At 41.2% G+C, this 60948-nt stretch overlaps 2 protein-coding genes and 2 pseudogenes across 3 annotated transcripts in view; 1 reads left to right on the top strand and 3 right to left on the bottom strand.

The window, feature by feature from the left end:
* Positions 1-238: 238 nt before the first annotated feature.
* On the bottom strand, positions 239-19286 carry GTSF1 (gametocyte specific factor 1). Of its 2 annotated transcripts, none has more exons than XM_025883445.2 (9): positions 19177-19286; positions 17217-17261; positions 9807-9907; positions 7105-7231; positions 6396-6479; positions 5872-5935; positions 4567-4661; positions 3610-3642; positions 239-454 (listed from the first exon to the last, which is right to left on the bottom strand). In XM_025883445.2, exons 2-8 carry the CDS (start codon positions 17230-17232, stop codon positions 3626-3628), a joined length of 504 nt encoding a protein of 167 aa, XP_025739230.1. In that variant the 5' UTR covers positions 17233-17261; positions 19177-19286; the 3' UTR covers positions 239-454; positions 3610-3625. The 2 variants fall into 2 exon arrangements, with proteins under 2 accessions (XP_025739230.1, XP_025739228.2); XM_025883443.2 differs by lacking the exon at positions 19177-19286 and adding an exon at positions 18251-18295.
* Positions 13645-14282, bottom strand: LOC112832678 (non-histone chromosomal protein HMG-14 pseudogene; annotated as a pseudogene).
* LOC112832589 (gametocyte-specific factor 1-like) lies at positions 19023-32408 on the bottom strand (annotated as a pseudogene).
* A 3926-nt stretch (positions 32409-36334) lies between these two features.
* Positions 36335-60948, top strand: part of NCKAP1L (NCK associated protein 1 like) — a 41332-nt gene continuing 16718 nt past the window's right edge. The window contains exons 1-21 of the mRNA XM_025883472.2: positions 36335-36493; positions 37542-37652; positions 38582-38674; positions 45062-45118; positions 45612-45754; positions 46697-46787; positions 46878-47015; positions 47838-47886; positions 47985-48141; positions 50860-50916; positions 51182-51278; positions 51828-51937; positions 52099-52231; positions 52639-52720; positions 52902-52960; positions 53371-53516; positions 54649-54781; positions 55067-55186; positions 57265-57410; positions 57709-57840; positions 59280-59498. Of these exons, the coding sequence (XP_025739257.1) occupies positions 36392-36493; positions 37542-37652; positions 38582-38674; positions 45062-45118; positions 45612-45754; positions 46697-46787; positions 46878-47015; positions 47838-47886; positions 47985-48141; positions 50860-50916; positions 51182-51278; positions 51828-51937; positions 52099-52231; positions 52639-52720; positions 52902-52960; positions 53371-53516; positions 54649-54781; positions 55067-55186; positions 57265-57410; positions 57709-57840; positions 59280-59498 (2375 nt within the window). The 5' untranslated portion in view covers positions 36335-36391. The remainder of the gene's footprint in view (positions 36494-37541; positions 37653-38581; positions 38675-45061; positions 45119-45611; positions 45755-46696; positions 46788-46877; positions 47016-47837; positions 47887-47984; positions 48142-50859; positions 50917-51181; positions 51279-51827; positions 51938-52098; positions 52232-52638; positions 52721-52901; positions 52961-53370; positions 53517-54648; positions 54782-55066; positions 55187-57264; positions 57411-57708; positions 57841-59279; positions 59499-60948) is intronic.

The following is a 60948-nucleotide window of genomic DNA, read 5'->3' as shown; positions in this document are numbered from 1 at the left end:
GTCTTCAAGACTCTGGATAAGGAGATGCACTGATCAAAAAAGGACATTCCTATAAATTTTAAAAGGAATCTGATCTATGTGTATCAGAGAACACAAATACACAGTTACTTTTTCCAACCCAAGTTTCTTGCCTGCTTTAGCTGGATCCTTTAAGATAACTTTAAATAATTATGTTTCATTATGTGAAATGGGATGTGATTTCTGATCTTGGGGCTGCAGGTACTTAACCAAACTATCAAGCTATCTACGTTGATGCTTTATTTGAAACAGTTCTGAGTTTGAGGGTTCTTTCTTGCATCAAATGAGTGAAAACTCAGAGCAGGGAGAAAAAAAAAAAAAGGTACTTGTCAGTTTGAAAGTCACAGTTTATCTTTCTATAATTAGATTAGGAGGAAAAAACCACGAAGAACCCATCGGTAGCAGGAAGAAGCAAGAGTCTTCTAGGGTCTGGCATCTGCAAGGAAATGAGAGAAAAAGAAGAGTTCTTAGTTCCTTTCACTGATAAAAACACCAACTACATCTGATAATAGGCCACACAACTACAACCCGATTAATATCTCTTGGTCAGCTGGAAGAATCTGATATTGTCAATAGTAGAACACCAAGTACCTTCTTTTTTTTTTTTTTTTTAAGATTTTATTTATTTATTTGAGAGAGAGAGAATGAGAGATAGCACGAGAGGGAAGAGGGTCAGAGGGAGAAGCAGACTCCCTGCCGAGCAGGGAGCCCGATGCGGGACTCGATCCCAGGACTCCAGGATCATGACCTGAGCCGAAGGCAGTCGCTTAACCAACTGAGCCACCCAGGCACCCCACCAAGTACCTTCCGACCCTTAGCTCTTTAGTACCACTAAGCACACAGAAACTTGTTAATTGAATCAAAAACATTCTACACAGAGATCACTGTACACTGCTTGTGTCAATAGTTTCATGAATGAGAAGAAAATCAGAATTGACTATCCATACAATTGACATCTCCAGACAATTCTGGATTAATTTCAATTAACTTATATTGATCTTTTTCTCTTCTCATATGTTCTATCCATTAATTCAGTAATATTTTTTGAGCTGTTACAACATACATTAGGGGAATAAAAATTAATATGATATCACCTGCTTTGAGACACTTATCTAGTAAAAAGTAGATTTGTTGATAAAAACACAACGAGATAAAGCATATCAATTGCAAGGTGAACAAACCCTCTTCATGTATGTGCATTCAAGAAAATCTCCACCCACTCAGTTGGTTAAGCGACTGCCTTCGGCTCAGGTCATGATCTTGGAGTCCCAGGATCGAGTCCCGCATCGGGCTCCCTGCTCAGCAGGGAGTCTGCTTCTCCCTCTCCCTGTGACCCTCTTCCCTCTCGTGCTCTCTATCTCTCATTCTCTCTCAAATAAATAAATAAAATCTTAAAAAGAAAAAAAGAAAATCTTCACCCATACTTAAGTTCCTTAAGGGGATAAGTCCTATCTTCTATTTCTTTTGTTTCTTTCCAAAGAAGCTAGAGAATTCTGTAACAACCAGCATTCATAAAATGATACCTTATTAAGAAGATAAAAAGGTTTGTGGCTGTTTAAGGATTGTTACCTAACCTAGGATAATTTTTCTCTCCTGATTCCTCAGGGGTTATAAAGAAAAATACATTTTTAGCATGTAAGGGGTTTAATAGCAAAGAGTTAAGTTCCCGAGGAGAGAAGGTATCTAGTCTTAGGTGTTAGAGATAGAAGCTTCTCCTAGGTTTTCACCTTAATTTTTTAAAAAATATTTATTTATTTGAGAGAGAGAGAGAGAAAGAGAGACCATGCACACACATGCGAGCGGCAGAGGGAGAGGGAAGCTGACTCCCCGCTGAGCAGGGAGCCTGAAGTGGGGTGATCCCAGGACTTTGAGACCATGACCTGAGCCAAAATCAAGAGCTGGCTGTTTAATTGACTGAGCCACCTAGAGTAACTTTTTTTTTTTCTTGTAATCTCTACACCCAATGTGGGGCTCAAACTCATGATCCCAAGTTCAAGAGTCGCATGCTCTCCCAACTGAGCCAGCCAGATGCCCCTGGACCATTTTTATTATGTAGCAGTCTGTACTATATGAGAACCAAGCATCTTGCGCAGTGTGTCAGAGAAGGATTCAAGTTCACCATTCATCCAGGTGGTGCGTGTTTTCCTGACACACCCCAGTGCTGTTGTGCCTCATTCTCTTCTGAGGCCAAATCCAATTTTCTCGTTTCCACATGTATTTAACAATTTGACATCAAAACCTACCAAGAGGGGCGCCTGGGTGGCTCAGTCGTTAAGCGTCTGCCTTCGGCTCAGGTCATGATCCCAGGACCCTGAGTTCAAGCCCCATATCGGGCTCCCTGCTCGGTGGGAAGCCTGCTTCTCCCTCTCCCACTCCCCCTGCTTGTGTTCCCTCTCTCACTGTGTCTCTCTCTGTCAAATAAATAAATAAAATCTTAAAAAAAAAAACCAAAGCAAAAACTTACCAAGAAAAATGGCTAGCACCTAGAAGCAACACATAAATATTATCGTCCATAGCTAAGGGGTATTTGCTTTTGGAATTTCTTTTCTGTTGCTGACCAGAAAAAACATCAGTTTTGGCACAAAATGAACCCTAACTCACAGGAGATCCATCTGCTTCACTGTCCAGAGGAAGTGAATGAACTGGAAGGCAAAAGGCCAATTACTCACTCTTAAATAAATATTCACAGAGGGCCTACTATCTGCAAGGCAGTGGGGATATAGTCTCATTCCTAGCCTAATAATATTCCTTTTGGCAGGAACAGTACGGCTGGGCAACCTCAGCCAAAACAGCATTTGAAGAATCAAATTTGGCGGGGCACCTGGGTGGCTCAGTCATTAAGCGTCTGCCTTCAGCTCAGGTCATGATTCCAGGGTCCTGGGTTCAAGCCCCATATCGGGCTCCCTGCTAGGTGGGAAGCCTGCTTCTCCCTCTCCTACTCCCCCTGCTTGTGTTCCCTCTCTCGCTGTGTCTCTCTCTGTCAAATAAATAAAATCTTAAAAAAAAAAAAATCAAATTTGGCTCTGCCACAGGCATATAGGGTTACCTCAGGAAAGGCTTCATCTGTAAAAAGTAAAATATTTTAGTCTCTTCATAGAGATTTTCTGAGATTCTGGTAAATCAAATATTCAGATAAGATCAACGGTGCAAGCTTCTTAGAGACCCCAAACTTTTAACTGCTCATTAAAAAGAGTATGAATTTTTTGCTGAGTGTTAAACTGTACTGCATAGGGAAAGAATTGCAGAGCAGTGAAGCACAGCTGTCTGATTAATCTCAGTCCATTAAAAAGACATGATAGATCTAGAATGAAACTTTGATAAAAAAAAAAAAAAAGGAAAAGGAAAAAGGCAATGTGTAGTAACGTTAGGGAAAGCAACATGGCATGTTAACAGAATTCTAATTTAACTAGTAAATGCCTATTCATTAGCGTGTAGAGCCATAACAGAAGCTATATACTTAAAAAACACAGGCACACACAAAGCTTTAATTTGGTACCATAATCTGAAAGAAAATTGGACCCAAATTGCTTTATGTCCAGTTAAATCTTGCTACCATCTGAAGAGATAGTGAAATAAAACTGAAACACTTACTTGATGAGATATTCAGTTACTGTGCATTTCCATCTATAGAGTAGAAATATTTCAAAATAAATACACCATGACAACTGAAATTCACTCCTTCCCCTATTCTTACTAAACACAAATGACTTATTCTTGGGGTATACTGAATTACAATATAAAAGTGGAAGAATTTAAAATTAGTGATCGGATTCTATTCAAGAGCATGGGAAAAGAATAGTATATTACCTATCTAGCCTTTAGGCATATGATGTGGTGAACTCATTTTTTGGGGGAAATGCAAGTATCCAAAGGGAAATGTTTTAAAGGGAATCCTCTAGCCACCTAAAAAATTAGCTCAAATAGTAGCAAAGACTGACATCAAGGGAATCTGAATTTGGGGGCAACATTAGGAAAGTTTGTATTAAATAAAAATGATAGTATCTTGGGTGTTCCATATGTGGGAATTTATCAGGGTGATATGATATGAATTCAGTACCTATTTACTTGGCACAGCTTCTGATGTCTAGGGAAGACATCAGAATACTATTCTTCTGCTAGTTCCTATAACTTATTACTTTCATTTTCTTTCTACTCATTTCCTTTTAGGTCTCTGCAATCCAATTTCTAATCCCAATTTCTACTGATATTATGCCTTGAGTGTCAGGGATGACTTCCTCCTACCCAGTTATCAGTAGCCTTTTATTGGTCTCCAAATTTACCCAAGGTATTTGATGTCAGTGGTCATCCCAACTTGAAAATATTCTTTTGGTTTCTGCGATCTTCTACTTTCTTATTCATAATTTCCTGTTACACCTGTTACTAACCAGGGCCGCCCGAGGTGCTCAGAATGCAAAATTTAAGGAGGCACTCACTCTCAGGGTCATGTGAGTGCAATGTGTTCACACTGACTATGTCTTTGAATAATCAAGACCAACTGTATTTAGCACAATGAAAAGAGTAAAAGCATTTTGCCTTTATTTCACTTACTGTTTTTCCATGGCAGAACATACGGCAGAGACTTGGGAACACGCATGCCTGAAGCCAGGTTACTCTTATGTTCCATAACTATATTGCTTGCAGGGCTGCAAAAACAAAGACAAATTTGCCTATGCCAGCATATCTGTATTCTTCAGGCAGGCACACACAAGACAATCAAAATGTGTTTTTTGTAATTTGGGGAAAAACAGCAAACTACATTCTGAAATGTAAACACATTTCCATCAAAACATTCTTGCAATTAGAATGATTACTACTTCTCTGAAAAGCTCACTGTTCTGTATAAGCATTAAGATGGGACTAACCATTTTCATTTTCCAGAAATTGAGATAAACAGCAATGCCATCTACTATTCAGTTATATGACAGGCTCATCAACTCACACAATAAATGTTAAGAGATAAAATAAAATGCCAAGACAACCAAACCAAAGGCAACATATCTCATAGAACTAAGGTAAAATTAAAATTGTACTATTAAAATTCATCTTTTAAGTTTTTCTATTTTAGTGCACACACAAAATAAGGTACATGTACAATTACTAACTTATCTTAGGAGCTAAGAAAAATTGATAAGCGTTCTATTTGGGGAAAAATGAAGTCTGGCATCTCATTCCTTCATTTTCTAATCCATAAATATTCTTATTGCTGAATATCTGAAACTTGATCTTCTAAGGTTTGAAGATGAAGCAGTAATGAGAAATCTCATAGATTTAAATTAGATAAAGGGGTGCCTGGGTGGCTTGGTCGGTTAAGTGATTAAGCATCTGACTCTTGATCTCAGCTCAGGTTTTGATCTCAGGGTTATGAGTTCAAGCCCCACACTTGGATACAAATTAGATACAAAATCAGTGGAAAGAAGAGGTGCATTTTCTTCCCTACCCAATAGGTACTCTGGCTTGCCCATTTTCAAATCAAGAACTTTCAGGATTATTTTTCCTTAGACACTAATTACCCAGAGTGGTGTCGCTGGTGAATTTTTTCAAAGTATTAAAATAATGCCAGCTCAGCAAAAAACCTCAACTTAGACATAAGAATGTCTGGTATCACTGTATCTCTTGCTAGACTATAAATAAGCTAGTATTTTTGTGTTTCCATAGTGATTAACACAAAGCATGTGACCTTTTTATGAATCGAGGAATAAATAAGTTAAATAACCCATCAAAACTATCTAGACTAAGTTACCACCAAGTAACATCATTAAGGAAAGAGATCAAATCATGCTTTGGTGGCTTCTTTTGGTAACAGGTCACCTGGATTTTGGGAGGCAGTGCTGGGAATGAGCCCATTTCATTTACCTGTTGTTGCCACAGTAGTTGGCTGTGCCCCAGACAAATGGGGTGCTGGTCTGTTCCCATAGATCTGCCAAAGAAAGAACACGGTTTGTGACACTCCTAGGTAAAACACCAGTTTAGGCTAGCTGAATCTGTAAGGTGGGAAATAATACACCTAAGTTTAGAGAAATTTAAAAATTGATCAAGTACCCTGCTGAAGTGACACAGTAGCGGGAATTTAATTGAAGGATATAAACACAAGCAATATAAATAATAATAAACGTGCCCAGTAACAACCAAACACAGATGGTACAACATAATTTATGGAAAAAAACAGATGTAAAGAAGTGCTTTTTCCAATCAAGAGGGATAGGCTGTTCCATGTGTCTGCACAGTGATACAAATGTATTCATTTTGGGGCCCAATAAAAATAATAAGGCGTTCCGAACAACATGGTATGTTCCTAAAAAAGGAAAACCTTCCTTCTGTCTAAAGCAAATAACTTGTGATTTAGACATTGTGAAGAAAAAGAGGTACAGACACTTCACCTTTATCCCAGTCCTCATCGCAAGGAGGGCACTGCCATGTGCTCTCAGCCAGAGTCTCTTGTCCAAGGTTCCTGCCTTGGTTGACTGCAAGATAACAAAGATTCTGATGTAAAAAGGGGACATCATCAGGTTATTATGTTTAAAGGGTTAAGTGGCTTAAAAATGTTTCAGGGTAGGGCGCCTGGGTGGCTCAGTCGTTGAGCGTCTGCCTTTGGCTCAGGTCATGATCCCACGGGCCTGGGATCGAGTCCTGCATCAGGCTCCCTGCTCAGCGGGGAGCCTGCTTCTCCCTCTGCCTGTCTCTCTTTGTCTCTTCTGAATAAATAAATAAAATCTTTAAAAAAAAAATGTTTCAGGGTAGCTTAATACATCTTTGTTTTTGAAAAACAGATGCTACGAAAGCTAAGCAGAGGTCTTATCCCCTTGCAGAAGAAAAAGAAGCTGAAACAAAGATGTTTACCATATTTATGACAATAAAAGGCTTTTTATTTTTAGATGAATTATTGGTAAGATGGATCAGGTTGTTCAGAAGAGAAAGCAGTCTGATAAACACAGCCTGACAACCTTTTATTGATGAGATAAAATACTCAAGGGCAGAAAGGTACTATTCTTCTGAAATGATGAAAGCCAAATATCAAGGTGACAATGGGGCATAATACAAATCTGAAGGGACTAACCTCTAGGACTGAAACCTTTTAGCTAGTCTTACCAACATCCTGCTCAATACAACTTTTATCATCACAGCTTGAGATATGATGACTGATTTCAGCCCGAGGAACCTGGTGGCGAGCATTGAAGGGACAAGTAGCCAATTTGTTTGCGACATCAGGATGATTCTGTGGAACAAAAATTAAGAGGTCTATCAATTCTTTGATTCTCTTCAGGTTCAAAGGGAGTGGCTTAGCCTTATTCTATAAATGACTCCTCTAAAATCTCTCAATAAACTTGTGGCTTAACTATGGTAGGTAAACTCATGGTAGAAAATTAAGAGGGAATGAATTATTTCTCACTCACACAGACTGTACAGATGACCTCAAACTCATCAAAATGTAAGCTGCTTTCTTATGCTCGTAGAGGCTGACAACACAGATACTGGGTTTACAGTGGCTTATAGGGGAGTAAACAGTGAATTTAGGATTGGGTATTTGAACCATATTTCTCAGGGTCCCAAGACTGGCAGCACAGCCTGTAATGGTGGAGCTCTCTGGATGTCTCTGAAGGGTAATATTCAGGAAACAGTAACACGAAAACATACTCTTAGTCTGCACTGCAGTAGTGCTGGAAAACAGCGGCGGGGAGGGAGCCGCGGAAGAAGCTGACCAGTGAGTTTTCAGATTAACACAGGAACGCTTATTTCAAGTAACGATGCCTGAAATGAGGCTGTGAACAATTGGGCCTTTATTTCAGCTATTTCACTATGGAAAAGTCCAAATGAGAGAGTCTACTCTACTGATCAAGTTTTTTATTTTAAAACAAAACAAAAAAACCAAAGTGTTTATCATATATCAAATCCTATAGTTAGCATACCAGGAATTAAGAAGCTGATTTATTTATTTTTTTTAATTTTTTATTGTTATGTTAATCACCATATATTACATCCTTAGTTTTTGGTGCAGTGTTCCATGATTCATTGTTTGTTCATAACACCCAGTGCTCCATGCAGAACGTGCCCTCCTCAATACCCATCACCAGGATAACCCATCCCCCTCCCCCCCTCCCCTCTAGAACCCTCAGTTTCTTTTTCAGAGTCCATCATCTCTCATGGTTCGTCTCCCCCTCTGACATACTCCCCTTTTCTTCCTCTCCTGTTATCTTCTTCTTTTTCTTTTTTCTTAAAATATGTTGAAGCTGATTTATTAGAAGCAAAAAATTTATCACAAATAATATTCAAAAAAGTAAAAATAATGTGAAGTGGAAGGATGCTAAGAAAAAATAGAGGATGAAGAAAATTATGAGGGCAATTATCTCCATGATTTTCATAAGGGATACTGAGCATTCCAATGCAAAGATTTCTGTGGTCAAAGATTAAGAGCATTAGAAGAGGGGAGTTAAAGGGGTGCTTGGGTGGCTCAGTTGGTTAAACGTCTGACTCCTGATTTCAGCTCAGGTCAGGATCTCAGGGTCGTGAGATGGAGCCCTGGGTTGGGCTCTGACCTGGGCATGGAAGCGGCTTAAGATTATCTCTAACTTTCCCCCTCCCCCCCCCCCCCCCCCCCCGCCCCCCCGCCCCCCCCACCCTCTTCCCCTAGTGCAGGTGCTTTCTCACTCTCTTAAAAAAAAAAAAGGGAGTTAAAGAATGTCTTTTTATTGCTTAGTTTCCTTTCCCAACCTTTATCCTTAGGGACATGTTTGCAATCCTAGGGAAGGAAGTCGTGGTAGTATCTGCTGGTCCACATTATCCAGGTCAACTTTAAATCTAGAGATTTAAAGATTTTTTTTTTTAATTTATTCATTCGAGACACAGAGATAGAGAGAGAGAGAGCATGAGCAGGGGGAGAAGCAGACTCCCCGCCGAGCAGGGAGCCCGATGCAGGGCTTGATCCCAGGACCCCAGGATCATGACCTGAGCCGAAGGCAGTCGCTTAACCATCTGAGCCACCCAGGCGCCCCTTTGCTCTAGAGATTTAAAAGAGCTGCAGAAATGATCAACAAAGGCATGATAATCATGCCATGAGGACTGCAACAGAAACACCCTTTAAAGGATGTTAATGCATACATGAATTGTGTGCAGTTTGGATTAAATACCAAAAATGCTGTCCAAGCATGAATCCCAAAGACCTTTGGCCTTTGTATCCGACAACTGTATTCTAACAATCCTTTCAAAGTGCCTCAATTAGTATGCCAGCATTAAAGTAGTTTATATCTAAGACTACAAAAAAGTGACCAGAGAAAAAAACTCAAACTCTGATAAGTTGTCCCCCACCAAAAGATGCTTCAACCAAAGACTGAAACTTGGAGAAACCGTTATTTTTAGGAATAATCTTTTCTTAGGCTAACCTCTAGCTGTTTAACTTCTCTAAAATTTCCAAACAAAAAGAAATCAGAATTAAGTGTTATTATGGCACTCAATCCTTATCAGGACAATGAACACATCAAATTCACAAGGCAAGAGGAATTTCGCATTGCTAGCAAAAATTAGTTTTTCCTCTGTTTTATGAAGTGTGAGAAGAGTAGATAGAGGGCGCTTTGTCACTAGTTAGGGAGAAAAAAAAAACACAAGAAAAAGCTATGTACTCAAGAAGTAAACTCCTTTCTATAAATGTTGGTATTTAACACAAAAGCAGATTACTAAAACAAGTCCAGCATTAAATTAAAACATTTTTGCTAAAATTATATGATATTTACAAAATTTGGCTTTTTAAAAGAACTCAAGAGGTCATTACAAGGCAAATTATGAAAATAATGCCTTACCTTTCTGCACTTGATAAGATGATAAGGAAACCTGCAGGCCCTGATCTGGTGGTTTTTATCATAGGGGCATTGTAATAGCTTTTCAGGGTCCAGGGAATCGACTGAAAGAGAGAAGAGTAGGATAAATATAAAGCTTAAGCTTTAAGCCTTTGTAAAACTACAGTATTCCAGGCACACTGGATTTTTAAACAGAATCTATAAGAATAGAATGTGACAGTCTAACAAGAACTTGGAATTAAAAAAAAAGGGTGACTAAACATTTAAAATTTGTTTTATACTAAGGGTAACCAACAATGAAAACAACAATAAAGTTAAATGAAACGATACCCTCTTTTCCCTTCTAGACGTGCTAATTCAGGGTCATTCTTATCTCTAGCTAGCCTTAGCAAAGCCTCTCAACCAGTATGCTAAAGTTAGAATGGATGGTGTGCCAATATTCTGGTGCGGGGTACTTCTGCACATGCCCCCCCATCCCCTACCAGTCACTTCTAGGGCAAGTTGAGGGCAGTTACTCCCCTTTGCCAGCATTCTTGCCTATTTACTAGTATGTTATGGCATGAAAAAAGTTCATAAGGACTGCTCTAGATCAGTTATAAGCTCTATGGAAGCTTGATAGATGATTTCTTTTTCATCTGTCTCCTTGGACTTACTACTATAAGTAGTTCCTGATCTTGGTTACTCTAGATACCTCTCAAAAGAAACCAGTATCTTGGGCACCTGGGTGGCTCAGTTGGTTAAGCAACTGCCTTCAGCTCAGGTCATGATCCTGGAGTCCCGGGATCGAGTCCCACATCAGGCTCCCTGCTCTGCGGGGAGTCTGCTTCTCCCTCTGACCCTCTTCCCTCTCGTGCTATCTCTCATTCTCTCTCTCTCAAATAAATAATAAAATAAAATCTTTAAAAAAAAAAAAAAAAGAAACCAGTATCTTTATCAGATAGGTGGTTTTACTTTTCATAGTTTGGCACACAGATGAAAAAAAAATCAGAGAATTCTTTAATCTAGTGATTATCAAATTGGGCAGATAAAAAAAATAATCTGCAAAAACAGAATGTCCTAAATTTAAGACAACTGCAGACATATGGAGCTACTCTGTGAAAGAAAGCCCCTACCCTAGATCATGCTATTTAAAGATTATTTATTTATTTATTTGAGAGAGAGAGAATGAGAGATAGAGAGCACGAGAGGGAAGAGGGTCAGAGGGAGAAGCAGACTCCCTGCTGAGCAGGGAGCCTGATGTGGGACTCAATCCCGGGACTCCAGGATCATGACCTGAGCCGAAGGCAGTCGCTTAACCAACTGAGCCACCCAGGCGCCCTAGATCATGCCATTTAAAATTTCTCTTAGAAGACTGTATTTTCAGGCGCCTGGGTGGCTCAGTCGGTTAAGCGACTACTTTCGGCTCAGGTCATGATCCCGGAGTCCTGAGATCGAGTCCCACATCGGGCTCCCCCTGCTCCGTGAGGAGTCTGCTTCTCCCCTTCTCTCTGCCACTTCCCCTGCTTGTGCTCGCTCTCTGTCAAATTAAAAAAAAAAAAAAAGACTATACTTTAAGGAATCATCTCTACATAGTTACTAAAGAAGTTTCTCTAAATGTGTAAAGCTACCTGTAGGCTTTACAAATTTTAGCAAGCTTGATTAATGAAGGGAAACTAAAAGGGTTAAGCACATTCTGAGTGTATTATGAGGAGGACAAGGGGCAACCTAATAAAATGCTGTTACCATCACTGAAGGCGATGATAAAAGTGAAATAAGATAAACAATTCACATTTGATAAGGAGCTTATAAACCAGGAGACTGCTATGAAAATCAGAAGCCAGTGGGGAATTGAAACAGACAGTTTCACTGGAAGAGTGGTAAACATGGAAAAAATTGCTAACCATGATCGTGATGCAAATGAGCCAGAAAGGTGACTTGAAGGACAGAATGAATAGGAAGGAAAAGTCTTAGAGGACAGGCAAGTTTATTATGCCAACCAGGCTCATCCTGACCAGCATCTTTTCATATTTCTGAAGCTTCAGGACACCCAGGGTTTACAGATAAAATTCTTATTAGCTTCCTTTCATTATTAAATGAAGCAAATGTTAGGCCATGTCAGCAGCTGACAGACTAGACATACCTTATGATTCATACACATTACACTGCCTATACAGTGCCATATATCAGAGTTGATAATGATGACTTCCTATCACAATGTTTTACTTCCTGGCCTCTGGTAACTTAGGTTAGCTCTAAGCTGGTTTTCTAGATTAAAAAATTTTTATTTTACTTTTAATTAAAAAAGTTCTAATGGTGATAAAAATGTATAACATAAAATTTACCACCTTAACCAATTTTAAGTGTATAGTTAGGTAAAGTATATTCACATTGTTATGCAACCAGTTTCCAGAATTTTTCATCTTGCAAAACTGAAACTCGATACCCATTAAGCAATAATTCCCCATTCTCTCCTCTTCCCAATCCCTGGCAATCACTAATTCTACTTCTTGTTTCTATGAGTCTGACTATTCCAGATACTTCATATAAGTAAAATCATAGTGTATGTCTTTTTTTGACTGACATTTCATTTAGCATAATGTTCTCAAGGTTCATCCATATTGTAGCATGTGACAGGATTTCCTGTACCTATTTTGCTATTTAAGTTTTTAATTTATATTTTTTAGTAATCTTTACCCCCAATGTGAGGCTTGAACTCATGACCCTAAGATCAAGAGTTGTATGCTCTTCCACCTGAGCCAGGCAGGTGCCCCACTTGTTTTTTCTTTAACTTAATATATCCTGGAGCTCCTTCTATGTCAGGATATAAAAAGAATATAAAAACAAACAAACAAAATAAAAGCAAATCAAACCCAAATAGGAACATTTCAGTGCTGCATACGGATTTGCCATAGATTATTTTATTTATTTATTTAATTTAATTTTTTTTTAAAGATTTATTTGAGAGAGTGAGAAAGAGAGAGAGTACATGAGAGGGGAGAGGGTCAGAGGGAGAAGCAGGCTCCTCGTGGAGCAGGGACCCCGATGCGGGACTCGATCCCGGGACTCCAGGATCATGACCTGAGCTGAAGGCAGTTGCTTAACCAACTGAGCCACCCAGCGCCCTTTAAGTTTTTTTTAAATTTATTCATTTGAGACACAGAGGTACACAGAGAGAGAGAGAGAGAGAGAGAGAGAGAGAGAGAGAGCATGAGCAGGGGGAGAAGCAGAGGGAGGGGGAGAAGCAGGGAGCCCGACGTGGGGCTCGATCCCAGGGGGGATCATGACCTGAGCTGAAGGCAGACACTTAACCATCTGAGCCACCCAGGCACACCTGCCATAGGTTCTTTTTTTTTTTTTTATGTGCTTCACAAAATTCTTAATTTTTTATTGGTTGTTTTGAGGATCAGTACAGACGTTTCAATTTGTACACAATTCTTAACATATGTACCGAAAATCTAAAAAAACCATGTAGTTGTGATTCTTTTCTAAAAGTTATTCCAGTGACCTTCCAGCTTAAAATTTGGAGGCAAATTTTCCTTAACAGTATTATCAAGTACTAAGATCTTCAAATGCTGATACACTGTTACATTGTTAAGTCCCATTAATTCACAATTTAATATCATATATACTACATACTCAAATTCTCAATCTTGCACAGCACATTAACAGAGTTACTAGGAAAACCGGACTACCACGACCAAGATGTTACAGAGTGCACCAGAACTCTGACCAGGAGAGCCAAGATCTAGGAGTGGTTTTCTTTAAGAAACAATTCTACCAAAACCAACATGGGAATAGAAGTAATTTAAAATATTCAAGACATAGTAAATGCACGACCGACTCCAAATTGCCATTTAGTATGCTTGGTATTATTATAAAATATAAAAACTACCCCAGCTATGGAATGTTGAGCTGACACCCAAGACAATCAAAGCCTCCCACATTCAATATCCCACTATTTCCTGGTTGTACCAAAAAATAAACAACCAGCAAATGATTTCACCTCTTAAAAAAAAGCATTTACACTTAAAAAATGGGATGAGGTGGGATTCCCTCCTTCTTAAAAATGTTTCTAGAGCTACTAAAAAACTTGCATTTACAAAATAGTTGATAAAAATATTCCTCTGGATTGTACAAGAAGGGCAACAGAGGCCACTGATAAGACATGGTTTATGGTATTAATCAGACTTGGCTTCTTTCTCTCCTGCTTCATCGGAGGCTGGACTCTCCTCATTTTTAGTTTCTCCGTTTTCTGCAGGTAAGTCTTCTTTCGTTTCTTGGTTAGCCACTTCAGCCTGTTTTCCCCTTGCTCCCCTTTTCCCCTTTGTTTGCACTTTTTTGTCTGAAGATTTATCCTTTCCTGCCGCCTTTTTTGGCTTGGTTTCCACTTTTGCAGGAGCAGGTTTGGCTGACAACCTCGCCGACCTCCTCTTGGGCTCCTCCTTCGACGCCCCCTCGGCGGAGCTGACCTTCCTCTTGGGCATCGTGGTGGCGGGCCGGGCGCGGGCCGGGTGCCTGCGGGCCGCGGCGCGCCGAGACCCTTCGCGAAGCTGGGCTGCCTGGCCGCCACCGCTCCTCCTGCCGCCCGAGCTGCTGCCCTGCCACAGATTCTTAATCATTTCTCTTACTGATGGACGTTTAGGTCATCTCCAGTTTTTTATTATTATATAAAATGCTGTGACTAACAATCTGGTATATACTTCTTTGTGTACGAGGAGTATTTCACTTGGGCAGATACCTAAGTGCTGCATTGAAGTATATGCGCATTTAAAGTAACAAATACTTTACACGTAATAAATACTATCAAACTGCTCATCAAAAATTCTATCTGGCTTTTTGGGAATATAACTTAGTTTGGAAAACAGAGTAGGCCCTGTGGACAAGCTCTCTCCAAAACCATAGACTCGGATGTTTCTTTTTTTTTTTTTCCAAACTATTCTTTTTTATTGTTATGTTATGTTAATCACCGTACATTACATCATTAGTTTTTGATGTAGTGTTCCATGATTCATTGTTTGCGTATAACACCCCGTGCTCCACGCAGTACGTGCCCTCTTTAATACCCATCACCAGGTTAACCCATCCCCCCACCCCCCTCCCCTCTAGAACCCTCAGTTTGTTTCTCAGAGTCCATCGTCTCTCATGGTTCATCTCCCCCTCCGATTTCCCTCCCTTCATCCTTCCCTTACTATCTTCTTTTTTTTTTTTTTTTTAACATATAATGTATTATTTGTTTCAGAGGTACAGGTCTGTGATTCAACAGTCTTATACAACTCACAGAGCTCACCATAGCACATACCCTCCCCAATGTCTATCACCCAGCCACCCCATCTCTCCCAACTCCCACCATTCCAGCAACCCTCAGTTTGTTTCCTGAGATTAAGAATTCCTCATATCAGTGAGATCATATGATACGTGTCTTTCTCTGATTGACTTATTTCGTTTAGCATAACACCCAGATGTTTCTCACGCCTGGGTAGGGCCTGAAACCCATGGTGAGAAATGGAGGAAACTTCATAGAAATAGGGAACTAGACCTGACAAAAGTATCATCAGTTAAGAGGTACAGCCCCAAACAGAAGCTGGAGATCTTTAGATCAGATTAAGGTTATAGTTTAAGGTCAATTTGGGAAGAAGGTCAAGTATATCCTAAGGCAGTGTTAAATTACTTGGGGACCGTGTTAAAATGCAGATTCTGATTCAATAGGTCTGGGATGGGGCCCAGAGATTGTGCATTTATAACAACTCCCAGGTGATTTTTTTTCTAAGCAAAAAATTATGGCTGAAAAAAGTAAAGAATGAGAGACATATACAGGAGCTGTTGCTTTCTAATTTAATAGAGAGTAGTAAGCTTCCAAGAATATAAATCTACCTATCTCACATGGAATTCCAGATTTACATTAAAATATCTTTTAAAAAAATATTTTATTGGGCGACTGGGTGGCTCAGGTCATGATCCTGGAGTCCTGGGATCGAGTCCCACATCGGGCTCCCTGCTCGGCAGGGAGTCTGCTTCTCCCTCTGACCTTCCTCCCTCTCATGCTGTCTCTCATTCTCTCTCTCTCAAATAAATAATCTTAAAAAAATATTTTATTTATTTATTTGAGAGAGAGAGCACACAAGAGGGGCAGACGGAGAGGGAGAAGCAGGCTCTCCACCAAGCAGAGAACCCAACGTGGGGCTCAATCCCAGGGGATCCTCGGGGATCATGACCTGAGCTGAAGGCAGATACCTAAACAACTGAGCCACCCAGGCACTCCTACATTAAAATATCTTAAAAAAAAAAATTAAGGAAGTAGGGGAGAGAGCCCTAAGGAAGACCAAGGAGAATCAGTCTTCTAGATCAATGATTCTCAAAGTGTGGTCCTCAGATCAGCAGCCTCAACTGAGAACATATTAGAATTGCAAATTCTTGGGTCCCAGACCTTCTGAATCAGAAATTCTGGGGGTAAACAACAACAACAAAACACAAAAAAGCCCCCCCAAAACCAAACAAACAAAAAGAAATTCTGGGGTAAGTCCAGCAACCTGAGTTTTAATGAGCTCCCTGGGTGATCCTGCTGCATGCTCAAGTTTGAGAACCTCTGATAATAGATACTTAATGAAACTATTTCCATGTAGTTTCTATATATCGGTGATTAAGATTCTATTGGACCCTCCCTTGAAGGTAGAATGGGACAAAAAATATCCTTTAGTTGGAATTATTAACTCCAAAGAGACTCTGAACAATATAGCAAAGTAAGAAACAAAGTAGGCCCTGTTGATAAGTTTCATCCACTCATTGATGCAGATGTTCCTTAAACTTGGTCAGGGCCTAAAAACCATAGTGCCTTATGGTATCAAGTGTGGCATTACATACGAACAACATATGACTCTGTAACTATGTAACCTTGGGCAAATCAGTTAATCTAGGTTCTATTTTCTACCATGTAAAATCCAAACGTTAAATGAAATGATTTTGGGGGTTTCTTTTGTTTCTACATTTCTATGATTCTAGATGCTAGCTCCGTTCTGACTTCTTGGGCCATTAAATATTCCCGGATCACTTGAGAAATAAGAATTCTTCCTAGGATTTCTTTAACCCCAAGAACTCAATGTATATCAGCATTATTATGAATATCATATTGTCTCTCAAAATAGAAAACAGAGGTTACTATCCCCTTGTCCTTAATAGGAGAAACTGAAGTCCTGCGAAATTATGTTTCATTTAATAAAAATATAGTTTAACACAGATGTCCCAACTGTAGCCTTTTCAGAGCTTGATAAATTTCAAGTGTCTTATTTCAAATTTGGGAACTTCTCTACTACCACACAGACATCCTCAGCAGTTGAGGGAGAAATGTGAATCTTTCCCAAAACACTAAAGGTCTTGTCAGACATAAAACTATATGTAAAGAATTTAACTTATTCTCTAAAAGCAGTAAGAAATACGTACTGTAAGTTTCTTCCATGTTGGAAATGAAGCAGCTGAATCCAAGCGCTGAGGGGGGGAAAAAAAGCAGTGGTTCAGTAAACAGGACTACTAATTTAAAGTGTATTCAGGTGATAAGATAGTCTACTTTAAGTGCCATTTCAACAACCTGTCACTGTTTACCATCCATTAGGGTTCGATGCTATTTAACATTAAAGGGGGCAAGTCAAGACCACAAGAGTACTACTATTTAAACTTTAGGATAAACATAAGAATAGGGTACTATTTTAAAGCTCTCAAGTTCTTAAAAATACAGGATGGGCAGGCTGCCAGTCTGGCTCTCCCCTGGGACCTGGGAATACTGAAAGTCTAGGTCCACCAGTATGCACTTAATCCATCCCATAAGCCTAGAGACATTCTAGCTTACTATTTTTTTATTTTTTTTTTAATTTTTTTTATTTAGCTTACTATTTTTTTAAAAAAAGATTTTATTTATTTATTTGAGAGCGAGCGAGAGCATGAGCAGGGGGGAGGAGGCAGAGGGAGAGGGAGAAGCAGACTCCCAGCTGAGCAGGGAGCCTGATGCAGGGCCCCATCCCAGGACTCTTAGATCATAACCTGGGCCGAAGGCAGTCGCCTGACTGAGCCACCCAGGGGCCCCTAGCTTACTATTTCTATGACTTTTCTAAACATGATCAGGAAGTGTCACACTTAGTCCAGTGATGCTTCACCTCCCCTCTCCTCCACCAATCCCCTATACTAAAATGGATAGACTCGGTTAAGTCTCTCTAGTTAGTACTCACTCCCTCTAAGCACTGAGGGAAAACTTCTGATTGTTAGGATTTAAGAAATATCCATTTTATGGATAACACAGTAAAAAAAGAACAACAGAAATGTGGAAGATTAAAACAAGAAATGATTCTGTGGTTTGAATCCTCTTCTACCAAAGATCTCCCCCTATTTAACACTGTGATTAAATAAACTAATCATTATGGGAAAAAACTAAATTTATATGAAACCATTCTCATAGGAAACTTCTGACAATTAGCTAGATTTACAGCTGTTGCCTCTAGAGCAAGCTTTCCTTTGGCCCTTCATACAGTTCCACACCCCTTCCCCCCATTCTATGACATAAGCAGCCTTGGAATCTATGGTAAGAAATACAAGTGATCAGCTGGAACTCTAGTTTGGTAATTTGCTCCACAGCCCATTTGTTAATGACATCTACTAACGAAACTGTTGTAAAAAAATATTTTTCATATCTGGATTAAGAAATTCTGACCTTCCTTTTGACAAGTTTTACTTATACATAGTTACTTCACACTTTTTTTTAATAAAAAATAAGACTTTTGGAAGGAAGAACCAAGTATTATGTTCCTTGATTTTAGGGTGCTTAGAGAAACAATCAGCGCCAGATTCAGCAACTTATGGAAAGCCACCCTACACTCTGGGGGCAAAAAGATTAATTACAGTAGATTTAGAACACTGGAATCCATAGCTTCATCATTCAGCCATGTCCACTGAAGTCTCCTTCGTACCAAACTGTTAACAGGCGATTCTTTACCTTTTCCCTAGTACTAGACCGCGGTGAAACGGACAAATTACACGAAGCAGTCAAGTTTGGGGGCTGGATGTAGCCTGAAGCAACTGGTTAAACTCTTAAAAGAGCTGGGGTCTCAGTAAAACAATAGTCTTTCTTCCTTTAAACAAAACAATCAGAGTAGATTTAAGCAATGGGACTAAACAGGAGAAGGTGGGGAAGGTGGTTAACTTAAAACAATGTAGACAAAGGAGGTAGGGAGGCCCTCGAGAGGACACAGGGTGGCCGGACTACGCGTAGCCAAAACAGCAGCCCTGAGAACCCACAAGGCCCAAGGCTACGGGCAGGCGGAAAACGGAAGATATTAGATGGTGAAGGTATCCCAGGACACTAAAGGTGAGTTGTTTGTGGAGGCCCCAAGCCAGACAAGGACGCCTTTCCTACCTTGGTCGAGGCACGTTCTCCGCACAGTCGCTTTCTCCCCACATCCACGCCCCAGCAACGCTCACTTCCGCCCTTGACGTTAGGGGGTGGGGTGGGTGGGGCCCCCACTTCCTGTGATGGGCCGCAGGAGCGTCTTCCCTGCGCACTCCTTCCCTAGACCTCCCAGGCCTTCCAGGCCTCCCAGGCCGCGCCTTGGCCACTTCTCACTCTTCACACTCCCCCTCCTCGGGCCATTCTCGTCTCTCAGCCCAATCTCGTCGGGTCTCCAGAACGATAGTGGCCTTGCGTGGGTGAAACTGTGGGTGGAACTCGCACTGCCTTCCCTGCGGTTTGTGGCGGCCATCTTAGGAAAGAGAATGAGTGTTTAGATTTGGGCACTGGACGGGGGAATGGGACTGGCTCGGGTGGGCTGCAGGCCAGAAGGAATCCTTCTTTGTGGAAGTTGTCTAGCTAGAAGTGTAGTTTGGATTTTGAGGGAACGGAAGAGGAAAATAGTAAAGGAGATAAGTCTGTAGAAGAGCCAAAACAGGGGCACCTGGGTGGCTCAGTTGGTTAAGCGACTGCCTTCGGCTTAGGTCATGATCTTGGAGTCCCGGGATCGAGTCCCACATCGGGCTCCCTGCTCGGCAGGGAGTCTGCTTCTCCCTCTGACCCTCTTCCCTCTCGTGCTCTCTATCTCTCATTCTCCCTCTCTCAAATAAATAAATAAAATCTTAAAAAAAAAAAAAGAAGAGCCAAAACAAAACACCGAGGGAAATCTAGTTTTCGTTTAGCAAGCATTGTAGAATCTTAAAATTCAAACGTCAATTATAGTATCTAAGGATGCTTGGTAAGAAGGATGCGCTAGTTGGATTAAATGGAGTCTTAAGAGTTGAGGTGAGAGCTCAATGCTCAAAAAGAGTTGGAGAGGTAAATAGGGCCAGAGAGTTGTAATTTGATAAATGGAAACCCAAATATAGATTGTGATTCTTGTTCTGGAAACTCTCACACACACACACACACACGTGTAAGCAGTAGTTCTTGTCCCTGAGGTGCTTAGAAAATAGGCCTGAAGTGGATAAAGGTAAAATGGCAGTATAACACGCCAAAAATATGGTCATGACTGGAAATTTACGCTAGGAAGAAATCAGTGGAGCCCAATGTGACCTGGGAAGGAATTACGGAAAAAAGGGACTGTGGCCTTTGAAGGTTAGACAGAAAAAAAGGAAGGTGTTGGTACTACAGGTGGATCTGGTGATACTACTTTCAAAACCAAGGAGTAAAAATACGCTATGACAAAAATTTTTGTACTGTCCAGGTGTAGGGGGCAGTATGGGAGATTAGTCTGAGTGCTCAATTATTGGGACTTTTGGAGCATTTCAGTGGTTTATAGATCCTAAATGTGACTTAGGAGAACTTATCCTGATAGCAAGAATTGAATGTGACTTTAGTGAAAAGGATCATGGAGATGGGACATTTTATTTTTATGAGACTACTTAGTAAACACAGATTGTTACCTGATTTTTTTTTTTTAAGATTTTATTTATTTGAGAGAGTGCACATGCAAGAGCGGGGGCAGGGGAAGGGGCAGAGGAAGAGGGAGAAGCAGACTCCCCGCTGAGCAGGGAGCCCGCCTTGCTGTGGGGCTCTGCGGGTTCCCGGATCGTGGGATCATGACCTGAGCCAAAGACAGACCCGTAACATACTGAGGCACCCTTACCCAGTTTTTGTTTTGGCTTGTTTTTTTAAAGATTATCAGCCCTTGGGGTGAGGAGAGTGTGATTCATAGTCTTTGGTTCATATTAAGACCCTAAAAAGAAATGTGTTGTTAGATGCCCCAGCCAAGCCATTCTTGTAGGCTGGCGGTTTTTAATCTTGTCTGTACATTAGAATCATCTGGGGAGCTTTTAAGACATACTATGCCAAGTTCCCTTTCCAGACCAATTAATCAGAAAGGGCTGGGCATAGTTATTTTTAAAAAGCTACCCAGATGATTCTAATATGCAGTCAGGGCTGAGAACCACTGACCTAGGCACTGTTTTGAATTTAGGAAATCTATTCTTTCACCTGAGTGGCCTGGATAATTCCTGTGAAGGAGGAGCAAGCTGTTAAAGTGCTTCTTGAAAGATAACAGCTAAGAATGAAAGCTTCATTGCAAGCTTAGCACAAAGCATTTTAGAGAAAGCTGCTGTTTTGGTAAATCAGTTTCAGATTGTTAGGAATATCTTAAAGTAACCTTTCTGAAATTCTAAACCTCTGAATTTATCACATCATTCATGCAGATCGGTGCGGCCAATGTGATTTGAAGTGAAATGTGATTTTTCAGGCTTTAAATTGCAGTAAGCTGGTGAAATTGTTGACACTGTTACTGTGACCCATAAGTACTTTTCAGATACCTGCAGACTGAGATTTCTGAGGAAGAGCTAGGGCTTGAGAGGATGGAGGGGGTGGGTACAAAACCAGAACCCAAGTCAGGCTTCACTGCATTCAGTAATGCCTTGTCAGGGTGACAGGATCCTCAGCTGAGAAAGCTGTTCCATTTAGCACGAGTGAATAAGCCCACTAACTTTTATTTTATTTTTTAAAGATTTTACTTATTTGAGAGAGAGAGCATGAGCAGAGGGATGAGCTGAGGGATGGGCAGAGGGAGAAGGACCAGCAGACTCCCCGCTGGGCAGGGAGTCTGACACAGGGCCCCATCCCAGGGTCCTGGGATCATGACATGAGCCAAAGGCAGATGCTTAACTGACTGAGCCACCCAGGCGCCCCACACCCACCACCTCTTAAATAAATAAACAAAAACCCCAAACTGTCTTTCAGTGGAGATTTTAAAATAAAAGTGCGCCACACATCTTTTCTTTCTATTCTTAGATGCTTTGTTCATTCATCTCCAACCCAGAAAGTTCCTGGTTTATCTAAGATCCCTGCTGAGCTTTCTTTCAGTCTGGCTTTTCAGCCAGGTTGAATATATTTGAAAAGGGAAAAAAACAATGAGAGACCAAGGCATTTATAAAGAGTCAATCTAGGAGCTAGCCAGGATTAATACCCTAAACTGAATCTGATCCTTGCTGGTTCTATCTGAAGATATGCTAGCATTTATTCCTAAATTATATATTATATTTTTGAATTAATAATTGTAAGTTAAAAACAGACTCTGGACTAATGAGTAAAAAGACCAGTGCCCAAGGGATTAAAAAAAGTCTTAAAAAAATGATTTCTTTGAGAGCGTGGGGAGGGGCAGAGGGAGAGAATCTTCAAGCAGAGTCCCTGCTGACCCATGAAATCATGACCTGAGCCAAAACCAAGAGTCTGGTACTTAATCAACTGAGCCCCCCGGTGTCCCCTGGCGCCCCGCCCCAGATCTTTGTTAGAAAATGAGTTTTCCCAGCTTTTAGGATCGAAGGAATTCCAGTAGTCCTTGAGATTCCTTAGGGATTTTCAGTGTTTTAGATAGCCAATAAAACTTAAGCTTAGCTCACCAGAAGACTAAAATATTAAATTTCTTTATTTCTGGCTTGAATGTTATCAACAAAGTTCTGATTCTCTCATCTAATTATAAATTCTGATCAGTAGTTAAGTGCGTAATTAAAAATAGGAACATTGGGGGCACCTGGGTGTCTCAGTTGTTAAGCGTCTGCCTTTGGCTCAGGTCATGATCCCAGGTTCCTGGGTTTGAGCCCCACATCGGGCTCCCTGCTCAGTGGGAAGCCTGCTTCTCCCTCTCCCACTCCCCCTGCTTGTGTTCCCTCTCTCGCTGTGTCTCTCTCTGTCAAATAAATAAAATCTAAAAAAAAATTATTCAATAAACACAGTTGTAAAATATTTCAAAATGAAAGATCTAGGGGATCATAATGGATAGCGTTACTGATGAGGATAGATTGGGAAGTATTGCTTTAGAGCTGGGGAACCAATGAGTTATATTTTGGTATGTTATCTATGATATGAGTAATGGGCCCTAGCAATTTTTTCCCCCATAGTTCATACTGTGAATGTAAAAGTGGAAATCTTAAACTTGATCATAGTGAAGAAACTTTATAGCTAGAATGTCTTATTACTCTTACAGAAAAATATAATTAAATTGCCTTGACAGGACTTTTTGGTGAAGATGAGTGAATTTGTTACCAAGGTTTTTGAAAGGTTGATTTATTCAGTATAAATATTTAGGCCAGGGTACTGATTTTCTTTTTACCCCATGTCTGTATAGATTCTTCACATTCAGCAACTTTGATTTGTGTGTGTGTGGTGGGGCACAGGACTATTACATAGTCAAGATCATGCCTCTCCTAAAGCATCTTATAGTTTATTAATAGTAAATCAGAATGAAGGGATGTTAAATGGAGACATAAACCACCTGTTATGGGAGTATGGAAGGAATAGTTAAGACTTCAGGGAATCTAGGCAGGCTTTGAGGCAATAACTTTGAAACTTTGCTTTTTTTTAAAAAACTAAGTATTTTCTGTAAGTTTTTTTTTGAAGCTTTGACCAAATGTTATGTCAAAGGCCAAAAAAAAAAAGTGATATTGGGGCGCCTGGGTGGCTCAGATGGTTAAGCGTCTGCCTTCGGCTCAGGTCATGATCCCAGGGTCCTAGGATCAAGTCCCGCATCGGGCTCCCTGCTCCTTGGGAGCCTGCTTCTCCCTCTGCCTCTGTCTCTCTCTCTCTCTGTCTCTCATGAATAAATAAATAAATAAATGTTTAAAAAAAAAAGTGATATTTTAGTTACTGTTGTGCCTTCTTTTAAGGGGCTCAGAACTTTTTTTTTTTAATATTATTTGAGAGCGAGAGGGGGGGGAGAGTCTTTTTTTTTTTTTTTAAAGATTTTATTTATTTATTTGACAGAGAGAGACACAGCGAGAGCAGGAACACAAGCAGGGGGAGTGGAAGAGGGAGAAGCAGGCCTCCCGCGGAGCAGGGAGCCCGATGTGGGACTCGATCCCAGGACCCTGGGATCATGACCTGAGCCGAAGGCAGACGCTTAACGACTGAGCCACCCAGGCACCCGAGGAGGGGAGAGTCTTAAGCACTGAGCGTGGAGCCCAACTCTGGGCTTGATCTCACCACCCTGAGACCACGACCTGAGTGGAAACCAGGAGTTGGACGTTTAAGTGGCTGCACCACCCAGGTACCCCTCAAAACTTCTTAAAGTGAGCTATGAGTAGATCTGGCATCCATATTTTGAATGACTACTGCCTAATTATTGATGTTTTATCCCTTAAGACTAGGATGGCCCACTTGTCTTTTTGTTTATCTCAGGAAAATTAACATTCCCCCTTTCATGCTCAAGAGTATCCTGGTTTGAAGGAAAAATTATGTAGTCATCCCAATTTTTTTAAAGATTTTATTTATTTATTTAATAGAGAGAGAGAGAGACAGCAAGAGAGGGAGCACAAGCAGGGGGAGAGGGAGAAACAGGCTTCCCGCTGAGCAGGGAGCCCCATGCGGGGCTCGATCCCATGACCTGAGCTGAAGGCAGTCGCCCAACCAACTGAGCCACCCAGGTGCCCCTGTAGTCACCCCAATTAAGATTACATGGCTTTTTTAGGGGAAGATTCCATATACTGAATATATGAGAGAGGAAGACATCTTTATCTTTTTGGGCCGTTTTTCCTAACCTTTTAATTTTCATATACTTTGGTATATTAATATACCAAAGTGTAATTAAAAAAATTCAAGGGTGCCTGGGTGGCTCAGTTGGTTAAGCGACTGTCTTCGGCTCGGGTCATGATCCTGGAGTCCCGGGATCGAGTCCCGCTCGGGCTTCCTGCTCAGCGGTGTGTCTCCTTCTCCCTCTGACCCTCTTCCCTCTTGTGCTCTCATTCTCTCTCTCTCAAATAAGTAAATAAAATCTTTAAAAAAATATAAAAAATTCAAAATATGTGTAAGACCTTAGTCAAGAGATAAAAATCTTGTTTATATTATGTAAATCTAAGGAAGCAAGTCAGTAGCCCTCCTTTGTACAAAGTATACTAGAATGTGTTAGATACTAAAAGTATCTAGTTTTTCTCCCTTCTGTTTTCTGCTTTAATTGAAGGGGGAAAAAACAGGTCATTTGAAAAGGATCTAGAAAATACTTAGGTAGGGATAAGACTTCTTTTTTTTTTTTAAGATTTTATTTATTTATTTGACAGAGAGATCGCGGGAGCAGGAACACAAGCAGGGGGAGTGGGAGAGGGAGAAGCAGGCTTCCTGCTGAGCAGGGAGCCCGATGTCCGATGCGGGGCTGAATCCCAGGACCCTGGGATCATGACCTGAGCCGAAGGCAGACGCTTAACGACTGAGCCACCCAGGCGCCCTGGGATAAGACTTCTAAGGGCAAAAAATATCCATTTGGTTATAACTTCTACTTTTAATTATAAGTCTAAATATACCTGAACCAATTGGTAAACTAGCAACAAACCAAGGTCATTATTTTAAAATTAGCTAGCTGAAAAAAAAAATTACAGCTTAAGAGGAACAAATTTTGGCCTGTTATAAATTGGGTCTCGGTTCAGTTTAAGTACCAAGTATGTGAATATCTACTACATGCATAGCACCAGGCTAGTGGTATATGGTATAGCAAATATAAAGAAGCATGTGATTCTGACTTCTCTTGGGAAGGTTTGTGGTATGATTGAGGCTGGATGCCTGGAAGATTTAAATGTGGTGAGGATTAAGAATTAAAAAAAAACTTAAAACCCCCACAAAACTAGAAAGGGCTTTCAATGATTGAAGGGCTAAGGGATGACATTTTAAAATGAACAGAGTAAAAAGAATAAGGTGTATTTAAGATGGGAGTAAACGGACTTCTAAGAGTTAAGAAGGGAGATTTGGAGACATGCTCCAAACTCAGCTTGTCATAAAAGCTGTAGCTTTTGTTCTGTTCTGTTTTTTAAAGTAAGCTCCACACCCAACGTGGGGTTTGAACTCACGACCCCGAGGTCAAGAGTCACATGGTCTACTGACTGTGCCAGCCAGGTGCCCCCCAAAACTGTATCTTTTAAGCATGGAAGATTTGTACAAAACTGATTGAAGAAGGTTGATCTGATGGTCATATAGTACAAGACTTGGAGTAGGAGAAAAATAATTGGAGGATAAAGAACCTCCAACAGAATAGCATAGCACATATGATAGCTGTATTTCTTCTACTAATAAGGGAAATAGGCAAATAAGCCTTCTAGCCTTTTGGTTGACAAATGAGGATGTGAAAACAAGGAAGAATAAAAATATCCAATGAAGCTTGTCATAGGAAAAATATTCTTTATTTAAATAAATAAAAACATGTTAAGATGCCAACAATGATGGAGTTGTTACCTAACACAGTTAAGATTTCCCCAAAGTTTAAGAAAAGACAATAAATTTTCTTTCTGCTGGCTCTTTAATCCATAGCTTCTCCATCAGTTTTTCTGACCTATGGGTAGAAAAAGAACATTAAGGTAATGTCATTTTGAAAGTGTTTTTATGGAAGACCTAACCTTGATGTGCATTAGTTGCATTTCAAATAGAGTTCTAGATAGCTTTTTCTCCACAGTCTGACTTAAAGCCACTGGGACTTTCCCTGCTTTCTATTATGGGGGAAGAAGGACTTAGAATAGAAAATAGGTTTAATTTTTTATTTATTTATATTTTTTAAAGATTATTTATTTGACACAGAGAGACACAGCAAGAGAAGGAACACAAGTAGAGAGAGTGGGAGAGAGAGAAGCAGTTTCTCCGCTGAGCGGGGAGCCTGATGCGGGGCTTGATCCCAGGACCCTGGGATCATGACCTGAGCCGAAGGCAGACGCTTAACCGACTGAGCCACCCAGGCACCCCAATAGGTTTATTTTTTTAAAGAATAAAAGTTTGTCTAAGAATCTTTGAAGATTTAGAATACATTAGTGGTATTAGTTAAAACTGTTAAAAAACTATGTTTAAAAAAGTTACTCTACCTTTTCTCCAGGACTTATAGTTGTTAGGATGTTTGTCATCCATAGTCTCTTTTTTTATGTCTCTTGAGTCACTGTAGATGACAATCAAAAAGGGAAAGTTAGTTGAAGACCAGAACTAGAGATTTAGTCTAGATAACCAGTTCTAGGAGATTTAAATTACTTTATCAAAAATGGTTGATATTATTAAAGGTCAGAGTAGGAATTATTGATTTTGTGCAAGCTTCTGTATTATATAGTTCCTTTGTACTTCCTGTCCCCCTGGGTAACTCCACTGATAGCTTCTCTAACTCTTAGATGTTCCCTTCAAGTTTGTTAGGTTGAGGATCCTTGTTAGTTTATTTCATGTATAGTGTACTAATTATTTATTTTTTATTTATTTTTATTTTTTTAAAAGATTTTATTTATTTGAGAGAGAGAGAGAATGAGAGACAGAGAGCATGAGAGGGAAGAGGGTCAGAGGGAGAAGCAGACCCCCCGCTGAGCAGGGAGCCCGACGCGGGTCTCGATCCCGGGACTCCAGGATCATGACCTGAGCCGAAGGCAGTTGCTTAACCAACTGAGCCACCCAGACACCCTATTTTTTATTTTTTTTAAAAGGGAAGTTTTTTTTTTAAAGATTTTATTTATTTATTTGAGAGAGAGAGTGAGAGAGAGAGAGAGAGAGAGAGCACACGAGAGGGGGGAGGGTCGGAGGGAGAAGCAGACTCCCCGCTGGGCAGGGAGCCTGACACGGGACTCGATCCAGGGACTCCAGGATCATGACCTGAGCCGAAGGCAGTCGCTCAACCAACTGAGCCACCCAGGTGCCCTAGTGTACTAATTATTTTCCCTTCCAAATTTTAGGAATTGGTTTTTTATTCCTTGAAAATCTTACATAGAATTGAGAACCTTGTGTAGTCAAGTCCTTAATGGATTAAAGTCCTAAGTGAGACTTAGGGAGGGAATGGAAGTACTCAGAGCCCATGAGTACAGATCTTTCAAAATTCATAATTGAAGTTTAGGCATTTGCCATGCCTCTGACCTAGTGGCCAGCTCACTTTAAAAGTCAAATTTAAAGGTATTTTGCTCTCTATTCCAATAACTTCTATAAGATGATTTACCTTACCTTTCACAGATCAGCATTTTTGGAGCAAATGTCTTAAGAACAAATGAAGGAGAATGATGAGTGTTATCTAGAAAGAAAGAGAGGATGGAGACATGATACAAGGACTAAGCATTTTTATATTGTTGCAGAGAAAGCCACTGGCGGCAGAGATTTGAATCTCCCTTCCATTGTTGTTGCTGGGAATTGGCTGCTTTGCCAGGGACTGCATTCTTACCAACTTGACTTAGGTATTGTCATATGACTAGTTTTTGCCAATGGAATGTGACTGGAAGTATTTTCTTCGGGGCCAAGATGCTTAAGGGGCACCTGTACCTCCATTCTCTTTTTGTGGCAGTTTGGGAAGCCAAGTGTGGAAGGTGACAGTCACAAGATGAAAAGAGCCTGTGTTCTCAAGCCACGATCCCCATTGAATACTTGCATTGGGCTTTTATACAAGGAAACATCTGTTGTATTAAACCATGATATCAATACAATTTGAACTTTTTCTGTTAAAGGAACTTGCATTACTCTATTATATTCTCTTTTATACTGTGCTACATTTTATTTTTTATTTATTTTATTTTATTTTTTTAAAGATTTATTTATTTGAGAGAGCGAGAATGAGAGAGAGAGGGGGGAGAGAGAGAAAGAGTACATGAGAGGGGGTTGGGTCAGAGGGAGAAGCAGGCTCCTCGCTGAGCAGGGAGCCCCATGCGGGACTCCATCCCGGGACTCAAGGACCATGACCCGAGCCGAAGGCAGTCACTTAACCAACTGAGCCACCCAGGCGCCCCTTATTTTATTTTTTAAAAACAAACATTTTTTTAAGATTTTTATTTTATTTATTTATTTATTTATTTATTTTTAAAGATTTTATTTGTTTATTCATGAGAGACACAGAGAGAGAGAGGCAGAGGGAGAAGCAGGCTCCCAAGGAGCAGGGAGCCCGATGCGGGACCCGATCCCAGGACTCTGGGATCATGACCTGAGCTGAAGGCAGATGCTTAACCATCTGAGCCACCCAGGCACCCTTAAGATTTTTATTTATTTGACACACAGAGAGAGAGAACACAAGCAGGGGGAGAAGGCAGAGGGAGAGGGAAGAGAAGCAGGCTCCCTACTGAGCAGGGAGCCTGATGTGGGCCTCGATCCCAGGATCCCGGGATCATGACCTGAGCCAAAGGCAGTTACTTAACCAACTGAGCCACCCAGGTGCCCTAACGTGCTACATTTTAGAGAAAGGTTATCACTTGAGATAGGATAAACCCAAACCTTTCAGAATACAAGTTTCAATTTATACCAAATACTTTTGTTCTGTGGAAAGTGACCAGATATTGGTAAGATAAGATTCTTTAAACTGTTATAAGTGATTTTAGGTTTTAATTAGACTCCTTTTTGCTGGTTGCCTCTTCAGAGACAGATGAAATTCTCAGATTTGTTGGATTGTTTTGAAGGATTTTGTGGGAGGAGTATTAAGACTTAATTTATCCAGGACTACAGTACTTAATTAGCTACGAAGGACTTGGGGTCCCAGCCTTCATTTATGACTGTTCACTGATTCACCCTTGCTCACCTATGTTCCAGACATCAGGGTCAAGGATCTGATTGGCAGTATTAGAAAGTTTTTCATTTGGTTCCAAACTTGGAGAAATAACCTTTGGAAGATTAAATGGCTCTGAAATAAAGGAGACCAGAAGTTATAGAAGCAGAGTAGAAACTTCCTTTTGTTTTTCATTCCTCTCATTTGGCTAAGACTTCCATAGTTATGAAATATGGAGGGTAGGGGGCAATAGCCCTTGATGTCACTTATCTGCCCCCTCAAATTAAAAAAAAAATGTACCATCATCTATAGCAGTTCTATTGACACAGTTAGCCTCATGATTGAGGCTTGAGCCTTTTGATTGGGACCACATGGCAAGCATTATATTTGCAGTTAGCCATCTTTTTAGCTATCTTTGGATTTTTCTAAAAGAGAAAAAACTCTCGTTAAGTGGCCATTATACAATGCCTGTATTCCACCCTCCATTCCTTTCTGGAAATGCTTAAGACAAACCATTTCCAACATTAAGAACTGCTAAGTGCTATGTATGGTCAGAAGCTTGTTCTTAAAACAAAACAAAACAAAAACAACAACAAAAAAACCTTTAACTTTTTATGTTTTGAGTTTATTTTTCTCGCTCCAGTGACTTAACTTTTTTTTTAAGATTTTATTTATTTATTTGAGAGAGAGAATGAGAGAGAGAGAACATGAGAGGGGGGAGGGTCAGAGGGAGAAGCAGACACCCTGATGAGCAGGGAGTCCGATGTGGGACTCGATCCTGGGACTCCAGAATCATGACCTGAGCCAAAGGCAGTTGCTTAACCAACTGAACCACCCAGGCGCCCCCCCCTTTTTTTTTTTATTAATCAGGAAAACTTACCTTTCTACATGATGCCAGATGGTATTGTAACCTGCTGGCTGGCATCCTGTGGTTTGGGTCATAAGGACATATTTCTAAGGCTTCTGGCTCCATGAGGCCTAAATAGTAGGAACCATGGGTTGGCAAAGAAAGTATTGACATTTAAGATCAGGTAGTTTTGACATAGGCCTACATTCTGTTCTCAAAAGAATAGTGAGAGATGTGGGTATCTTGCTATGAAAGTTTGTGATGACTAAAGCAATAGCCTAGTCAGTTAGGTAATAGGAGAACTTCACTGCTTATATGCCTTGGAAAACCAAAAATTAACATTGTACATATATTAGCCTGTACATATAGGTGGTTTTGAATAGAATTCTTTGCCCTCAAATAGAGTATTAAACAGGCAGGACTCCTTGGAAAGCTCACAGTACTGGGGTATGATGAAGTTTAACACCATCAGCTTGAGTGTTGAGAAAGCAAGGCTGGGGCAGCTGGTTCCTTTACTGTTCAGCATTGCTCCCTCCCATCTCTTTGCCAAATCTATCTAAATTAAGCTCTTTGTTAGAGAAGGATGCTACTTGTCAGATCAGCACAGCCACTTTTGGGGAGAGGGGATCAGAAGAATGAACAGTACCATGTTCAAGTTCAGGCCACTTTATAATTATCTGAGAATGCCAGTCTGCAATCTCTAAAGTTGTAGGTATTAACATATGAAGACTCCTAAAAGTGAACTAAGAATATACCATCTCAAATCTGCCACATTTTACTGCCAATAGGAGGCCTACTTTCCCTTATGGCTAGCTGTCTTTAGCTATCCTAGCAGACATTCACTTCAAGGATTCCCAAGTTTCCAGGCAACAGCTACAACTGAGATTTCTGCAAAGCAGGGACGCATAGTCTGATGGGGGGAAAAGATCAAGGCAGACTGGCATGAGCAGGAAGGATAGAAAAGTGCCTAGAATAGCCCGTTTCAATTCTGCTTTGCATCATGCCTAGGGCATAGACAAAGGGCACAGAGCTAGACTGTTAAATGTCAGATTTTCCTGAGGGCATTTAGATGATTAAGTCCAGGGATTTAGACTCAGGCACCTTTCAGGAATATAAGTCAGGGTGGCTCTTTAAAGCTTACGCTGCATATTAATGATAATACTAGAGCCACAAACACTTATTATAAAGTGAATTGGCTTTCTGGAAAATAAAGGTTGCAGTATAACCCAATGTTGTGTGGTTATCTTTAGATTCTTAAAGATAATAGAAGAAGAGCTTTGATACTATGCCTAATTATTGATAGCTGAATATCCCATGTTGGGAGGCCAAGATAATAATGGAGGCCGTTTGGTTTAATACATGTTAGACTTGGCAAGAGGATTCCAGCTTTGATGCTACCTTGACAGTTAAACCGAGTCTAAAGGTTCTTGAGACCTATCTTATTCTTGAAGCAGTGTCTCTCAAGAATCTGAAGGGAAGTGTCTGAATCTGAAGAGGCAAACAATCCTTCTGTAGGTCAAAACAAGGCAAATAGCTGAAGTTTGGGGAGAGGGAAAGCAAAGTACCTTTGTCAAGTGATGTGAATCAACTTTCTGTTCAAGCTACTCAATTCCTCTTCTCCCAGCATATGGTCTATGGTTTCTCAGAGGTTTGGAAGTTTTTGATGTCATAGTTAAGTCTCACAGAGGTGGATTTCAATCTTGATTGTGCAGGAGAATCACTGAGTAGTTTTAAAGTGACAGATCTTCCAGAACTATTGGATCAGAATCTTCTCAAATGGGGTCTGGCTAACTGTGGCTTTAAAGGAGTTCCCCAGGGGATTCTAATTTGTAGCCAGGGTCACAAGACCCTGCTCTGAGGTAATTAAGCCATCCTCAGGAGGGTTCTTCCAGTTTCCAGGAGGAACTGCTGCAGGATCTTTCCAGTGAAGTTTCTCTAAAGACTACTAGTTGGAATGATTAGTCCCATCTTTAAACCTGGCCTTTTTCTTTATGGGGTGCCAAGTAGAATTTCACAAAAGTGACATAAGCTCACTACATGCTAACAAACCCAAAATTTTACTTTCTTTTTGGCATTCTCAATCCAGCATACCAGGCCTTGAGCCGAATGTTTACAAACACCATATCATCTAACCACTTCTATAGGTATATGAGAGATTACCACTGTTTTATAGATTTGGAAACCAACTCAGTGGTGATAGATACCCTAAAGTTACAAAGCTAGTACATGTTTGGGTGACATGATTAATATTATTTGAGGTAATACATGTAAAGCCCTTAAAGTACGTGGTACATAGTAAATAACTAGGTCATCATGTCACATGTCGTAACTTATTTAATACACGCAATATCTGCATGCGATAGGAACGATTCTCAATATCCTCTGCACTTTGCAGGCAGGGAAACTGGATCAGAGCTGCTAAATGATAGAGTTGGGATGTGGCCTCAAGCTTTCTGGCTCCAGACCTGCGCTCTTTGCCTCTAAGTCATAAGGCTTAGTCCACTGGACTCAACAATATTCAAGACCCAAATTCTGTCTGATGCCAAAATGTAGGCTTTTCTCATATACCAAGTACAAGGAAACAAGTGTTTCCAGGCTCCAGCAATCTCACAGTTCAGCTGAGGTGGCAGGATAATATGAAATAGGCGTATCAAGGTGGGACCTAATTTAGATGTGAGATACATGGTAGAGACCAAGTACTGTTGGAGTGCAGCAAGGGCTCGACTTAGGACTCTTTGAGCCAGATCCAGAAGATTGACTAGGATTTGGGTCAGCTAGAGGGAAAGAATACATACTTAAGTGAGAAAGGCAGAAATGAACATGGCACATGCGCAGTAGACTACTAGGTTGGGGAGTATATATATTAGGGAACACTGATCTAGTTTGTTCCTGTTCCCTAATATATATTCCCCAACCTAGCAGGGAATATTAGGGAACAGGAACAAACTAGATCAGCTTTGTAGGGAGAGTCAACAAAATTTTCAGGAGGATAAGAAATGTGAGTGAAAAAGATCCAGTAGAACTATACTAACCTGTTAAGAAGGCTGCGGCTGTACTAGGGCTCAGCTTCCTAGGAGCTGGTGCCTAACTGCCTGCTCTTAATCTCCCCCATCAATGTGAAAGACCAATAGAAATCCCGCAAATGCCTGTAGTAGAACCTGGGTTTCTTTGATAACAGCAGGTGATTCAAATCTTTGGGGCCAATAGTACCTTATGCCAGACCTCTAACCTTCTAGGGACTCTATCCAGTAAATAAATTGAAAGGCAGATTCTATTTTCCGAAAGTGTAAAGTTTCCATTAGAGATGTTTGAAATTTCATGTGTTAAGCACTGCCATCTTTAAAAAATATATTCTCTTGGGAACAAACATATTAAGTTTATGTATTTAAGCTTATTTAAGTTTCTGTATATAATACTAATCAGCTCCCCCCCATCCCTCCACCCCAGGGTTTACTGGGATAATGTAAGAGCCCTGGATATGGAAAATGAGAATGGTTGAAAAGCGGAGAAAAGGCATTGGAAAGGAAGTACATATAAAGACAAATCAATGTAGAATTTTTCTGAGGACCTTCTGCTTCTTGCCTTGAAAGAAACTTGAAAGTGAGTCTGTTTTGGGCGCCTGGGTGGCTCAGTTGGTTGAACGACTGCCTTCGGCTCAGGTCATGATCCTGGAGTCCCGGGATCGAGTCCCACATCGGGCTCCCTGCTCAGCGGGGAGTCTGCTTCTCTCTCTGACCCTCTTCCCTCTCGTGCTTTCTATCTCTCATTCTCTCTCTCTCTGAAATAAATAAATAAAATTAAAAAAAAAAAAAAGAAAGTGAGTCTGTTTTCTTGAATTAGGGAGCTAAGGCCAGGTTGGAATGGCAATAATAGTGTAGTGCTAAAATTCATTCAGTCCCCTAAGATTTAAAGTCTATTAGGGTGCTTGGGTGGCTCAGTCATTAAGTGTCTGCCTTAGGCTCAAGTCGTGGTCCCGGGGTCCTGGGGTTGAGCCCCGCATCGGGCTCCCTGCTCAGCGGAAAGCCTGCTTCTCCCTCTCCCACTCTGCCTGCTTGTGTTCCCTCTTTCGCTCTCTGTCAAATAAATAAATAAAATCTTTAAAAAAAATAAAGTCTACTAATAATTTCCTCTTGTTAATCTCAGTTAATTTGATTCTTCATGGGGCTATTTCCCAAGTTAGTCTTTTTTTTTTAAGATTTTATTTATTTATTTGACTGAGAGAGATATAGCAAGAGAGGGAACACAAGCAGGGGGAATGGGAGAGGGAGAAGCAGGCTTCCCGCCGAGCAGGTAGCCCGATGCAGGGCTCGATCCCAGGACCCTGGGACCATGACCTGAGCCTAAGGCAGACACTTAATGGCTGAGCCACCCAGGTGCCCCTTCGCAAGTTAGTCTTGATAATTCAACAAATAAATCAGCATATTTACTGAGTGGTTACTGGGTCCAAGAGATTAGTGTTTCTCAACATGTACCCGACAGAACATTTGTCTTAAAACCTTCCAGGGTACTTACAAATGCAGATTTCTAGGCCCAACTGCAGACTTCCTAATCCTGAATCTCAGGGGATAGGGATTGATCTCAATTTCCTAAGCATCTTTAAGAAGGTGGACTAGAGGGGTGCCTGGTGGTTCAGTCAGTTAAGTGTCTGCCTTCCGCTCAGGCTCAGGTCATGATCTCAGGGTCCTGGGATTGAGCCCCACATCTGGCTCCCTGCTCAGCGGGGAGTCTGCTTCTCCCTCTCCCTCTGCCCCCCTCCCTCCTGTTCGTGCTCTCTCTCTCAAATTAAAAAAAAAAATCTTAAAAAAAAGAACTATTGTACTAGAGCTGTGGTTCTCAAACTTGAGAAGGCATTGGCATTACCTGGAAGGCTTTTGGAAACAGAGTGCTGGACCCTACCCCAGAGTTTTGGAGTTAGTCGGTCTGGGGTGGGTCCTGAGAATTTGCATGTCTAACAAGTTTCAAGGTGATGCTGATATGACTACACTTTAAGAATCACTGTACTAGGGCACCTGGGTGGCTCAGATGGTTAAGCGTCTGCCTTCAGCTCAGGTCATGATCCCAGGGTCCTGGGATTGAGTCCCGCATCGGGCTTCCTGCTAGGTGGGGAGCCTGCTTCTCCCTCTGTCTCTGCCTCTCTCTCTCTCTCTCTCTCTCTGGCTCTCATGAATAAATAAAAAAAAAAGAATCACTGTACTAGAGTATTATGAAAGATATAAAAAATATTAGATACAATTCCTATCATTAGGGGCTTATGATGTAGTAGGGGGAAATAAGATATATACCTAAAAATATAGTGAAGAATATGGTGTTCTGTATAATATTTGACACTAGATGGGGTAATGAGGAAGAGTTGGGATTTAATCTGGGCCCTAAAAGATGGCTAGACCTAAGGTTCAGCTGAGAATAACAGACATTCTTGATGGGGATATATAAAAGAGGAAGTAGTATAAAGGTGTATGGGAGTGGGGAGGGTCGATCCTTTTTTGTCTGGTGTTGAGCTTTTTATAGGACACTGGTGAAGGGTTAAGGCCAAAAAGGTTGGTACCAGACTGTGGGAGAGCCTTGAGAGCCTGTCCCTCTCCCCTGCCTCCACCCGCTTTTCAGTCTTACCAAAAGTGCTGCACTGCTAGAAAGAGGAAATGTCTCCTGCTGAGTGTGCAAGAGGAAGCACAAGAAGATTCTGAAGGTCTGTGAGCCGTAATGACTACTTTCACATGAGCCAATTGTAGAGGCAACAGGAAGACCAGCGCACCAACCAGGCTGGGTCCCTCCGCCCAGGGGGTGTCACCACCCAAGCTGAAAGTGTTTGGGGAGATTAGACATTGCTGTCCGGATACTCCTCTCTCTTGGTGGCCATCATGTCTTTGACCTCTGCCTACCAGCATAAATTAGCCGAGAAGCTCACTATCCTGAATGATCGAGGTCAGGGGGTTCTCATCCGCATGTATAACATCAAGAAGGTAAGCATGAGCAACTGGACTTGTACCACTTATTCCAGCAAGAGTAGAACAGGGGACCCTGAGGCCGGCAGTTCCAGGGGTTAGACTCCCTCTTCTTTCCTCGCTGGTTTTAACTGGCCTTCAGTCACTCGGATTACATAGGCCAGCCAGTGCTGGGAGGCAGAAGGGGAGGCTTTTTCTAGGTATGAATCTTACCCCAGTGAGAGTGTCTGGTATACGGGGTATACGGGGGTAGGAAATAATTTTGTTCTGAGTCACTTGAATAAAGGTCTGGGGTCTAGAATTCTGGGTCTCATTGTTTATTGCTGATCCCCCATACTCTGAATATATCCAAAGTGGAGTCTATGGCAAAAACTTTCCCATGGAAGTACTTCCCTCCAAGGAAAAAGTAGATATGATATTTCAATAAAATATGGGTAGATGCCTTCTGAGGTACTCAGTGTCTGAGAGTTCATGCTGCAATTGTGTGTGTGTGCTTAGGATAGGAACTGTGGAATTGAGAGATGCTGGGGACAAGATCAGGCTAGGGGGTGAGGGGCTGGGCCTAGGGAAGTGAAGAGATAAAGATGGGCAAGAGTGGGGAGTTTTTGAAAGAGAAAACAGGGAGAGGGAACTTTTGCGTATTTTATAATAAAACAAATCACCAGGAACATGGTTTCTCTGACCCCACGTCCCCCACAAACACTCTTTGGGATGAGATACTTACATATGGACATTGTGACACACTTACCCGTGAAGTCTAACCCCCAAGCAGCTGCTTTTCTCCTTCCGGCTTCAGCTGAGGGGTGGGGAAAGAGCTTCCTCTTTGTACTGGGGCTGAGCAGACACTGAACTCCTCTTGGTAAGACAAGATACCCAGGTTGTTCAGCTCTACTGATAGTTGGCTTCATGCCCTGAAGCTTGTTTCTCATCTACTGTTATGCTTTTGTAATGAATTCCCAGATTCCCTTTCCATAAGAGAGACTGTGTGTAAATGAATGCAGCAGGAAGAAGTATGTTTGGAGTGGTGGGAGAAAGGGTTAAAATATAGTGTGTTTTACTGGTGCAGACTTGTTCAGACCCCAAATCCAAACCACCTTTCTTACTGGAAAAGTCCATGGAATCTTCTCTCAAGTACATCAACAAGAAATTTCCCAACATAGATGTCCGAAACAGCACGGTGAGAACATGGTCCCCCCTGCCCCTTTCTCTGAAATAACTTTACACTTGTGTGGCTTAAGCTCTCCTCTTTTGACTGCCTTTCTTTGAAGTTGGCAAGGGATGGAGTAGCCTTCTTTTAGTTTTCCTGGGCTCAGTCACAGAGCTTCAGGTTCTTGTAGTCTTGAGAATTCTGAGATAAGATGGGATTCTCACAGGGTAGGTTAGAATAAAGCATTGCCCCTTTCTCCATTGCAAGATTCACAAGAACACCTTGTCCTTGTAGAGGAAGACAGTTTGATCAACCCAGCAGGGTGAATATATTTTCTGCTGTTCCTGTTTCCAACTTAGTGTTTCCTTGCTAATTATCTTAGTTATGCATCTCATGAACCATCCCTTACTTCTCCCCTATTAAATGTTAGCCCTAGATTTCTTACCATTGTACCTGTAGCATCTTCTCACTCTGCCTCTTTTGACTTTAGTATAAATGGTAAGCTTCCTTGATTGAAAGGGATCTTGAAATTTCCTCTCATTTAGCATTCTGTATCTAGTCAGGATCACATGCATCATTCTTTCTAGAGAATCTCCTCTGTTTAAGACCTTCAGAGTATTGGATATTTTCCAACTTTGCCAGTGTATTTCAAGCCTCTTCAAGACGTTTTAGGTAGGAGTGCTTGGATGGCTCAGTCGGTTGAGTGTCTGCTTTTCGCTGGGGTCTTGATCCCAGGTCCTGGGATTGAGCCCCACATCAGTCTCCCTGCTCAGGAGGGAGCCTCCTTCTCCCTCTCCCTCTGCCATTTCCCCTGCTTGTGCTCTCTCTCTTTCAAATAAATAAATGAAATCTTAAAAAAAAAAGAATGTTTTAGGTATAACTCCTATTCTTCTTGGGTTACTTTGATCAATTGTCTTCTTATTTTGTGTTTTAAAATTTTTGTTTTGTGTTTCTCTCAGCAACATTTAGGACCAGTACATCGGGAAAAATCTGAGATAATTAGATTTCTCACCAACTACTACCAGTCATTTGTGGATGTCATGGAATTTCGGGTGAGCTCTCCCAGCCCAGGTCCCCAATGTAGGCATTATCTGTCAGAGGTTATTCCTTCTTTAGTAGATGTTCATTTTTTAAAAAAGATTCTATTTACATATTTAGCCCATGAGTGGGGGGAGGGGCAGAGGAAGAGGGAGAGAGAGAATCTCAAGCAGGAGCCCAATGTGGGACTCCATCTCACGACCCTGAGATTATGACTTGAGCTGAAATCAAGAGTCGGATGCTTAACCAACTGAGCCACTCAGATGCCCCTAGTTGATGTTCATTTATGTTGCAAGTTACACAATAGTGTCTGATATAATTATATTTCATTTAAAAGGATACGTAGGCTTATACACATAGTATGTACATAGGAAAGACTTGGAACATTTTACATGAAACTGTTAGAAATAACTACCTTTGGGGTGAATTATGATCAGCTTTAATTTATTAAACTATACTTTTTTTAAGATTTTTATTTATTTATTTGACAGAGAGAAAGACAACGAGAGAGGGAACACAAGCAGGGGGAGTGTGAGAGGGAGAAGCAGGCTTCCCATGGAGCAGGGAGCCTGATGCGGGGCTTGATCCCAGGACCTTGGGATCACGACCTGAGCCAAAGGCAGACGCTCAATGACTGAGCCACCCAGGTGCCCCTAAACTATACATTTTTAAGTATTATTAAGTATTCATGTATTTTAAGTATGATTCCCTAATATTTTATTACAAATCTACTGAAAAATTTCAGGAGTATTACAATGAATATTCTTCTACTCTTCTCCTGGAGTTCCTAATCATTAGTATTTTGTCATGTTTGCTTATCTTTATTTTTTTCCTGAACCATTTGAGTTAGTTGCAGATATTATGACATTTCCCTTCCTAAATACTTTAGCATATATCTAAGAACAAGAATATTTTCTTACATAACCCTAAAGCAATTATCTCACTCAGGAAATGTAACATTGTTACAATATTATTAGTTTTAATGTATAGCCCATGTTCGCATTCTCATGGATAATACATTGAATACATTGTCATGTCTCTGTAGTCTTTAGAATAGTTCCCAGCCTTTTTTTTTTTTTTTTTTGGCTTTTATGACACTGACCTTTTTGAAGAGTCCAAACTAGTTATTTTTCAGAATATTCCTCAGTTTGGATTTGTATGATTTGTTAATTGTCTGGTTGTAATATTTGGTAGCAATACTATATAGTGATATTTTTATTTGAGTTTTAAATAAGGAGCAGGAACTATTTTTGTAAATGTAAACCAACTGTAAGAATTATTTGGCATTAATGTTTTTGAAGGGCAAATTGATAATGTGTTTCAAAAGTCTTAAAAACACATGCTTTTTAATGTATCAATTTTACTTCTAGAAATTATTTTTTTTTAAAGATTTTATTTATTTATTTGACAGAGAGAGACACAGCGAGAGAGGGAACACAAGCAGAGGGAGTGGGAGAGGGAGAAGCAGGCTTCCCGCGGAGCAGGGAGCCCGATGCGGGGCTCGATCCCAGGACCCCGGGATCATGACCTGAGCCGAAGGCAGATGCTTAACGACCGAGCCACCCAGGCGCCCCTGTAGAAATTATTCTTAAGGAAACAATCAGAAGTGCAAAGTTATATAAAAGAATGTACTCTTGGGGTGCCTGGGTGACTCAGTCGGTTAAGCATCTGCCTTCGGCTCAGTTCATGATCCTGGGGTCCTGGGATCAAGCCCCTTGTTGGGCTCCCTGCTCCGCGGGAAGCCTGCTTTGGGCGCCCTGTGTCTACCCAAGGGGGCTAATCCAAGCCACTCAACACACAATGAAGAGAGAAGTGGGGCCAAGGAAAACTGTAAAATCTGAAGGAGGGTCAAGTCAGAAGTTATTAATCTTGGAATTGAGAGTAGTGGTTAGGAAGAAGGTAGGCACTGGTGGGGGTGGTTAAAAGAATGCTGGATGCCGGGGCGCCTGGGTGGCTCAGTCGGTTAAGCGGCTGCCTTCGGCTCCGGTCATGATCCCAGGGTCCTGGGATCGAGCCCCATGTCCGGCTCCCTGCTCAGCAGAGAGCCTGCTTCTCCCTCTCCCTCTGCCTGCCACTCTGCCTACTTGTGCTCTCTCTCTCTCTGTCAAATAAATAAATAAAATCTTAAAAAAAAAAAAAGAAAAGAAAAATACCAATCTATAAAAAAAGAATGCTGGATGCCTATAAAGAAGCCTCTCACTAGGAAAGGTTGGAGTCCAAAGGGGATTTTAGGACACTGCTGGTTGCTGCACTGGTAAAGTTCGGAGCCCAGGGTGTATGGTATGGCTCATTTAGGGCAAGAGGGATAATAGAGACACTGAGGTGTTGTGCATTGTAAGGTAGATAGGCTCTGAATCAGACAGACCTGGTTTCAAATCTCAGCTTAAACACTTACCAGATGTAAGACTTTAGACAAGAATACCAGTTTCTTTATCTATAAAATGGGGAAATAAGATTTACTATGTGAGGTATTTGTGAGAATTAAATGAGATAATGCATGGGAAACATCTAGCTTAGTGTTGAGCATATAGTAAGCTTAGAAGGCCAACAAATGTTAATTCCATTCTCTTCTGATTCTTACCTTTAAGAGGATAAGACTTATGTAGTGACATTGTGTGAGTGGCTGAAAGCAAACCTCAGCTAAAACCTGTGGGAATTGGGTTGCAAGAAGGGGTTGTAGAAAGGCCCTCCCAGTAACTGAAGTCACATAGAGCTAGACAGGTTCAGAAGTCATGTAGTATAGAGGGGAAAATCATGGGCTCCATGTTCTAATTCTGGTACAATCCCTTACTAGTTTTTGATCATGCGTAAGTATCTTAACTGCTCCTAGCTTTAGTTTCTCCATGAGTTAATTTAGATAAGGCCTTTTGGGGAAGATAATATGGAAACATTTTTTCCCCATTTTAAAAAATTTGACAAATATATACACCTATGTAACAACCACCACAGTGACAGTATAGAAAATTACCACTGGGTGCCTGGGTGGCTCAGGCAGTTAAGCATCTGCCTTCGGCTCAGGTCATGATCCTGGGGTCCTGGGATGGAGCCCCACATCGGGCTCCCTGCTGAGCAGGGAGCCTGCTTCTCCCTCTGCCTCTCTCTGTCTCTCATGAATAAATAAATAAAATCTTAAAAAAAAATTTCCATCACCCCCAAATGTTCTCTGAGCCTTTTTTCCCCCAGTCAATCCCTGCCTCCCCAAACCCTGGTCCTAGGCAACCATTTTTTTTTTTTTTTAAAGATTTTATTTATTTGACAGAGAGAGACACAGTGAGAGAGGGAACACAAGCAGGGGAAGTGGGAGAGGGAGAAGCAGGCTTCCTGCTTCCCGTAGGCAACCATTAATGTGCTTTCTAGATTAGAATTTTCTTCTCTGGGGTGCCTGGGTGGCTCAGTCGGTTAAGCGGCTGCCTTCGGCTCAGGTCATGATCCCAGGGTCCTGGGATTGAGCCCCGCATCGGGCTCCCTGCTCGGCAGAGAGCCTGCTTCTCCCTCTCCCTCTGTCTGCTGCTCTGCCTACTTGTGCTCTCTCTCTATCTCTGTTACATAAATAAAAATCTTAAAAAAAAAAAATAGAATTTTCTTCTCTTTTCTAGAGGTTCATATAATTAGAATTTATACAGTATGCATTCCTTTATGTCTGGCTTCTTTCGCTCAGTATAATGTTTTTGAGATTTTATCTATGCTGTTTCATGTAACTACAATTCAATTCCTATGTTTTTAAAAAGATTTTATTTATTTCTTAGAGAGAGAGAGACCACAAAAGGGGTAGGGTCAGAGGGAGAAGCAGACTCCCCGCTAAGCAGGGAGCCTGATGGGGGACTCGATCCTGGGACTCAGGGATCATGACCTGAGCCAAAGGAAGTCACTTAACCAACTGAGCCACCCAGGCACCCTCATTTCCTATTTTTGTTGAGTACTATTCCATTGTATGGATACAATTTACCCATTTACCTGTTGATGGACATTTGGGTTGTGTCCATTATGCATATTTTTGGCCATTATGCACAAGATGCTATACACATTTGAGTATAAATCATTGTGGGAATGTATTTTTCATTTCACTTGGGTAAATAATTTAGAAGTTGAATTGCTAAATCAAATGGTATGTATGTGTTTAATTTTATAGGAAACTGCCAAACTTTTCGCCAAAGTCATTGTTCCATTTTCTCTTCTTGACAGCAATATGTTAGTATTCCAGTTGTTCCCCATTTTCATCAGCACTTACTATTATCAGACTTAACTTTTAGCCATTCTCATGGGTATATGATGGTATCTTGTTTTAATTTGCATTTCCCTGACAACTAATCTTCTTGAACATCTTTTCATTTACTTATTGGCCATTTGTATAAAGATCTGCTCAAGTCTTTGGCAACGTATTTTTTTCTTTAAATTTTTTATTGTTATGTTAATCACCATACATTACATCATTAGTTTTTTTTCCTGTCATTATTTATTTATTTATTTAATTTAATTTTTAAAAATAATTTTTATTGTTATGTTAATCACCATACATTACATCATTAGTTTTTGATGTAGTGTTCCATGATTCATTGTTTGTGTATAACACCCCGTGCTCCATGCAGAACATGGCAACGTATTTTTAAAATAAAAATATATATACTTTTTGATCTAGCAGTTCCGCTTTTGTAAAAATGAAAGTACCAATATGGCAGGAATAGGGAACAAAGGATAGGCCAGGAATTGGGAAAAAAGCAAACGTCCATTAGTGAGAAAAAGGCTGAATGAATTGGCCATACCATGGGCTATTATGTGGCCATTAAAAAGAAGGGCTTTAGTGTTCTACCAGATGACTTGGAGGACTTTCAGCAGGTAAGGTTGAATGAGAAAAGCAATATGGCAAGAAGAGTACAATATTATCTCAATTTTGTAACACAAATGATGATCAAAAAACCTGTCTCTCTAGCTCTTTCTTTTTTCCCCCCTCTATCTGAATAGAATTGTATAAATAGGGATAAAATTAAGAAAGGCCATACTGGGTTGTTAAACTGGTTTACCTGGGGGTTGGTACAGGATGGAGGGTGGGTGCTAATGTCGGGGGGAGGGAGGTATCCACAATAAAACCGCATATTTATTTAGGTAAAATTATGTATGAAAAGAAAAAAATCCCTATCACGCTGGAATGAGGGTTAAAGGAAGTATATACAAATGACCTAGTAAGTATTTAGCACATAGTAGGTGGTCAGTAAATAGAAACACATAGAAAGTTGGGTAGTATTCCCACTTGTTAATGATTAATTTCTGAGAGCAGGAGATGGAATCCAAGAACAAACTTTGGGATTCATCAATAAAAATGGGCCTGATTTCTGGTATCTTAGAAAGAGCCTGTAAGGATGCAGAGAAAGGGGAACCCTCTTACACTGCTGATGGAAATGCAAGCCGGTACAGCCACTCTGGAAAACAGTATGGAGGTTCCGCAAAAAGTTAAAAATAGAGCTACCCTACGACCCAGCAATTGTACTATTGGGTATTTACCCCAAAGATACAAATGTAGTGACCTGAAGGGGCACCTACACTCCAATGTTTATAGCAACAATGTCCACAATAGCCAAACTATGGAAAGAGCCCAGATGTCCATCGACAGATGAATGGAGAAAGAAGATGTGGGATATATACACAGTGGACTATTACTCAGCAATCAAAAAAAAAAAAAGAAAGAAAGAAAATGAAATCTTGCCATTTGCAATGATGTAGATAGAACTAGAAGGTATTATGCTAAGCAAAATAAGTCAATTAGAGAAAGACAATTATCATAGGATTTCACTCATATGTGGAATTTAAGAAACAAAACAGAGGAGCATAGAGGAAGGGAGGGAAAAATAAAACAAGATGAAACCAGAGAGGGAGACAAACCATAAGAGACTCTTAACCATAGGAAACAAACTGAGGGTTGCTGGAGGGGAGGGGGGTAGGGGGATGGGGTAACTGGGTGATGAGCTTTAAGGAAGGCATGTGATGTAATGAGCATGGGATGTTATATACAACTGATGAATCGCTGAACTCTACTTCTGAAACTAATAATGCACTATATGTTAATTATTGAATTTAAATAAAATAAAAAGAGCCTATCAGATGATCTTCATTTTATAATCTTTTTTTGTGGAGGAAGGGGACACTGGGATGATAAAATCAGAGAGAGTGTGCATAATATAGCAGTGACTTGTGCCTTTGGAAACATGAGCATATTGTAGAGTAAGCTTGATAGAGGTCCACTGCTGGCTTTCTGAGAAGGAACTCCCTCTATTCAGCAATGTTTCCCTTGTGTTATTTGGTGGCTGTCTGGGACCTATAAGGGAGAGAAACTTTCCCTTAAAATTCTGGTAGTACATGTCATCTTCTCTTTATCCTTTATTCATTCTCATTTCCAATTCTACCCCCAGGATCATGTATATGAACTCCTCAACACCATTGATGCCTGCCAGTGCCATTTTGATATTGTAAGATTCTTTGTAATTCTCTTCTATCCTCAGAGCCATTGAAAAGTTCTTGGTTGGGACAGTGTGGGTTGGGAACTGGAGGAATGGCTATTCCTTCAGGATTATGATATAATATAATATATAATATAATATATAACAATATACTGTATTATTCATTCTAGGACTGTAATTCTTTTATATCAAGTGCTAAAGTTAAAGTATATATGTGTTAAGTAAATCAGAAGTATGATTTAACATAAAAATTATACAAAAATGTTCTTATTGCACCTCTTCTAACCTCCAGATGCTACCATATCTCCTGGCCTTTTTGTACCTTGAGCTCACTTTTAAACCCTGACTGTTGTTCCAATGGTCTCCTTCTGAATTTTCCATCCTGCCAGTCTTCCTTCTAAAGCGACCCTTTCAAAGTCTGTTTGGCACTATCTATAATGGTTGTTGAAATGGCGATTAATTGACCTTGCTATTCTTGGGTTCTTATGTATTTTCCTTGTAGAATCTCAACTTTGACTTCACTCGGAGTTACCTGGACTTGATTGTGACTTACACCTCAGTTATTTTACTTCTGTCACGGATTGAGGACCGCCGAGTCCTCATCGGCATGTACAACTGTGCCCATGAGATGCTGCATGGGCACGGGTGAGTGAAGGGGATATAGGAAATGAAGAATCTCACACATGGTGGTATGAAGTACAAGGTGGATGCAAAGGAAATAGAAGCCATGTTTTCTCATTTGAGAACCTGTAATCTGCATGATGATCCAGGCAAAATAAAAACACTTTAAATACTTATAATGGCATACACATCAACAAGTATACTGCACTTTTACATATAGTTAACTCTTGAATATCTGCTAGTGGATTATCCAATTTGCATTGTGTCTGATCAGTTTTTAATCCTGGGCTGGCTTCCATGGTGCTTTTCAGGTTATTGTAAAAGGAAACGAAAGTTTTTTTTTAAGTATTGGTAAGAATAATATTAGCAAGGTAAAGCCATTAGAGGTAAGTAATGTACAATAATACATTTGAAGCCAAATATAAATGGATTTTGGATTATCTGAAATTCTGTGCCCCTCCATTAGTGCAAATAATAAAAGTATTTAAGGGCTGAAAAAATAAAGACCAGAGGGATCAGAGGAGGCTGTGACACATTGTTCTATGTATGATGTGTATTCCCATGTGTCTACATGAATACCTAGGCACATGCCTTACCCATTAGCTTTGAATGTATATATATCTTTTTGGGTTGTATACAAATTTGGGTCTAGGCATATCACTAGAATTATGACTAATCAACATGAATTCATAGAGTACCTAACATGTGTTCAACACCATTTTGGGTGCTTACAAGGAAGAAACTTTCATGGACCTGCCCCAAATTATGTAGTTCTGTCTAATAGCTTAACGCACCAGGGCCTGGAATGGGTTATCTATATATGTAATTCACAGTTCAGTATAGATATCTTTGGAGGTGGAGGGGAATGCCAGCCTATGCACATGTCTTTATCCTACATGCAAACACGAGAGTTTACATCATGGTTAAGGGAGACCTGTAACTCTTCTTGCCTATGCTTTCTTCCAGTGACCCCAGTTTTGCCCGTCTGGGGCAGATGGTCTTAGAGTATGACCACCCTCTGAAGAAGCTGACAGAGGAGTTTGGGCCTCACACAAAGGCAAGTTCCCTGAGCGAGTGGGGAATTCCTGCAGCGGAAGTATATCATCCTCATCATTGACACTAAGGATTCATTTGTTTCTCCCCCCAGGCTGTGAGTGAAGCCCTCCTCTCTTTGCATTTCCTTTTCGTCCGGAGGAACCAGGGGGCTGAGCAGTGGCGCAGTGCCCAGCTGCTGAGTCTCATCAGCACCCCCCCAGCCATGATCAACCCTGCTAATTCAGACACAGTATGTTCCCTTCTCCTCTTGTCAGTGATGGCATTCTCTTTGCCAAGGCCATCTCTGTAGAGAGTGCTTCTTTCAGGAAATAGCATCTCTAAGAGTGCTTTAAGCCTCTTCTAGGATGTGCATCTAAGTTGATCACCTCTTGTAGCTAAAACTCATGGTTGGGTTGGAGCTTTTGTTTGGACCAGGATTAGTGTGTGCTTGCCCATAGAAAGAATTTAATAACTAATCATAGAATGAATGGGTAGATGAAACTGAGTCATTAGACACTATTCAGCCTAGCAGGAACTTGAACATAGGTGTCAATTAACACATATTTTTGTTCAATTACTATGGGCCCAACATCCATGCTTAAAGAACTTAGAGTCTTGTAAGGGAATATATGCCATATAGTCATAAAAATATAAGGGATGGTACAAGATGAATGAGAAATGCCAAATGAGTGATTTCCACTTTAAGTGGTAAAAGAATCCGAAGGAGGGAGAAATCATGAGAATGTTTTGAGTATTTGAAAATGCAAATTTTCTGAACTATTGAAGAGAAGTTATATTAAACCTTTTATTTGTCCTGACTTCCAGCCCAACCTCCTCTTCCTTTTCTCAACTGCATTTGTTTTTCCTCAGCCCACTTCTGGTTGCCTCACCTCTATTATTGGCAGGTTCCCCAACTACTGGCTTATCACAGTGCCCTGATCCAGTCTGGTAAAATAAAAGTTGGTTTTGGCACTTAAATTCCAGCTTGACTGCCCTTGTCTTGACGGCCTTAGTCTTTAGGGGGAGACCAAGTTCAGTAACGGCTTGACCGTCTCTGCCTCCCTTCTCACAGATGGCCTGTGAGTACCTGTCTGTGGAAGTGATGGAGCGCTGGATTATCAGTAAGTTTTGTGGGATGAGGTGGGAATCGATGAAGCAGCAATTTACATGGATAGAAAATTCTAAAAGTCTTCCTCTGCACTGTTTCACCCACCTGCAGTTGGGTTTCTTCTTTGTAATGCCTGCCTCAACTCCAATAGCCAGTGCCAGAAGCTGTGGAAGCTGTGTCTGCAGGGCTCCCTGTACATCACCCTCATCCGGGAGGACGTGCTGCAGGTGCACAAGGTCACCGAGGACTTATTTAGCAGTTGGAAAGGGTGAGACACGAGAGCCAGCTGATCTTATTGTGAGAGTTTTTTAGGGGTCTTCAGAAGAGGGAAGACAGAAATCAAGGGAAGAAAGCATTCTTAGGAGAAATGATCGGTTATCTACATTAGATGACATTGACAGGTCAAAGAAAGTAAGGATTGAAAAATGTTCATTGGATTTGGCTATAAAGATGGTCTCAGGGTCTTTCCTGTGGACAACTTCAGTTGAATGCTGAGGTTGAAAGCTGGGTTGTGGTAGGTTTAGAAGCAAATGGGAGATAACAAATTTAATAAGTAAGTCTTTTAAGAAGTTTTTGAAGGGAAGAATAGAGAACTATAAAGAGAAGGAGGTGTTGGATTGAGGAAGGGGTCAAATACCTTCATTATTTTTTATAGTTGTAAACTAAAATCCAAACATGTACAAAATACAAAGTGGAAGTTGACTACTGTCTCATCTCCCAGAATAGTTTGGTGTATATCATCCAGATGCTTGTGTGTATATATAAACATGTAAAGATGTGCATGTATTTTCAACCTTATATAAGCAATTTTTAAAGAGCAGTGGATCCACACTCTACATTATATTCTGCAGTTTGGTTTTTTTCACTTACTCTATTTTGGATATCTGTGCATATCAGTCTATAGAGACTTAATCTTTTTAACAGTTGAATAGTATTCTGTTATGTGGTTGAAACATAATTTATTTACCTAATCCCCTATGATGGACATTTGAACTGTTTCCACTTTAATTTCTTTGTTTTTTATTTGAGGCATAGTTGAGACTGTTTCCTTTTTAAAAAATATCATTACAAACAATGCTATAATGAACATTCTTAGACATATATCTTTGTGAATATTTCTATAAGGTAGATTCTCAGAAGTAGAATTGCTGGGGTAAAGGGTATGCATATTTCAAATTTTATTTTATTTCACTTTAATTTTTAAAAGATTCCATTTATTTATTTGAGAGAGAGAGAGAGAGAGAGAGAGAGAGCAAGGGCACAAGTGGGGGGAGGGACAGAGGGACAAGCAGATTTCCCGCTGAGCAGGGAGCCCAACACAGGCTCCATCCCAGGACCCTGAGATCATGACCTGAGCTGAAGGCAGACGCTTAACCGACTGAGCCATCCAGGTGCCCCCGCATATTTCAAATTCTAATAGCTTCTACCAAACTGCCTTCCAAACAGATGTATTACTATCTACAGTCTATGAAAATACTTATTCCTCATACTCTCAGCAACTGTGTATTATCATAAAAAAATCATTGTCAGAGTTAAGAGAGAGTAAATCTAAGATTAATAATTACAAGTTACGGGGTAGATTTGAGTCTATATCTATATTCATTTCTACATACCTATAAAACTTTCTAATGATTATTGCTTTTAAGGAATGGAAGGCATGTTTGAAGAGGTTCAGTTCCCTATCACTAAGAGCAACAACTAACATGTAAGATTTATAGTGTAGGGAGTTGTTTGGCATAAATGATCTAATTTGATCTTTATGTTACTTATACTCAGGTATAAGTATTAATATATTTTGTTATAGATGAGAAAATGGAGCTCAATCTCAATGTCACTCAGTTAATATGGAATTAGGAAATAATTCCAGATTTTTTGACTCTTAATCCTGTCACTTTCCATCATAGGATATAGAGGTTGAAATAATTATCTCCCAGGAATGCTGTGAAGTTGAATCCTGATTTAATTAAGATACTTTCCAACCCTAAATTTCTTTGATTCTGTGCCAAGTTCAATAAGGGAGTGGTTTGGAGAAGGGAAAAGACAGGTTATGAAGTTTGACTAATGCAGTGGCAACAGTAATGCTGGACAAGAGGAGACAGATATACAGAACACAGGGAGCACACAGAGCCTAAGGTAATGTGGGAGTTTTGAGCATGGATCACTAGTAGAAAAAAAAGAGATATGGTCAGGAGAGTCAAATATTACAGACAAACAGAGCAATGAAAAGGCCATCTGGTGATTCGGCCATTCACATTGACTTTAGAGAGAGTAGTATTTTAGTGTCAAAGGCCTTGTGGGATTCAGGGGTCATTGAAAGGTGAGGAAGTAAAAAGCGTTTAGGTGTCTCTTTGGAGGAGTTTGGTAGTGTGGGAGAATAGGAAAGTTTAGTAGAATGTCAGGGTCAACTGAAGGTCTTTTGGGGATAAGGGAGGGAGGCTTTGAACTCCTGTGTTGGAAGAAGAGGATAAACCAGCCGAGAGGAAAGATTAAAGCGACAAAGAGGTAACTGATAAAGGCAAATTCTAAGAGGAGATGGGTGGGATCCAAGGTAGAGTTGGAGTAACTACTCTTAACTTAAGATCAGGCCCTTTGTCATGTTTATGCTCTGCCTCTTTTATTTCCCTCAAACCTGGAAGAGTACTTCCGTCTGACGGTGTCAAGGCAAGAGCCTTGGGACAGGAGGAGAACTCCAGTCCCAGCTTTGCCACTAAAACCCTATGTAACCCCTGGCTAGTCATTTCTCTTCCCTAGAGATTATTTTCTTCATTTTCAAAACAGTGAAGAGAACTGGGTAATCTCTAAGTTCTGTGAGCCTCTGATTAATAGGCCAGGGGGGAAAGTTGGGTTTGCAAAGATCCTGCTAGTGAGGGCTGCCCCTGCTTACCGTACATAGGCTGTAGTTTGGAATCTCTCAGGACTGGGAAGGTGGGACAAGGCCTCTAATCGGCGGTGTGGCCAACGCTGCTGTGCTCGTGTCAATCCCCAGGTATGGCAAGAGAGTGGCAGACATAAAGGAAAGCAAGGAACATGTAATTGCGAACAGGTAAAGGTGGGGAATGGGCTCTCCAAAGGGGGGTTGGAATAGGAATCCCTCCTTTGTTCTCACCTAAGCCACTCCGGGTCTCTGTACAGCTTTATTGCTTCAACCCAAGAACTTGCTGCTGCCCCACAGTTTCCGTATGTTTTCTTACCGAGTCTAACTGTAGCATTGAATGTCCTTCCTACCTGACATCCCTTCCTAAATGCCTTAGGAGGATTTTTAAGGACAGGAGAGGCATTATTCTCTAGTTTCCACTTTCTTTCCTTAGTGGCCAGTTTCATTGTCAGCGGCGCCAATTTCTGCGGATGGCAGTGAAGGAGCTGGAGAGCGTATTAACTGACGAGCCAGGACTACTGGGTCCCAAGGCAAGAGGAAAGAAGAAATGTTGGCAGGGGCTTGATGACCAATGATAAAAGGCTCTATGTGGGGGGGAGTGACTTGGCTTTCATGGGTTTTTGCATTTCTGAGTCTTTCGTGATCTGTTTGTATATGTATATGCTGATTCCCTTGAATGTTCTCGGAGTACCCTGAAACTTTTTGGATCTCTTTTTTGGGCACCATCAGGGGGTAGTATATCATAGCTATTTGTGTACTTGTCTTATCCTCTATTTGCGTGTGAACTAATTGAAGACAGAGCTTGCTTTTTTTTTTTTTTCCAAACCACATAAATGCCTAGTAAATATTTCTAAGATTTAATAGGGCTGAAAAAGTATCGGCTATGAGCTAATGTCAACATATGTACATGTCTGATTCTGTTTCATATGGTTTTTTGTGGGTCTCTGGGTTTATTTTTGGACACTATTGCTGATGGGGCTACACAATTGTATCTGTATGCGTATTATCATGATAGTTCTCTGTGCTTTGAAATCTGTTTTTCAGGTTGAAAATTCTCATAGACCCTGTCCTCTCCTTAGGCCCTTTATGTTTTCATGGCCCTGTCCTTCATTCGTGATGAGGTCACCTGGCTGGTTCGCCACACAGAAAACGTCACCAAGACAAAGACCCCTGAGGACTATGCTGACTCGTTAGTACTCGACATGGTTAAGAATCTTGACCTTTGATGGATGGGGGAAAGGGACAGAGAGACATCCAATGACCTCAGGAGGTCTCAGTGTCTGCACTGCCTTTGTCTCAGGTGATATTTCTGGTCTCACAATCTCCCTGTTGTCATCCTCGACTTTGCAGGAGCATTGCAGAACTGCTTTTCTTGTTGGAGGAGATTAGGGCTCTGGTCCGAAGACACATCAAAGTGATACAGCAATATCACCTTCAGTACCTGGCTAGATTTGATGCTCTTGTACTCAGTGACATCATTCAAGTAAGTTCAGTTGCCTCTACTTTGGAAATGTCAGGGCAATCCCCAGTCATTTCCCCTTGGGGGCCACCCTGGCTGAATTTCATGCCCTGTAGATTGTGTGTCAAAAAGCCCGATTTTCCTCTCTACATTTGTTAAAAGATGGAAAAAAAAAGACTAATAATCTCCGTAGTCTTTTTTTTTTTTCCTCCTACATGAAGCAACATAAAAATAGAAGAGAAAAATAAAGAGAAATTGGGTGTTAACATGGCAGGGAAACCAGGGAGTTCCCTCCATCTCTTGCTTAGCTCTTTCTGTTTGTGGCGCTTAGCAGTTCTTATACCTTCATGTACTGAGTGAGCCTTGTGGTCCTTGTTTATATCCTGGTGGAACCTCTACCCACTTGATGGCAACTCCAACTTCTCTTTTAGAACCTGTCTGTGTGTCCTGAGGAGGAGTCCATTATAATGTCCTCATTCGTCAGTACTCTCTCTTCCCTGAATCTCAAACAAGGTAATTGGAGGGACGTGGAGGAAGAAAAGTCTATATAAGGGTGAACATCTTTTGTTCTAGAAATACTGATCTCAAGCCAGGGAATAGGACAAGATGACTTTGAAAAGGACCTACCCTTCTGTGGAGTAGGATATAGGGTGCTGTTTTCTTATTTTCTTTTAAACTTCTATTTTTCTTACAGTTGAGAGTGGAGAGAAATTTGAATTCTCTGGTTTGAGGCTGGACTGGTTCCGTCTACAGGTAGGTCTGTTCCTGTTCATGGTTTCCCATTCTGAGGGTTCTTCCTCTGCAACAATCCCTTCTCCTTTTATTTCCTAATCTCTCCTGTATAGAGTGATTCAGCGGTGAAAACTGCTGATTGAGGGGCACCTGGGTGGCTCAGTGGGTTAAGCATCTGCCTGTGGCTCAGGTCGGGCTCCCTGCTCAGTGGGGAGCCTGCTTCTCCCTCTCCCTCTGCCTGCCGCTCCCACGCTTATGCTCTCACTCCCTCTCTCTCCCTCTCTCTATCTCAAATAAATAAATAAAATCTTAAAACAAAATAAAAGAAAATTGCTGATTAGCAGGACAAACCCTAGCCGAACCGTAGCTCCAAGGCAGGCAGTCCTCATTTATCTTGTTCTTCTCCCCCGTTTTTCTGACTCCAACCATAGGCATATACCAGTGTGGCTAAGGCTCCCTTGCACCTGCACGAGAACCCTGACTTAGCCAAGGTGATGAATCTCATTGTCTTTCATTCCCGAATGCTGGACTCAGTAGAGAATATACTGGTGGAAACTTCTGACTTGTCTACTTTCTGGTATGTCCTCATTCAGAGCTCTCTATCATTTGACCTGATCTCTTCCCTGGCCTCTGTGGAGAACAGCAATTCCTTCCTACAGATGGGAAAACCTTTTTTCTTTGATACCTCCTTAGACGCAGATGCTCCAACCCACTCATTCCAGCTTCTACCAACTGATAGGAATTTGAGGATAGTTTCCTTTTGTTTTGGCTTTCTTTAGGATAATTATCTGGGATAATTCACCACTTTGGCTTTTCCCACACTGTTATCTTTGGAACCTTCTTTAGCTTGCTTTTATTCTTGGGACATTGTGATTTAAAAGAGACATAGGAAATGTGGAATTTTAGTAGAGAGAGCTGAAAATAATTGAGAGAGCTGGAGACTAGGGCCTTTGGAGAATGAAACTTAGTTTGTCTTCCTTAGGTATCATTCAGCATTTATCAAGTGACCACTGTTGTACATAACTCTATCATTTGGTAGGTCAAACAAACAACACAAGATGTTGACTCTGCTCTCTGCATTCAGTATTGGTGGGGAGATACAACACTCACATGTGAAAAGGACATCAACATATTAATTGCAAACATAAGAAAGCATATAAAGAGTGCATGATGTTGAGAGGCTATAGGGTTGAGGAAAGATTAGCATCATGGAATTAACCTGAGAAAGTTTTCTGGAGCCTGAGTGGGCAAATTTTGGGAGGGATGTGGATTAATATTACTCAAGGACTTCTAAATTAGGAAGAATGGCCCAGATCACATAGAGGTTCTGAGGGAAGAATAGCAGATTTTGTACAAGGGAAGGGAAGAAGATTAGCACTAAACTGCCATGGGGTCCAGTATAAAAGTCTAAAAGGGTTAAGTTTCTTGGTTTCCTGTTTACCTTAAGAGTGGGGAAATGTGGGGCACTTGGCTGGCTCAGTCGGTAGAGCATATGACTCTTGATCTCAGGTTTATGAGTTCAAGTCCCATGTGGGGCGTAGAGCTTACTTAAAAAAAAAAAAAACCAAACAAACAAGTGTGTGGAAATGGAGGGAGGGGTGAAGATCAATAAATATTTGTTGAAAGAATAGATATTCTTTCCACCTCAAAGGGACCAGCACCTCAACCTTAGAACCTTGGTTCTAAGTCTCCTTCCCCCTTTTCTTCAGCTTCCATCTCCGCACCTTCGAGAAGATGTTTGCTATGACCCTGGAGGAACCTTCCATGTTGCGCTATGCCATCGCTTTCCCCCTGATCTGTGCTCATTTTGTCCACTGCACTCATGAGATGTGCCCAGAGGAGGTGCGTACCCTGGACGCCAAGCCCTGCCATCCTTCTAATCACATCTTATCCTTATTCCCCAAAACACAATTCCAAGTGCTGGTTTTGGTCATAAGAAGGGTACATAGGTATGTGGCACATGTCCCTAAATGTCTCAGCTTGATGTAGAATGTGTCCTCTCTCTGGGTCTGAGTTTCTTCTTCTGTAGAAGGAGTGGTGGCTCAGGCCAGGGATCAGAGCAGATTATGAGGAAGAAGAGGCTGTCTTGGTGATGACAATTTCTTCCTTGCTTCCTCTTTCCCAAAGTACCCCCACCTGAAGAACCATGGCCTTCATCACTGCAACTCCTTCCTGGAAGAGTTGGCCAAGCAGACCAGCAACTGCGTCCTGGAGATCTGTGCTGAACAACGAAACCTGAGCGAGCAGGTAGGCTCAGACTTCTGTCTCTGATTCAGTTTCCTCTGTTTACCTCGTCTTTCTCTCAAACGCCAAGTTCTCTAACCTTTTCTTCCAAGTAGGGCTAGGGCTTTTGTGTACTTGAGTTTATGGCAGGTTTCTTTTCTTTGTGTAATCCTTCAGTCTTTGCTCCCTCAGGACTAGATAGATGTATCTAAAAATACTCTTATTTGAACAGCTGCACACCAGCAAAATCAGTGCTCTCATTTGAAGAGTTCCGAGAGATGAGTTAACTTTCTGATTTCTTTCCCCTCCTCTCTCTGCCCTGTGTACACATAGTTAGGACAGTGCCCGCCCCCCCGACATCACCCATCTTGTCTCACCTTTCTGTCCATCTGCACCCTGATCTGGGGCTCTGTAACCATTTCCAGGCCTCTCCTCTGTGTTTATCCTCAGGGCTGCTTTCTTGTCCTTATCTGGTTGTTTTCCCCTCTCTCCCTTCCCTTGACTGACTCACAGCACCTGGTCACGATGAGCTCAATCTAAATCTCAGAAAATTTGAAAATGAGGAGCTGCTTCTGCTGTTGCCCTGGGGTCTTTTAGGTTTCCTAGACTACCTGCCCTTCCTGGGTTTGAGTCAGGCTTTGTAGCAACTTTGGGAGAAGGATGAGCCAGGATGTGCGTGTGTGTTGTGTATACATATGGACAGTTAATATTATTACTTACATAACCTTTCCATCTTCTCATATGTAAAATGTGGATAAAAATTGTTCCTTTGTAGAGGCATCATAGAGATGAAATGAAGTTGAGTATGTTAAATATTTAGTACACGACTCAATAGATGTTAGCTGCTATATTATTTGGTACTTACTGGCCACTAAGCTCTGTGCTGGGTTTTGGGATGGGCCCCAGAAGGAAGTTATACAATCCCTGCCCTTGGGGAATGTCCTGATTTAAGGGAAAAAGGAATACAAATACATGTTAGAAAGAAATTTAAAAAATGAATGCAAAGAATATAGGCAAACAAGTATGATTATGAGTATACTCATCACTCCATTTGAATACCTACTACATGCAAGGGACACAGTTAAAGAGATTTGCTCAATGCTCTATCAAGGATGACGAAAACATGATATGAGTAATTGTTTTCACACACACCAGAACTTTTGCAACCAAGTGAGTATCGCCCCCTCCAAAGTTATCATTACCAAAAAATAATTGGTGATGTTGCCATTACTAATGGAGTTACGTCTTTTACTACTTTCAGAATCAACCACAGACATTTTGGCACCATTTCAGGGTTGACATATCTTTAGTGTCACATCTTTTAGTGTGACTGTGAAGTAACAAAACCAGTTTTCTCACGGCTCTTATGCTGTTCTGAGAGTAATTCTGAATGGAGAGTTTCCAGACATGCTCTGCACATGCTCAGCAGCATTGGGTTAAATGGAGAGAATTCTAAGATGATTACCTTGAAGGAGATACCGGAATATATAATTCTATCTTACATTTTCTGTGCAGCTGACTGGGCATCTTGGTGAAGAGAAGGAATGCAGAATTGGTGTTTAAACTAACTAGCAAGAAATATGCTATCTTGTAAAAAAAAAAAAAGTGGAAAGACAGTGCTGGTCATGTTGTGAGCTCTGAGTCTCTGGCGGGCTGTGCTAGTATGGGTAGCTGACTCCATGGGACAGAACATGAGGAATTGTAGATGGTTTTTCCATATAAGCAAAAAACAACTGTCTCCTCAGGTTGGAAGATCCAAGAAAGTGCAGTTGAGTGGAGCTCTTAGAACCTATCCTTTTACTTGAATTTTTCCATCAGGACAGACTCTCTCTCAGGATGTGGGTGGGGACTTGATGATCTGATCCATAAAAGACACTGCCATTTTGAGACTTTGAGCCCTAACCTTGAGGGGTATTTAGTGAAAACCAAAAGAAGTGGGTGCAGTTCAAATGGGCCCCCATTAGAGAAAGAGATGCTGGAAGGAAAGAGAGACAGGTAGAAAAATGAAAGAAGAGACATTAGTGGAGGGCCTGTTAGATGGACTTCTTGTCAGTTCTAGGAAGGGATCTCATGTCTCTACTCACTTGTGTTTGTTCCTATAGCTTCTACCTAAGCACTGTGCCACTACCATCAGCAAGGCCAAGAATAAGAAAATCATGAAGCAGAAGCAGACCCCCAGAAAAGGAGAGCCTGAGAGGGACAAGCCAGGAGCTGAGAGTCACCGGAAGAACCGCAGCATTGTCACCAAGTGAGGACCTGGGCCCTTGAGGGCTAGGTGGGCACTCCTCAAAGAAGGGACAGCAGGGAAGAGGGAAGGTGATACAGCAAGAGAACGTGGAGGTGGTGGTGGGGAATGACAGAGAGGGAAAAGCACTCACATGTGAATTTTCTCCTTTGCCTTTGAAGGCAGCATCAGTATGTACTGGTCTGGGTGTCCTAGAAGATGAAAGGGTCTAAGGGTCATGGGCCTGACAAATCCTTCCCAGATATTAGCAGGTAGTGTCAGACCCGTAATCAAGGCTCATTTTACTTTCTCAATTTCCCAGCATGGACAAGCTACACTTAAACTTGACAGAATTGGCACTGACAATGAATCATGTACACAGCTTCTCTGTGTTTGAACACACCATCTTCCCTTCTGAGTATCTCAGCAGCCATCTGGAGGCCAGACTCAACAGGTACCACTCTTTCATTGTCTTCTATGTTAGCCTATGATCGTTCTGAAAGTTGGGTTCTGTTAGATTTATCTGATTCATCTTGGTGGTCATTCTGATACAGTCGATCTGGCATAGGTCTCAAGTATCTTTATTAAAATCCACTAACAAGAAGGGTCCAACACTTCTACAGGTGGTTTTGGGAAACAACCAGAACTGATCACCACTGGCTTAGTAGAGTGAGCGGGACTTTTGCAGTCAGCAGACCTGTGTTGACATCCTGGCCCTCGGCTAAGACCCTGGAACAGGGGTTCTGACTTGTTTAAGCCTTAGTTTCCAACCCTGTAAATAAGGATAATGATATTTACCTTATAATGAGAATTACCTGTAATTGAGAATTGGTACAGAATGAAAGGTAATAAACAGTGAGTTCAAAGTTCCTGCCATAAATAGGTTTTGATAAAATAGATTCCCTTCCTTCTACTGTGCCTCTCTTTCCATTGCCCCTTGAAGTAGGAGGAACATTCCTGATATTGGAATTGAGCATTACAGTCAGCAATTAGGGGAAATGAGGGGAAGAATTATTTTGAATAATCCCCTAGTCTTCTATGTTTTGTTTTGGAATATGTAGTATATTCACTCAAGTTGCCAGGGAAGGCCTGCTTGAAAAAGTGACATTTGAGTAAACTCCTGAAGGAACTGAGGAAGCCAAGTGTGTGACTACCTAGGGAAAGCATTCTAGGTAGAGGAACTAGCCAGTGCAAAGGCTCTGAGGTGGGAGCCTGCCTGGAATGTTCAGAGGATACAGGGGAGGCCAGTAGGGCTGGAGCAGAAGGAGCCAGGGGCAGATGGGTCATATGTGAGGTTAGAGAGTTTGGGGGAGTGGCAGATTGTGTAGGTGTTTCTCTGTCATCGGAAGCACTTTGACTTATTCTGAGTGAGATGGGGGGCCTTGGCAGGGTTTGAGCAGGGCAGGGCAGGAATGATAAATGTACCTACCTTATTGGGTTGCTATGAGATTTATTTTATTTATTTTATTTTTTATTTTTATTTATTTTTTTTTAATTTTTTATTGTTATGTTAATCACCATATATTACATCATTAGTTTTTGGTGCAGTGTCCCATGATTCATTGTTTGTTCTATTTTTTATTTTTTAAAGATTTTATTTATTTATTTATTTGAGAGAGCGAGAGAAAGCACATGGGGGGGGGTCAGAGGGAGAAGTAGACTCCCCGCTGAGCAGGGAGCGCGATGCAGGACTCGATCCTGGGACTCCAGGATCATGACCTGAGCCGAAGGCAGTCGCTCAACCAACTGAGCCACCCAGGCGCCCGGGGTTGCTATGAGATTTAAAGGAGATATTGCATGTAGTTAAATCATAGCACAGTGCCTGGAACACAGTATAAGTGTGCTGTTACCGTGTTTAATATTATGACTATGATTATGATTTTTGTCACCCAGAGCCATTGTGTGGCTGGCTGGCTACAACGCCACAACCCAAGAGATTGCAAGGCCTTCTGAGCTGTTGGCAGGAGTCAAAGCGTATATCAGTTTCATACAGTCACTGGCCCAGTTTGTGGGTGCAGATGTTTCTAGAGTCATCCGCAATGCCCTCCTCCAGCAGACACAGCCCCTGGACTCGTGTGGAGAACAGACGATCACCACTTTCTACACAAATTGGTCAGTGTTGCTTATCCTCTTCCACCGCCTTACCTCTTTGTTAGCCTTTTTTCCTTTGCCAGGTCAGAACTTGGGTCCAGGCATTTTAGTTCCCAGGGTCATAGACCCCCAGAGGCTTGTTTCTGCTTGAGGCCTAGAGCAGTAAGTGGGGGCAAACCCAGATCTGCTTCTGCTCATGGGGGACCTTCCTTGTAACATCCATTCATCTACTCTGTAGCAACTTGACATTTTCCTCCTTTTTTTTTTTTTTAAGATTTATTTATTTATTTCAGAGAGAGAGAGAGTGTGCGGGCGTGCTTTCATGCAAGTGGGGGGAGGGGCAGAGGGAGAGGGGAAGTCCCAAGCAGACTCCCCACTGAGCGCAGAGCCCAATACAGTGTTTGATCCCATGACTTGAGATCATGACCCTGAGATCATGACCTGAGCCGAAATCAAGAGTTGAACGCTTAACCATCTGAGCCACCCAGGTGCCCCTGACCTTTTTCCTCTTTTTTTTTTTTTAAGATTTTATTTATTTATTTGAGAGAGAGAATGAGAGACAGAGAGAGAGCACGCATGAGAGGCAGGAGGGTCAGAGGGAGAAGCAGACTCCCCGCCGAGCAGGGAGCCCGATGCGGGACTCGATCCAGGGACTCCAGGATCATGACCTGAGCTGAAGGCAGTCACTTAACTGACTGAGCCACCCAGGCGCCTGACCTTTTTCCTCTTAATCTCCAGTTTCTACTCTTCCTTTTCTGGATTCTCACTGTTTTAATTTCAAATGCTCTCTCTTCCTGTTTCTAAAGCTCTTTTGTCTCTTTTTGTCCAGCTTCTCTCCCTGAAGACTATTCTGTCTAACACCATATCTCCAGAATACTATCACCTCACCTCTGACATGACCATGTCAAGTCTAGCAGATTGTTTTTAACAGGAAGGAGGACTCCTCTCCAAAACCAGAGGAAGTAGGAATTAGCAATGTTTCCTTAGAGATTTTGAGGATGGAAAGGAGCTGGATTCCTACTTTCCCAAGCCACTGGGTGGCGCTCTTATTCCAATATCAGCTCAGCAGGCGCCAGGCTGCAAAGAACCCCGAGTTGGGGAAAGACTGAGACAAAGTTTGCAAGTAAAAATGCCAACAGGGCCTGTCAGAAGAGGTGAATGGATGTTGTGGGTTAGGTGGAGACTGAGCTGTTAAAGAGGGCATGCTCCTCTGATGGGGGCAGCCACCTCTTACCTCCACCTGATCACTGCCCACTAAAACCTTATTTTTAATGTAAAATCTCCCAGTTTCAAAATTTTGACAACAAATTCAAATTAAAAGAAAAAAAAAACTTACCTTTGATGGCTGGGTTTGGCCCACCCGTGGTTAGCTCGTGACTTCTGTAGGACCTAGGCCCAGAGCTAGTGGCTGGGTGAGTGGCACGGGTTGGCCAAGCCCTCCTTTGCTGATAGTGGCTAGAGGCCAAAGCTT

Source organism: Callorhinus ursinus, unplaced genomic scaffold, assembly GCF_003265705.2.
Source record: "Callorhinus ursinus isolate GAN/ISIS: 27379988/994484 unplaced genomic scaffold, GSC_fseal_2.0 scaffold44, whole genome shotgun sequence".
Taxonomy (NCBI): domain Eukaryota; kingdom Metazoa; phylum Chordata; class Mammalia; order Carnivora; family Otariidae; genus Callorhinus; species Callorhinus ursinus.
Note: the sequence above shows the minus strand (reverse complement) of the source record. Positions and strands in the feature narration are given on the sequence as shown.

Coding starts and splice junctions, on each gene's coding strand:
- GTSF1 (XM_025883443.2), bottom strand. CDS start 18,290: ATGAAGGGCCAAAGGAAAGCTTGCTCTAGAGGCAACAGCT. Junction 7,232..9,806: donor ATCTTATCAAGTGCAGAAAG/GTAAGGCATTAT, acceptor TTTGTTCCACAG/AATCATCCTGATGTCGCAAA. Junction 6,480..7,104: donor TTGTATTGAGCAGGATGTTG/GTAAGACTAGCT, acceptor GTTATCTTGCAG/TCAACCAAGGCAGGAACCTT.